This window comes from Terrapene carolina, unplaced genomic scaffold (assembly GCF_002925995.2).
Source record: "Terrapene carolina triunguis isolate 2854851 unplaced genomic scaffold, T_m_triunguis-2.0 Scaffold95, whole genome shotgun sequence".
Taxonomy (NCBI): domain Eukaryota; kingdom Metazoa; phylum Chordata; order Testudines; family Emydidae; genus Terrapene; species Terrapene triunguis.
In genome coordinates, this window is record NW_020664446.1 from 29506600 (window position 1) to 29578688 (window position 72089).

General features: G+C 44.1%; 2 protein-coding genes and 1 pseudogene across 2 annotated transcripts; 2 read left to right on the top strand and 1 right to left on the bottom strand.

Annotated features, from left to right (window-relative positions):
- Nucleotides 1-17078: 17078 nt before the first annotated feature.
- LOC112118804 (homeobox protein vex1-like) lies at nt 17079-18674 on the top strand. Its single transcript, XM_024217246.1, has 3 exons — nt 17079-17364; nt 18017-18258; nt 18360-18674. Exons 1-3 carry the CDS (start codon nt 17079-17081, stop codon nt 18672-18674), a joined length of 843 nt encoding a protein of 280 aa, XP_024073014.1.
- An 18253-nt stretch (nt 18675-36927) lies between these two features.
- Nucleotides 36928-38910, top strand: LOC112118802 (annotated as a pseudogene).
- Nucleotides 38911-44318: 5408 nt separating this feature from the next.
- On the bottom strand, nt 44319-47114 carry LOC112118798 (homeobox protein vex1-like). Its single transcript, XM_024217238.1, has 3 exons — nt 46880-47114; nt 46128-46372; nt 44319-44687 (listed from the first exon to the last, which is right to left on the bottom strand). The coding sequence occupies exons 1-3, from the start codon at nt 47112-47114 to the stop codon at nt 44319-44321; spliced, it is 849 nt and encodes a 282-aa protein (XP_024073006.1).
- Nucleotides 47115-72089: the final 24975 nt, after the last annotated feature.

Here is a 72089-nt window from a genome sequence, read left to right on the forward strand (position 1 = left end):
CGGGTGTCCTTGCGCTTCAGGGCAGGGGACAGCAACTCACAAAGTTCGAGGAAAGTCCCCTTCCGCATGCGAAAGTTTCGCAGCCACTGGGATTCATCCCAGACCTGAAGCACTATACGGTCCCACCATTCCGTGCTTGTTTCCCGGGCCCAGAATCGCCGTTCAACAAAATCCACATGCCCCATTGCCAACGTCATGTCCTGGGCGCTGGGGCTCGTGGTTTCTGACAGCTCTGTGCCACTCTCCGACTTCAGGCTCTCACGGCGGTGCCGTAGCCTCCTCGCCCGATTTCTCTGCATCTGCCTCAGGGAAAGGTGTATGATAAGCTGCGAGGTGTTGAGAACGGCCACAAGTGCAGCGATGGTCGCAGCGTGATCCATGATCGCAGTGCTGTGGCGTCCGCGCTGTCACTGACCAGAAAAGTGCGCGAACTGATTTCCCGCCGGCGCTTTCATGGAGGGAGGGAGGGCGTTAGTGACGGACGGATGACGACAAATTTTTTTTACCCAGAAGGCATTGGCGGCTCGACCCAGAATTCCGATGGGCAGCGGGGACTGCGGGAACTGTGGGATAGCTGCCCACAGTGCACCGCTTCCAATATCGACGCTCGCCCCGTTAGTGTGGACTCACAAAGTCGAATTACTGTCCTTAGTGTGTCCTTAGTGTGGACACACACGTTCGACTTTGCAATATCGATTCCACATATTCGATTTAAGTAAAATCGAATTACCCTCGTAGTGTAGACATACCCTAAGTGAGAGATAGATTAAGCCCCAGAAACCCAGGAACGCACTGCATTTGTGCAATAAAAACTGAAAAATAGGACACATTAAATGTTGAATCCAAAGTCTGTGTGGCCTGAAGCTGTTTAATAAAAACACTAGAAAAATCATTTGAAATCTATGCCTGGGAATTTCCACTTTGGGTGTGTGTGTATAGAGAGACGCACAAATTGCAGGTAGTCTCCTGCGGGATTTTGTGATTCTTAAAGGGAGCAAATTCTGTATGTAACCTGACTGAGATCTTTGCTTTTCTGGTTTTTCTACTTTGTTCCTCCTGTTTTGAGTTGATTTCAGGGGTCTTGTTGAGACATTTTGGCTCCTGTTTTTGAGTTTTGTATATAATACACAGGCTTAATGCAATATGGAACCCTTTTCTGAATGTCACATTGACAAATCTACAATTATTTGAGGAAAACTCATAGTAATTTTGCAGTGCTGAATATGCACTTTAAACATACAAATGGATATATGCATTGACTATAATGGTGGTGGGATCAGGGTGAAGGGCTATTCTTCCTACACTTGCGTGATTGTAGCAATTTGTAATGTGTGGAATGCTCAAGCATCTAAGGAACTTTTCCATCACATTTTTTTTTCAGTTGAAGGGATTAGTCCATAACTTGAATTCTTGAGATTAAAACAATAACAAAACACTTTTAAAGGCCAATTTGTACTTTAGAGGACTCTCCAGCCTTTTGGAAATAAAGTTAATGGCAGAAATCTATCAATCTTGGGATTAACAGGGCACTAATATCCAAGCACAAGTTGTCTCCCCGACCCCTGCAAAAGGGGATGGGAAGCATAACTTTTAAAAACATATTATCAACAATGTAACTTTTGTAAGGGAAAAATCCCTTCAGCATTCAAAGGAAATAATTTCATTGTATTGCATTTAATGCTGTGAATAGGTATCTCTCTACCACTAGTGGGAGGCTGTGCTGGATATCTTGGGATGGAGTTTGGTTCAGGACTAGCAGAGTGGTAGGGTTAAGAGGTAGGGTGTGTGTGTAAGTAAAATGTATTTCTCCATGTAAATGACTTTTTTTTTTCATGGTCAAGAATGCAAATGTGAAAAACTTAAGAAATTCTCAATTAGTTGTCTACAGTCTACTTAATCTGCGTACTAACATCTGCATTACAATAGTCTTTCTTTACATGATGACACAACATACACATAGTGATGCACAAATCTCTGTATTACTGGATTTAATTGTATTGCTAAATAAATAAATGTCACTTTACCCAGTGCTAAGGGATCTTGTAATGAAAGACCATATTATAAGTACTAATGGGTGAACCTCTTCTATTAAGGGCAGGAGGCTTCATTTAGTTTTGAAGTGATTTCACATTCAGATTAACTCACTCTTGTGTACTGTGTCTTTTGTGGTTCAGCCTAGTCAACCTCCTGTTGAGAGGTCCTGAATCAGAGGGGCTGAAGAGCTTGTCTGCTTTGGCCTAGCTGTCTTTATTCTGGCAACCTCCACCCAGGGCCAGCTCCAGGCACCAGCCCAGCAAGCAGGTGCTTGAGGCAGCCAAGGGGAAGTGGCGGCGCGGCGGGTCCCTCTCAGAGGGAAGCACCTGCCACCGAATTCCTGCCGAAGAAGAAAGCGGCGCAGTGGAGCTGCCGCCGGAGTGCTGCCGATTGCAATTGCGATTGCGGCGTTTTTTTTTTTTTTTCCGGCCCCGTGGGTGGCAAAAACCCTGGAGCCGGTCTTCATTAAACCCTGCCTCCACTTCATTAAACCTTGACATCTGTCATCTACAGGAGTTTTCTAGAGACAGAAAAGTTGGTAAGGTAATATATTTTATTGAACCAACTTCTCACCCACCTTGTCTCTGTAATATCCTGGGACCAACATGGCTACAATGACACTGCGTACAACAATGGAGTTTTCTTAAGGCAGGGTCTTTAGCTTCTCATGCCGTTGCTTTTGGAAAAGGCTATATCCTTTCCAACTGCTGTTGGATGACAGTCCTCTTTTATAAGCTGCAGTGGGCTCTCACCCTGCTGCTGCCCAGTTATGAATCTGGTGTACTTTTATGACATCCTCAAGCACTGTATGGACTGATACACAAGCACATATGGTAAGTGGGAAATCCTAGAAACATAGGAATTGCATGCTGTATCAGGCTAGTAGTATATCTAATGTAGTACATTGTCTAACTACGGCACCAGTCCCCTCGCCCCCCCCAAAAAAACCCATGTAGATAAGGCCTTAGTAATTTGTCCGCCAAGCATTATAGCAGAACAGGGAATTGAACCCTGTTATCTAAATCTGTCCAGTGCCTTATGCACATGTCTATCCTTTTATTCTAATTTTCCTCATTCATGTTTTAATGTTGGCTTCACTAGTGTGAGGGCACCATTGTGTAAGCTAACTTGATTCTTCACAGCTTAGTACCAACACAATAAAATGTAGTAAGGAAGCATAGGTTGCAATTCTTGAGCAGGGACAAGGAGGGACTGTGAGCCTGAACATTGTAATTTCTGGAAAATGTGTGTTCTGTCATGGCTTGCCTACACTTAAAATGCTATATGTGCCTCTGCAGAGCTTCAGTTTAGACCCAATTTACTCTAACGGGAAGGATTCTTCTGTCAGCAGAGATAATCCACCTCCACGAGAGGCCACAGCTCGGCCAATAGAAGAACTCTTCTATTGACATATTGCTGTCTACATGGGGATTTAGGTTGTCTACCCAGCTCAGGAGTATGGATTTTTCGCACCCTTGAGCAACTTTGTTATGCTGACCTAATTTTCTAGTGTAGACCAGACCCTAAAGTCCATTGCTAAGAGCCTTCACAGAATAAATCAGTGTAAGCTCTTGCAAATAGCATCATCATCAAAGATGTAAACTCTACCCCAATGCACATGGTCTCCATAACAATGAGAACAGGAATCTTTGCTTTGTCCATCCTATTCAGCTTGCTTAGGTGTAAATTTAAAAGTATAGTTGGACTATTTGTATGCTAATAGTAAACACAGCCAATCTAAGGTCCCATCCACAAATAAACAGTGCTGCCCGGCCTTGGGTTACAATATAGTAAAAGAATAGCATTGTTTTTGCGGTGGTTTTGGCATCAAACCTTATGTTAATTCCTTACCTCAGTAATGCGATGTCTCTAGAAAGTCCATCATGTTTAACAGTGCTCTCAGTGGGTTCCCTGATACCATATTCTCTACAGTGTAGATGAGACCCAAGAAGCATTCAGCTGCAGTCATGAAATTTTTTAAATTTCATTTTCTTCTAGCCTTTTCAATTTCAAGGAGGGCTTTTGCTTTGCATTTTTTCCATTGTTGCTTAGAATTTAGTCTCATGTAACATAATTAAAATGTTAGAATAAAGGAGCTGCAGTTGGATCTTTGGGTCCATGGACGTTGTGCCCATGCAACAGATGGGATATGTGGGTCCCTGACCTCTAATCTAAAAACACAACAATTTCCTGTGGATAAAGCATTTGAGCAGAACACAGTAGAAAAAAGGGCACACACATGCAGACAGGATGCTGGAATGAGGTGAGGCCTATGAAAGGAAAGGGACGATTGAATTTAGGATCTCTCTGGAGAGAAAATGCTGAATTCCTTATTACCTCCTACAACTTGTCAACCCAGGGTTAATGACAAACTTAACCCAGTCATCGAATGCCTTTGTTCAATATTTAGTTCCTCTCCCTATGCTCACAGTTTTTTCTTATTATGAATTTCCTTCAAAATATTCTGTTATACAAGCAGTTGAAAAAGGTGATTTTTTTTGAAGTCCCCTATTCTTGCAGTAGGTACTGAAGAACTGAATATATGTACTGGCCAGTTTCACAACAGTTATAGCAGCAGGACGTTCTTCTCTCCCCCCTCCCCCCCCCCCCCCCCCCCCCCCCCCCCTGCTCTGTGTGGCAATATTTTCTGTATGTGATCATGTATTCTAGTCAGAAGGTGTCACTAGAGAGCCTTGCCTTGTAGCTTTTTCAAAACTGTTAAAACGCAACACAGGACTACCCCATAACCAGTACGGAACAAAAAGTGTCTGACCTTCCCAGAGTCAGGCTAAAATCCCTCAATTTAAAAAGAAAACCTGCTGCTGTCTAATTTTGTTAATTTCCATTTTTAAATGAAATGTGCTAAATACAATTCTAATCATGGGCACTTTAACATTTACAGGGACATGCCACATAATTGCATAGTTAAGTGTGCAAATTACCTCCCTGCCCTTTGCTTTTTTAAAGCACTCATTTCCATATATCAAGGTGCTGTGCACAATAATAAGACTAGTCAAGATGAAGCAATGAGAACTTTTGGGGGAACACTGGAATCAGATGGCAAATTATAGGTATAGCGTATAGTGGTGCACATAGTTAAGTCAACAAGGAGTCTGGTGTGCTACCAGACTCCTTGTTGTTTTTGTAGATAGACTAACATGGCTACCCCCTGATACTTGACACCATAGTTAAGTCACTTCTCACTCCCCATTATAACTTTCTCTCTTAATTTGGCTGTATCTTTCTCAGGCCGTGGCTATGGCACACACTTCTGCCAGCAGACCTATATCAGTCAGGATCCCTGACTGACCTAGCTATGCTGGCAAAATTCTTGGTGTAGGTACAGTCATACCAGCAATGGCCCCAACCCTCCATTGTGTAATGCCAGGGTAACGCTGTGCCTTCACCCACGGTTGTCACTGAGGCTCCCCACAGGTGCAGCAATTAGGGTTGCCAACCCTCCAGAATTGTCCTGGAGTCTCCAGGAATTAAAGATGAAACTTATTTAAAGATTAATGTCATGTGATAAAACCTCCAGGAATACGTCCAACCAAAATTGGCAACCCTAGGAGCAATCAAACCGTACACTAATAAAATGCAGGCCTTAATGTGTCCTGGCTTGTGCTGAAATCTGACATGCTGCGGGCCTGTCGGGTCTGGATTTGGCTGACAAAAAGGGCCATTCTTTTTCCAGAGCTACATGGTTGTAAAATAGTGGGTTGTTTCCCTGTATAAAAAGTACACGTATGCAACAACATGTGTGCACGTACATGAGCTATGGAAGTGTTTGACGCACAAAAGGCTGGCTCCATTATTCACATTACATTTTTTTCACATTCTTTACCAGCCTCTGCAAGCAAATGCTGCCACTTGCCTGCTGCTGTAAATTAACCTCTGCTGCCGTCAGAATAAAATATTCGAAGTGTTTGCAGATAACAGCAGTAAATTTACACCTATTATTAGCAATTCCCTAACACATACTGTAATGCAAAGCAAACATTGTTGGTAGGTGCTTTTTGTGCATCTGACTTGAAAGAAAATATATATATAGTCTAGGTTTGTTCTTTCTTTTCTTTTCCCACCCTTCACTCCTTTTTCCTTTCCCTTTTTTAGATCTTGAATTTTTTTTTCCCCTTGTCCTACACTGGCTGCAGTTGTTTGGTGATTGTTGCATGTTTTTGTTGCTCTCTCTAACACTGAATTCAGTTTACGTAATTATTGGTCTCCCTCACTATTCCCTGCTCCCAGACATCCCTTCTTCCCTCATTAAGTATTTTTTTTCTCTTCACTCTAGAAGCCTACGACCTCCATGTGTGGTTCCCCTTCAACCATCACTGAACTGCAGGTATCCATACCTTTCCTTCTCCTGAACCCAAGGTGCCTCTTCTCTTCAGCCCCTATAATCTAATCTCACTATAGGAGGGAGATTCTCTTCAGACCTAGAGATTTTGTGGGTCTGAAACCCCGATGCATACCAGACTTTCCTCAGAAGGCGGGGCTATAGGGCTGCAAGAGGAGATTACCAGAGCTTCAGGTTTTCTATCACTACTGGGGGATGAGTGTAGAGTGACCAGGAGGGTCAACAATAGTGAGAAACTTCTGGAAAATGTCCCTAGTGCAGACAAGGCAGTTGAGCAGGGTTGTAGCAACAAACAAGAGTGTGTGACAAGGTTGAAGGTGACCCACAAAGTAAAATAAAATCAAGCTTGTATTCCTTTATACAATATCAAAAAGAGGGGAAGAGCAGTGGCTGAAAGGTTTTCTATCCCCCCCCCCAATTCATAGGGTGACCAGATGTCCTGATTTTATAGCGACAGTCCCAATTTTTGGGGTCTTTTTCTTCTATAGGCTCCTATTACCCCCCACCCCCTGTCCCAATTTTTCAAATTTGCTGTCTGGTCATCCTCCCCCAGAAAAAGAGAAAGAGGGCAGAGATGCTTTAAAATGCATGCACTAGAGTCTCGGGTCTTGAAGACCTTGACACGCTATACTCAGTGTAGAAGTAGTTAAATGTATGGCATTGCAAAAGATGAAAACCTGAGCACAGTGGGGTTTGCTCAGCCTGTATATAACTTTTGAGGGGCTCAGAGGGGGGGTTAATGCCTATTTAATTCAAACACCTAAAGAACACTCGGATGAAAAGATATGTCATAAAGTTCCAACACTTCTGCCCATTCATTTCAGGTGTGGGTGGTTGCCAGAAATGCCCTTGAGGCTACCCAAGAGTTTTTTTTCCCCCAGCAATTCCAAGGGTACGTCTTCTTGGTAGCAATTGATTTATCCGGGATCAATATATCGTGTCTCGTTAAGACGCGATATATCGATCCCCGAACGCGCTCACCGTCGAATCCGGAACTCCACCAGAGCGAGTGGCGGTAGCGCAGTCGATGGGGGAGCCGCGGCCGTCGATCCCACGCCGTCTGGACCCCAGGTAATTCGATCCAAGATACTTCTACTTCAGCTACGCTATTTGCGTAGTGTAGACCAGCCCCAAGTATGGGTAGTTTTGACATTGCTCATATCAAAGGATTAAAAAAAAATAACAAGGAGAAAGAAATTAAACCAAACAAACAACAATAACTTTGTTCGGGTTGCCTTGAGACAGGGACTGTGTATGGATAACTTGAATCAGCTTAATTTATTTTTGTGTGTGGACTCTCTTATCAGTTTAAAACTAGTTGTATCAACTTAGTAAAATTCACAGGTGCCTGCTGAGACAAACCAATATAAGAATGACCACGCAAAGTGGGACCTCTTTAACTAAATTGGTATAACTTTAATTAAGCCAGTACAACTTTGAGCATCGCCCAGGCCTTAGTATATGTTTGTATAATGCTCAGTTCAATTAGGACTTTGGTTACTACTGTAACACACACAAAAATAATAAATTTGCCAAAGAAGCAAAAAAGGCAGAAATCCAGTGTTTTAAACATTCATTGCAGGTCACCTCTGGCTCTAAGATAAAGCATCTCTGCTTCAACCTCAATCTTCTACCTCATAAACGCATCAGTTACACCATTTATGCTTATTTACATCATTTATGTTGCCTCTGAATTTGGCATTGAGAGCAGAGTGCACCCAGGAAGATTGAGAGTGGATGAGCACAGGGAGAGTGAATGAGTGGGAGGAGATAATTGGAAGAGGAAATAGAAACAGAATATGGTAAGAAAGAGAAAAGAATGGGTGGGAGGTGGGGAACCAGAAGAAAAAATGGACTGAAGACAAGTGAAAGCAAAAAAGATGAGAAAAATGGACTAGAAAGATAACAGAAAGATAAAAATGTATTTTCATTTCATATGGCTATATGCTAGCCTGTGATTTAGGGGCAGCTCAAGGATAAGATTTATCATTGGGGAAAGAAGAGTCAATAAAATGTTTTAATCTATTGGACCAATGCAATTTAAAACAGCACTGGCTGGTATAGGCCAGTATGGGCAGAGGGAGTGATAAATGACCTAAGGAGTGCCAGATCTGGCTGCATGCTCTATGGTTGACTTCCTGTTGCTCAAATGCTAGTTCTAAACTCAAGAAAAATAAAAATTAATACTGAAAGTGGAAAGTTACTTTCAGGGGTGACAAATGTGTTACTAACTGCACAGCTATATTTCTGTGTAATATTCTTTTTTTAAAAGGCAATTGGGTGAGTAACTAAAGAATATCTTTAATCTTATTCAAGCCACCAGGTGGATCTATCTTAAGGTACTTTGCTAAATGTAATTTTAGAAGAATTTGTCATGGAAACTTTGATCCTTCAGCAAGTACTGGTAAAAGCAACCAACCACCACCTTGATTTAACATATTAGCTGAAGGAAGACTCTTTTTGTTATCCCTTATAAAAGATGTCAGAGGATGAAAGTGAAATGTGTGGTCTCTCGTTCACATTCCTAGTGCATGTCCTCTGAATTGGTAATAGACTGGGTGGGATTTTTGTGTGTAAGTTTCTCTTTGTAGATACATCTGATATCACCATCTGGAAACCAATCTAGGTACAACCCAGTTTCTAATGCAGGAATGTACACACAGCAATTAAACCTTGTGTGTATTAGGAAATGGATCTATTTCTGACAAATGTTTTCTTGCTGACTGGTTACCCCTGAGCCAGCACTGAAATTGTTTAATTGATAGTCTAGACACACAGAAACTAACTCCATGATTTTGACACTGTATGGAAAACAGGTGTGTCCTGGCTGTGTGCTAGCATAGATGCTCTGTCTGCTCCTGCCCTCCACCCCCAACTACACAATAATAACTGTTTAAATACCGTCTTAGCCCTAGCATGTTATAGCTTTTCTTCTTTCTTTGCAGTTTAAACAAAAAAATGCTTGCTACTTTAAACCAAGGAAGTGGTGGATTCTCTGTCTTCTGAAGTCTTCAAATCAAGAGTGGATATCTTTCTGGAAGATAGGCTTTAGCTAAACCCAAGTTTCTGGGTTCAGTGCAGGAGCAACTGGGTAAAATGTAATGGCCTGTGATATACACGAGGTCAGACTAGATCAGTGGTTCTCAGCCAGGGGTACGTGTACTCATAGGGGTACTTAGAGGTCTTCCAGGAGGTACATCAACTCATCTAGTTATTTGCCTAGTTTTACAACAGGATACATAAAAACCACTAGCAAAGTCAGTACAAACTAAAATTTCATAGACAATTTGTTTATACTGCTCTATATACTATACACTGATTAATTTTATAATTATATGGTATAAATTAGAAAGCAATTTTTCAGCAATAATGTGTTGTGACGCTTTTGTATTTTTATGTCTGATTTTGTAAGTTTTTAAGTGAGGTAAAACTTAGAGTACACAAGACAAATCAGACTCTTGAAAGTGATACAGTAATATAGGAAGGTTGAGAGCCACTGGACTATGTAAAATCATGTTTGAATCAGGAGTCAACACCACCATGTTGCATGGCGGACACTTGGCAAAATTACCGGTCTTAGTGACAGACAGTGGCAGGGGGGCAAGAGGGGGCTCTGGGCTCAGGCAGGGGGTTGGCATGGGGGAAGGGGTATGGGCTCTGGGCTGGGGGTGTGGGTTCCAGGGTGGGGCCAGAAATGAGGGGTTCAGAGTGCGGGAGGGGACTCTGGGCTGGATCAGGAGGTTGGGGGTGTGAGGGCTCCAGCTGGGGATACAGGCCCTGAGGTGGAGCTGGGGATGAGGGGTTTGAGGTGCAGGCTGGGAGCCGTGGAGTCAGTGCTTGGGGAGGGTGCCTACAGAGTCTTCTGGCCATGCCTCCGCCTGCAACAGCAGGGACGGGGAGCTGCCTGAGGTGAGTGCCCCCACGGACCTCAAATTTTTTACCATGCACACTTGTGTCCATGTACGGACACGTTGCCAACCCCTGGTTTGAATCCTGGTAAATAAGTAGGCCCAAACACATGTCCATGTTGGTTGTTATATTTACAGCATCCCTGGAGGAAATTTTCCCACAGGTTCCCCTTAACCACTGGAAGCAACACCAAGAACCTTACAATAGAGAGGCCATTGGAGCTGATGACATTTTTGATATAGATCAGTTACAGGCACAGTGAAGTATCAGGAGGTAGCCGTGTTAGTCTGTATCCACAAAAACAACGAGTCCAGTGGCACCTTAAAGACTAACAGATTTATTTGGGCATAAGCTTTTGTGGGTAAAAAACCACACTTCTTCAGATGCATCTGAAGAAGTGAGGTACAGTGAGACATTTTAATTGTCATCTCAACATTGGCATTTGGTTTATTTCTAGAGTTTCCTGGTATTTCTGTCAGCATTTGGTCTCTCTAATGCCCTATGGTAAACTAGCTCTTTCTGTTCAGGAGAGATCAGAAAAGTGACTGGTGAAGGGGAGGTCAGTTCAAGGGCACCTTGTCCCCTTTAGTGACATTCAAATCTTTTCACCATATTTATTTCCTATGGGGTTAGTCCTCAGAACTAAGTGGGGCTGGAGCATGATTCCAGGTCAGAAGCCGCAGCGATTTATTAGCGACCTTAACCCTGCAGCCCCATGTGGTCAGGCTGCAGAGGGGAGCAGCGATTTTTCCACCCGCTGCCCACCATGCTTTGATCGTCCGCCGCTCGCATGCACAAAGCCCAGGGACTTGCCGGGGAGAGGCACAAAAGAAGACGAACGCCTTCGCGTTTGGCCTGAACATGCCCCTTTATCTGCGTCATTGCAGCTCTGAGAGCAGCGCTGACCGGAGGGGGCCCAGGGGTTTTGCCCCAGGGATTACACGCCACCGGTGGTGGGCAGCGGGTGGGAAAATCGCTGCTCCCATCTGCAGCCTGACTGCATGGGAAACCGGGCACCGCCGAGCTGGTCCCAGTGGCCCCGGGCCCTTCGCAGGTCTCTTTGCAAGGGACGGGCCTGGGGCTGCTCGCGGTCATGGCCGAGGGAAGGTTTCCCCAGCTCCCGATCGGGCTGGCGTAGCGCTCTGCTGCTCCGAGGAGGAGGCGGTTTCACCCTGTCCTCTCTCCAGTCCTGGCTGCGGCTGGAAGGCCGGTGGGGGTGGAGCGGCTCCTTCAAAGCTGCAACCCAAGCCGAGATCAAAGAGGTCAGCCTTGCACCTCAGCGGAGCCGCGGGCAGCCCGTGAAGTGCCCTGGGTGGGGCTGGAAGCTGGGGTGCCCATTAGCTAACAAAGGCCCAGGCTGTTGTCCTTGGGCCGACCACATTATCAACCGATTAGTGGGAGTCCCAGGGGAATAGCCACTGCTAGGGAGCCTCAGGGTAATGGGGTTGGAAAGACAAAGGGGGGCCCCGGGGACCCTGTGATTAGACTGGGGCGGTGTTACAGCAGTTGAACAGCTTTATCCTCTCAGTAACCCTGCAGCAAGCGCCCCCCAGAGGGGGATCTGGCTAATCTCACCTGTAACTCCGCCTCTAGCACAGCCCCTGCTCCCAGTCCAAGATCCCACAGCCGTCTGAGGCCAGAGAATGGGGCACCCAAGTCCTAGGTAAAGTTAAACGCAGCCCATAAAGATTCTGCAAGGCTCTCCATTTACCCCCAGGCAAAAGGGCCCTTGGTTTGGCTTTGCATTGCGGATCCCAATCAGTGCCTTTGATCTGCAGGGTTAAAAGGAAGTTGGCTGTTAATATTTTTCAGCAGCGGCGGCGCCGACGTCCCGGAGAGAGCTATGGGCTATCACATGACTATCTGCATAAAATATTGGAATCGTAGCCATGAAAATGAGCAGCGCTTTCATTCCTGTACGCTCCGGAGAATGACCATGCAGCTTGGAGACGAGCATAAATGAGGGACCCACTCCTGCCCTCATTCAAAGACATGGCAGAACTCCTATTAACTTCAATGGGAGCAGGATCAAGCCCCAAGAATGATTCTGAGTGTAAAGATAAGTCAATTGACGGAAAACATCTTGTGTAGCGTCATAAAAGTCACCAGTTAAATATTGAAAACAGGTTGCATTTGAATGTTGCCAACTGGTACAGGCACAAAAAGAGCCAAACATCTGCCAAATAATAAATAAAAATAGAACCAAGGTGACTTTTAATAAATAACAGAGTATAAGCAACAAGTTCAGCAGGTGGCTGTTAACTGTTGTAATATTCATTATACCTGGAAGTCATCCAAACTGTAAATAGGATAAGTAAGCACACTTCCTGTAGGATGTGCATTACAATTTATTTAATATTATACCTTTGTTCCAACTGACTAGATTGTGCCCCTTTGCACACTCTACATTTAACACACAATGTTTTGGCTGAAACAGTTGCTTTAATAGATTTAAACTGCATTTATAAATGTAACTGGTGTTTAAATTTGTAAACAAAACAAACCAGATACATCAGGGGATGCTAAAAGTCTGACTCAGCTGTCATTTTTAATTCCATATAATATAAAATAGGTTGTGTGCTCTCCGACAACTTACCATTGTAATTATGATTTGACAATGGGCAGATTACAAAGAAAAAGGCTCTCATATAAAACAGCTGCAGTGTCTGGAGAATGGAAATATGGGGCCAGGGATGAAATAGCTTCATGTCCTAACTTGCCCCATTTCTGATGCACAATGAGGGGGAATCACTCAAAAGGAGAGAGAGGGGGAGAGAGATTTAAAATGAAAAGTAATGCCAGAAAAAAATACAACACTTTTCTTTTTAATTTTCAGGTGAATTTAGTCCTAGTGAAAGAAGGTGTCCTACTGAGACTCTCAAATAAAACTAATTATCCCCATGACAGGTACACATTACACAGTAACAGTCCAGCCTTTCCCAACCCTCACTTCCAGAGGCCACCTCTGGTCCACATGAATTAATACAACTTAATGAAGGGACCCAATTTAAATACTATAATTTGTAGCTCGGTTGGCACCTCATATTCTTATTTGTACTAGCCTCCACCTCCCCTTAAAATTTCCCAACATTCATGCTCTGAGCAGGTTTATGTAATACCATGGTTAAATGATGGCACTAGAACTGGTTGAAAAATAAGTATGTTTTGTGAAAAATGTTAGAGAGACAAGGTGGGTGAGGTAATAGCTTTTATTGGGCCACCTTCTGTTGGTGAGAGAGAAGGAACAGTTGGTACAATACAAGATCCATCTCTCATCCACCTAGGCTCTCTTAACATCCTGGGACCAACATGACTGCAACAACACTTCATACAACAGTGAAAATGACATTTTCTGATTTTTTTATTGAAAAATCTTTTTTGTTTTGTTTTTGCTTTTCCCCACTGAAAAGCGGGATGGTGAGACCTGAAATGTGAGGGAGGAAGGGGGGAAAGGAGGCAAAAAGAGGGAGGGGAGCTGGAAACCAAAAATTTACAGATGAGGGTGTTTTTTCTTTTAAAGAATAGTTATGTGAATATATTTGGTTTGTGAAAAAGGGCATTTCTCATTGAACTGGGTTTCAAAGAATTTTGGCCAGCTATAGCTGGCACCCATTCTCACAATTGCTGTCACAAGTTGAGAAATTTAGGTCTGGGGAAAACTAATGTTGACACACGCTAAAGCCCTGTCTATAACATAAATGTTTATAATCAACTTTAGTATGTATGTAAGAGGGGTGCCATTGTTACCTATGTTTGAAGCTGTAATGTAGTCTGGGTTTAAGCATTTTAATACTGTTCCGGTTAGCCTTTCTTGGAGGCAGATTCAGTCTATCTAGTTTTAAATATGGGTTGCGTGGAGATTATGGAAGATGGCAAATGATGCTTACATAGATCCCTACCTAAGCTAGAACACAGGCCATTGTTTGCCCTGAAGGTTTTGTGGAAAACCTCCCACTTTTTTTTTTCTTGGTCATTTTCACAATAATTTACATTTGCCATTATGCACATCGTGTATCCATTTAATCAAGAAAAATGCTAATTAATTCAACCCTCAGTAGAATAATTGCTATAAAAATGCCCTTGCTACAGTCTGGTATCCACTTCTCTGCCTACATTGTGTTTGATACACCTAGCCAAGCAAGGTTTGTGTTCCCATCTTTGTTGTAGCACTGGTAAATTTTAAAGTGAGAGATGGGATAAATATTATCCAGGCTGTAAAAAGATGGGGACTCCAAGACATAGAAAGATTTGAGGGCTAGATTGCAGCACTTGGCCACAGAAGCCACAATCAAAATCCAGCCCCAGTGCACTAGATGGTCTAAAAACATGTACAAAGACACAGTTCCTGCTCCAGTGAGTTTACAGTTTAAGTAGATAAGTGACCTAGGGATAGTGATGCAACCAAATAGAGAAAGCATTTTAAATTTCAAATATATATGTAAATTATGTATATAGCATATTAAATAGATAAAGTGTCAATGATCCCCATCTAGCCAACACTGATTGGTACAATTGACATAGGCAATTTAAGGTTTCAGAGTAACAGCCTATGCATCCGAAGAAGTGGGCTGTAGCCCACGAAAGCTTATGCTCCAATAAATTTGTTAGTCTCTAAGGTGCCACAAGTACTCCTGTTCTTTTTATAGGCAATTTAGTAGAGGTGAGTCTTGAACAGTTATTTGAAGGAGAGTGTAGAGGCCTTAAAAAGTGCTGCAGGATAGGAATTCCTTGCATAAGGAGCAGTGTGGAAGAAAATACAGAGATTTGTGTGAAATGCTGACAAACCAGCAGAGCAGAGTAGGACAGTGTGAACAAGTAGGGAGGGGCAGAGCTGTGAAGGGTCTTAAAAGTCAAGTTTGAACTTCATGCAGTGAGTTAAGTGGAGGGATTCAAAAAGGGGGGTGAAGTGCCAGGAGTGCTGGGAAAGGAGAATGCTTTTACCAACTGTTTTGAATGGACTGGAGAGTGTGCTGTAGATTTCGGGAAGGTTGCAGTAAATAAAATATAAGATGATGAGGGTCTGGGCTGGAGTTATGGAAGATGAACCCTTCCCTTACAGGTTTGATTGACGGAGATGGTGGCATTGTCAATGGTGACAGAAATGACAGGTCAGGAGATGTTAAACTGAAGTGAATAATGAGAAATCCAGCAGGTGTGTCAGAGTAACAGGCCAAGTTCCAGGATTTAATGTAGAAATCGAAAGTGGAAAGATACGTTGGAGTGAGGATGGCTATTGAAATTGAGCAATCAGAGGAGAGCTCACAGAAGGAGGGCATAGACAGAAGAGCAAGAAGACAAGGACAGTGGGGGTGGGGGAGGTACAGAGGTCCTGCCCAAGGAGTGTCTGAAGGGAGAGGTAAGAATAGAAGGAGAGAATAGTTTTGAAATCCAAAGGAGGACAAGAAGCTGAATGTGATCAACAATGCAAAAACATGAGAGAGGGCAAGGCAGATGAGGATGGAATACAAAGCCTGAGATTTAGCCAGGACACTTATTGTCCTTTCATAGTTATATAGTACATATATGAATCTAAAATCAATCATATTACACTAATACGATATGAAAATGAACAAACAGAATAAATCCATAATTATATAAAATATAGACATTATCTATATAATAGAAAATGGGAATCAAGAAGAAGCTGGCCTACTTAAACACTCCAATTTACATGCCGATTATTTCACACCCTTCCCTTTCTGAAGTCGCTTCCTGAGTCTAGACATTCAAGGTGGGTGAGGTAATATCTTTTGCTGGACCATAGTTGGTCTCATCCACCTTGTCTCTCTAATATCCTGGGATCACCAGCTACACTATCTCTTCCTATATCTGTAATTTATAGTCTGACTGATGCTGCTGCAAGTGGTAGACCATAGCAATCCCAGTGAAGTCAAAAGGAGTTCTGTGCATGAAGAGTGTGTAGAATTGGATTTCATCCTGCAGCTAAATAGTAATGGCTGTTGTAGCAAGCAAGCACTATGCCCAGCAATAAGATGCCTGTACTGCCCAATCCTGAAATTTGTTGTGTGTGGGCAAATCCCCTATTGAAGTCAATAGGGCTCTGTGAGAGTGCAGCAGTCTGACTGCACAGAGTCAAATCCAGGATCAAGTCTTTAGATTGCCAGCCCTTTGGGGCAGGGAGTTTTTTTTATATATCCATAAAGCACTATGTTCCCCTCCACCCTGTCAGAACAGTCCAAGTAAAACAATGGCTCATAATTAGCTGTTAAAACATATATGTATAAATCTTAACAAACCTAATTTCTGGACTTGTAAAATCTCAAACTTAAATTAGACCTGTGGAAATCTTAATTGGTACTCCGTTGTCTGCAGAAAGTAGAAATTACCAATTCACTCCAGTATAGTTTTCTTAAAATATGAATTGAATAAAGTACATTTCTAAACACCCGATCCTTTTAGAGAAAAGCTCTTTAAATTCCCGATTGTCTTTTGAAGCTTCTGTGAGTTCAAGCAATAAGTGCCATTTACATAGGGATAGGATGTAACAAGTATTGTAAATCACTTACAACAGAGTTCACTAATCTATTGGCAGACATTGTGGAGCCAACCCTAACCGAGCTTTGGAAAATGTGTGAACAACATCTTTTGTGGGGGAGACCTGATGGCAATTAGACGATACTTATCTGGGCCTTTGATGTTTGTTTACATAAACAACATTTTCCTTGGGACTCCCTTTATAAAAGAAGCAACCTAGAGAGAGGCATTCTCTGACTCCATCCTCCCTTAGCTTGTCTTGAAATAGAAGACCGCCAGGATGACCAAGGCCCCTTTCTCTGTAGAGTGGCTTTCCCAGAGCAGCCAGGACACCTATGAACCACAGCAAAGGCCCAGTAGCTACGGAGAAGGCACTCAGGGCAGGACTTTTGCATCACATGGATTGCTCACCCGGATCGAAAATCCAGTCTGCAACTCCAAAACAAACCCACAACCGCACCAAACCGCAAGCCAAACAGGGAAGACGGGTGAACGTATAAAGACCCCGGACACCTCTTCTAAGAACGACCCCAGGAGTGAGAAGCTTTTGGATTCTTCCTCTATAGGTGATTATAATTGCATCTACTATTGTGCTTTAAAGACCATCCCAATGTATGCTTGCCCTTGTTATCTCTTCAGTGAGTAGAGGGAGGGAAGAGAGTTGAGTTATAACAGTGAGTAGAGGGAGGGAGGAGAATTGTGCATTATTCTTTGCTAAGTGTATTGGGACACAAAGGGTGAAATCCTGGCCCCACTGAAGCCCGTGGGAGTTTTGCCGCTGACTTCAGTAGAGTTGGGATTTGACCCAGGGGATGGTCTTAAGTGACCGGGCATAGGACGAGGAGTCGGGATTCTTGAGTTCAATTTCCTCGACTACCACAGGTGCCAGATCTGACAGTGGGCAAGTCATCTGATCTCCCTATGCCAGTCTCCAAGGGGAGTCCTTTGGTTTGACCGTGGTAACACGCTTGGCGCGCCTATGGGGCCAGGAGCTATGTGGGTGCGAGGCACTAGCTGAGCCCTTCCATTTAGGAGATAAGAATCGCCTCGGAAAACTGCAGATTTCCGTGCCAGGAAAAGCCTTTGTCACCTGCCCGCAGCTGGCGTCCTTCCGTGGTGTATAATGGCCGAGGGATGCGTGAGCCCTGCAGCCCCCTCTAGGTCGCCAGCCACTGGAGTGCTCTGAGCGGGGCTGACCTGGTTCCTCTCTGTGCCCAGCAGCAGCACCAGCCGCAGCCAAGCGGGCGTGGAGCGCCGCGGAGTCCGGTTCCGACTGGGAGAGCGGCCGCTCGGAGTGCCAGTCCCCCGAGGAGCCCGGCGGCAGGGGCAGCCGCCGCTTGCGCACCGCCTTCAGCGTGGAGCAGATCAGCACCCTGGAGAGCTCCTTCAAGCGCCACAAGTACCTGGGCTCAGCCGAGCGCCGCAAGCTGGCCGCCAAGATGCAGCTGTCGGAAGTGCAGGTGAGCGGGCCGGGCGGCTGGCTGGAGGCCGGGCCAGGGCGACGGAGCCCGGGCCGGGCTCTCTGGGGGCGCCTGGGTGACACTGTTTCTCCTCCCCACAGATCAAGACCTGGTTCCAGAACCGGCGCATGAAGCTGAAGCGGCAGCTGCAGGAGATGAGGCCGGAGCCCTTCTACAGCCCCGTCCCCTTCGGAACCCGGGCCGGGACTCTGCCCCTGCACTACGTCTACCCGGCTCAGCAGCAGCTCCTGGCTCACCTCCCCAGGCAGGAGGCCGTACCCGCCAGCTTCGCCTTCCCAGCACTGCCAGCCTCTGCCCTGAGCCCCGCCAGCACGTTCCGGGGGGAGCCTGGCTTTTGGCAGGCGCCCTGCTTTGTGGGCTACAGAGACTCCAGGGCCTTCTTGCTGCCCATTTGAACCCGCTGGGCTGGCCTGTGACTCAGAGAAGGATTTGCACTAACGCTGGCTCTGCGGAGTCGCCTAGGCGTGCAACTGCCTGCTGTGTTTGTGATGCGATCCCCTTGTACATAGCGACAATAATTTATACGGACACTTACATGCGGATAATGGGGCCAAGTATAAAACCGAACACTTACCAGCTTTCGCTCTACTTCCTTGCACAAGACCACGGGAGCCCTTACTTGCCATAACCGTGAACACAGCCTCTTTCTTTCTTTCCTTCCTTCCTAAATTCAGGATGTCAACTAATCTGCAAAGCCCTGACCCAAACCGAATCCTTCCCTTCCATGGGACCCGGAATAGGCTCCTATATAGATTTGCAGTTTGAGCTGGTTTAATAGTCTCTGCTTGGAGACCACCTTTTAAGGAAGTGGGTTAAGAGTTTAAGAATAATAACGGGGAGAAACTCAATACCCTGCCAAACCACCCAGCAGCCAACAGTGTTGAACCTTGCAGTATGCACACAATGGGTGAAATCATGTGCTCGTGGCAAAATTCCCATTGACTTCAATGGACTTGACTGCGTCCAGGATTTCACACCGTGTTGAGTTTTAGTGCTGCTGCCTGATCCTTGTTACAGAGGCTCCTATACTTGCCCTGTTCTAGTTAAAACTGTTACTATTATAGACACTCCATCATTATCCAATTTAAATCACTAGAAGTGAAATCCTAGGTCAATTGAAGTCAATGGGAGTGACTTCAGTGGGGCCAAGATTTCACCATAGGAAGTTTGCTACTGACACAAACAGGAACAAGATTGGGCCCTGTGTCTTCAACTACTCCCTGGGTGGCTCTGCTTCTATTTTATTTAATCTGATAGCACTAATATATACTGACCAGAGGATTCATTTTCAGATTTATTCATGCATCTAAAATAAAGTGTTAATATTAGGGAAATCAGCTTCCTACATTTAAGCATACAATTATAAGTCTAAGAGATCTGACCAAAATAGGGCCTGCCGCTCTTATTCACATGAAAAGCAGATAGCTGCACCAGTAGGATTACTCTTGTAACCTTGAGCAAGGGCTTTCAGGATCAGGCCAATCACAGTAGTGACTGACCTGGAGGAACTGCTATGTTTTGCAAGATCAGAAAGGAATGGAAGACAGATTTACATGAGAGGCCCTGATAGTCTGTGGTGGAACAAGTGTGACACTGACAAAACTACATATATGTGTGCATAGCAGACTGGCTAGTGCACATTACCTTTTAATATTTATACACTAGTACTACATTTTAAATGTATTTTTGTGCTAGCCAACCAATTATTGGGGAATACCTTTTAAAAGACCCACCCAAAGTGTCTAGACAAATTAGGCAATTAGTAGGCATTTTTTTAAAGTATAAAATTTTAACTCCCCATCCTGAAAAACACCACCCAGCCCTTTAAGATTTCTTTGATACCAAGTACCGTGAAAGGGTACTTGTCTTTTTGTTTGTTTTTTTTTATTTTAACAAATTAACAGGCAAGAATAAATAATCCCTAGCTCAACCAAGTGTAGTTAAATGACAATGTTAAAAATATAGATGTTTTTGGAAATGATGTGCATCTGGGAAGCCTTCTGAAAAGTAACACCATTACTCACATGAACTGATCCCACCCAGACTAATCCAGATTTACGTTTCTATTTACTCTTATCATTGATCCAGCCTTGCAGCTTCTTCATCAGTTTAGACTCCTGTCAGTCTGGGGTCCCACCATAATGATACTCGGAAACTCCATAGTATCAACCAGGTGTAAGGTTGCCTACAATAAAATCCAAAGATAAAAGTATTGGTTAGTCTGGCCCATTTATATTTTGCTGTGAGATTCACTGTTGTTGTTGTTGTTTTTAATTTAAATAATACTACTACTTTAAATAAATTCACACTCAGCATGGAAATCAATGGAAATGGGGGGGGGATAAACTGGAACAGGGCCGCTCAGAGGATTCAAGGGGCCTGGGGCAAAGTGGGGGAGCTGCGGCGCTTGTACTCACCCGGCGGCTGTCCGGGTCTTCGGCGGCAGGGGGCCCTTCAGTGCTGCCAGAAACGCGGAGCGACTGAAGGGCCCCCGCCGCCGAAATGCCGCTGAAGACCCGGACTGCCGCCGGGCCAGGGCTTGCGGGGCATTTGAGGGGGGGGAGAGGCTTCAGTCGCTCCCCGTCATCGGCAGCACTGAAGGCCCCCCCCCCCCCCGCCGAAATTCCCCCACTCCCCCCCCCCCGGGCGGCCCTGAACTGGAAAGGATTGTTCTAGTTTCATTGACTTCAACTGAGTTATAAAAAGTTACACCAACTGAGGAGCTACCCCAAGGTATTTTGAAAGACTCCATTGGTTTCAGATCAGGTCTCCTCTACTGCATCCCTTTAAGCTGCTCTGACCGCTTGGCACATGCATATGGCTTTGTTTTGCTTTCTCCCTTGTGCACTCCTGAATAGACTGGCCTGGTGCTGAGCTAGAATGCATACAAGAGACTGTAAACTTGGTCTTCTGAACAGGATCCCTAGTATGGAAGCTAAATCCATATTTTGAGGGGTTTTTTTTAAATATGGCTCTTAATGCTCTTAATATTCTCTGTAATGTTCAACTCAGGGAACATGTCAACATTTCCTGTTTAAAACTCCATCTTAATATTTGCTTGGGGGGGTGTGTGCAGGAAAAATAGAGGTTTGTGGATTTAAATGTTCTTCTGGGCTATAAGAAATAAGCCTAAAGTTTGCCTGCTATTAGTGAGACCTTTTAAGAAATCAAAAGCAAAATGAGTGGATTTCACTGAGGAAAGTATTTTGAATACAACCTAAATTAGTTGTAGATGTAAACGTTATTTCTGAAATGCAAAATGTGTCCTCCTGAAGTAGCTACATTGATCAACAGAAGGAAGATGAAAGCCAATCTTCTGGGATTATGAAGTGCACCTCTTCAATGCATTAATGTATTAAGATATCTCCAAGGAAGCCTTCATATGGTAGATATCTTATCAGGTCTAAAGCAGCCAAATTTTAAGGAGGGTCAAACAGTCAATGTCTATAAATATACATGTTTACAAGAAAGCCTCTAAATTTATCTGCTTTATTGTGTCTGTTATATATTTCATGGGATTATTGCTATACAGGCAAAGATTGGAGTAACTCACTAAAACTATAAAACGGGGCATGGAACTCAGCTTCAAAATGCCTTTTTTGGATGGGGTGGGCGGTTTCTGCTTTTCCTGCCTGGAAAAAAATGAAGTTTGAATGTGTTAGTGACTGGCATAATTCGCCTGCCCTCAAGACCCACCCACCCAGTAATTATTTCCCCAGTCTCATCTGAAGGATGGGGAGCCTCCTGGCAGTTGGTCTGACTGGCAGGGAGGAGATAAAGCATGGTTGAAAGAAGGGGGAAAGGGGAGACAACTGAAAGGAAAAAAACAGGAGAGGAGAAGGTGATGAAGCAAATATGAGTCAGAAAACCCGACTCGAGAGGGAGAGCGCGCAGCCCTCCCGAAACAGGTAGTGCTTCTATGGGAGGAGGAGGGGAAGACATGGGAGTGGTAATCAGGAAACTCCATCCCAGGGCCCATAACACAAGTTTATAAGGCCCTTGGGAAGAAGCGACTGCGAGGCTTTCACAACACATTTTATGAAGAACCAGGGCTCATGGAAGCTCCCCTAGAAATTCAAAACCTGGAGCAAATCCTCCTTTCCATAGCATCTTCCCCTATCCCTTCTCTTCCCCCCACCCCAATTTCACTCAGAAATAGCTGCCCTGCTCACAGCCCCTCCCATGTACTTTGTCCCTAGGATTCCATCCCTGGGGTTTGAGAAGGCACCTCAGGCCCAGGGCGAGACGCAGAGGAGGAGCCTGCACTGCCTCTTATCACTTCTAGTTGGGCTCCTGTTTAAACCTCTTCATTTCAATAACTGGGTTTAGGACTTTCCACTTCCAAGACAACTGGCGAGTTAGCCATTGCAGTAGCTACTCATTGCACGGACCCCGAAATGACAATGGCTTCTGAAGACCAATAAAATAATTGTAAGGGTCGAGCTATTCAGTAGCTGTGGAATCTGACTGCCTATAAGGTATTACACTTTGTATGTTATCTTCCTCATCTCCAGCATTTCACATACAGGGCAGTAAAGCTACTTCTTCAAACAGCTCCTAGTCAGCTGCCCCTACAGCGCCTGAGGCCAGAGGTGCTGGAACAATTTCTGTAGTGGGGGTGCTGAAAGCCACTGAGCCAAACTGTAAACCCTGTATATGATGGAAATCACTTGAAGTCAGGGGATGCGGGAGCACCTCTAGTGCCGGCACCTATGCCTAAGGCCTCCTTTTATTGTCTAATGGGCTTTTGACCCTTGTCTTCCTAGGAGGGCCCCTTTAGAAGTAGGCTTGAGTTAGAAAAGCAGAAGAATTTTATCATAGTGCAGATACTCAAATACAACCATATCTGGTTTTATAATGAACGCACAATGCTTCACAAACTGATAAATAGCAACTGCTTATTCCCAGTTTCTCTACCCCTACCAGAGCCTAAGACTATATCATGCAGTAATATAACCCCAAGCGTATTGCCTTGCTATGGGGTGCATACATACAATTGCATTCCTAGCGTTCTCCCTTCAACAACAAAATAATACGGTTGGGATAACACCCCATTGTTCTCGATTTCGTTTGTGTGTTGCATGCACGCACATTGTTTGCACTTGTGGAATTTACATCCAGGCAGCTGGAAATATTCATATTTGATAGATACGTTTCAAATTTTAGCTATAAGGGTTAGGCCTGGGTGCGTGAAAACAATGCAGCATATCATTGTGCATTGCAATGATTCCTGAACGGGAGTCCTTTTGTCTTTGGTTTTGCGCGCTGGGAGGAAACTACCGCGAAAAAGAAAGACAGGGCAGAAACACCCTGTCACCAGTTAAAAAGGTGCTAATGAGCACTTTGCATAATGACTATTCAACAACCGCCTGAAATCTTCTAGCATTTGGCAACATTAACTAGAAACGGTGGCCCGATTTATGCCAAAATCTGCCTATATGACTATGTGAGATACTTTTACTGGGTTAAACTTCCAAGAACTGTTTTAACTAAACTCTAGAAAAATGAGTGAGTTTACGTGAAACAATGGTGCAAATACATTTTTGCCAACAGTCCATTCCAGTTTATTAAGCGTGATTATATGGTATATGTTGCATCTGCAAAAACAAATACCGCTCTCTTTTGTTTTTGCAAGTTTTTTTTCCCAGCCATAGTGTTTAATTTTTTACTTGAGAACGGAAGGCTGAAGTTTGATAGTAACGTGTTTAATGTGTAGTATACACTGTAGCGAATTCCATCCCCAAAGGACCCACGTCGCTTAATAATTATATATAAGCTTGGGTTGGGACACTGAAGTGCAAGTGCAACTACTTCGGGGCTAGAGGAAGATGATCAGTTGCTATGCAGCACACTGGACACCAAGTAGACAGAGGAATTAGAGCTGCTGATCCAGTGGCAAGCCCTCTCTCCTCAGCAAACTTTGGGTCCGCACTTCCAAACGGCCAGAGAGATAGAGAACTGAGGTCCTGCCTTAATACACAAAAGCATGGACTGATCGCAACTAAAATGTGTCTGAATTACCCTGCAGAGGAGGGTTGGGTGGGTTTTTCCACCAGCAGATTTGAGCAAGTCCCTTATTTCAACATCCCCTTTTGTCTCTTTAATCGCATTTGGGGGTCAGGCAAAATAAGCGATCAGTACTGGAGTGTACTCACTGAGGACAGCGTGATGCCAGTGAGTCAAGTTTTCCGTTTGTACTTTAGAAAGTAACGTATGTGGGGAGTGGAAGCGAGTTGGCTACTTGTTCCTTTGAAAAAGCAGTGCAGTGAAACTGCTATTATTGTTCCACTATCGGCTTTTTACACCACATCTGATGGGTAGCTGGATCTGCGACGGAGAGATTCGATACTATGGAGGAAAAAGCTAGAATGCAAAATCGCTCGAGCAGTGACTTCAAAGTTCCACTGCCAATCATCTCTGCCCCTGCAGCGTGGGGAACATGATTTAATTAGCAAGGCAATAATGTCAGAGATGTCTGCAGCCTGCGCTTGCTTAACCGCCTTTATTCAATTTGGCCAGAGTAGTTTGCCAGGATACTAGAGGTTTGGCCAGAATATTTGGACCCCTGCTGCTCGCAGACTCTGTGGAGCCACTCAAGGGACCTGTTTTCAAACCAGGTGAAGCAATTCGGTGCTGTGTGCTAATCGGGAGAGAGCTCACACTGCAGGGCCATTAGATCTAATTGCTGCCCATTATCTCTTTCTTTGATAGGCAATTAGATGACAATTAACTTGGAAAAGCCCTGAGGGCTTGGAGTAGAGAACGGGGAGGAGAGACCTTCAGGTTTTAGTACAGGCTCTGTGCAAAGCCTGATAACTTTTCCTTTCAGCTGCCTACAAACAAACCTAGTGGAGAAAAGGATTTCTTCCCCTCCCCCCGAAAAAAATTATGTGCTGTGATTTTAATGGACCCGAAAGCAAAATAATTCTGTAATCAAAAAGACAAGTTTCCTCCTTTCCCTTTCACAAAGATCTATTTCTAACCCAGGTAAATTCTTATTTATTATTTATAGTAACTATGTTTTCACATTTGAACAATATACTGTAAAGGTATCAGAGTTCTTTGGACATCCCTCAGCTGTTTTGGGGTGTTGAGTGAAGGATAGGCCTTAGGTTAATTACATTTTCCTTACTTTATTTGGTCATCTTTTGGTCATTAATTTTCGAAGAGCTAAATGAGATTTTCAAAATCCGGTTTTAAAATGATCACTCCCACAATTGTGATGTAATTGTCCAAATAGTTTTCAGAGTAGAAGCAGTGTTAGTCTGTATCCGCAAAAAGAACAGGAGTACTTGTGGCACCTTAGAGACTAACACATTATAAATAAATTTGTTAGTCCCTAAGGTGCCACTAGTACTCCTGTTCTTTTTGTCCAAATAGGGAAATTGACGTATTGCAACATGCAATCGAATTTTAAAGTTGTATTTTTAAAAAGGGTGGCATTATAAAGGGGGATATTTTAAAACAGTTCTGCAATATCCCCATAATTGATACCAGTACTCTGCCTCCAGCTGCAATCAAGGGAGTGTGAGGGCAATGGACAGGTTAGTATTCACGGGTACTTCAAATAAAAAGGCATTTACTCTTAAACAAGTAATCTCGTTGATGCCTAATTGACTATCTAATAGCATGTATCAGTACATCAAAGCCTCGCTGAATAAACTTGTTAGCATTTCTAAGGGGGGCAGTGAGCGTTACAAACAGTGATCAATTTTCTTATCAGCCATACTTAAAAGGAAGCTGTCCCTCTGAGCAGATAACGATGTGTGTGCCTAAGTGAAGTATTGGGATTCATTGTCTCCCATGGAAAGTCTGAGAACAATAAAAGCTGAAGGGGCTGAGGACAGTGAGAGTTCCCCCAGTTTGGGTCCCTTTGATCAGCAAAACCGGCCGCGTGAGATGCTCCTAGACTCCTGGCGCCTTCCAGTGGGGTGGGTATGGTTTGTGCCATATTATGTGCCTGGGGAAAGGTCTATGGGTGGAAATATAACTGTTCTCTCTCAATAAAACTACTATGCCCTTGCATCAATAGAGTGAATCTTGGTGTGCATCTAAATAACATATATGGATCTCATCCAAAATATATACCCTCCTCGGGGTATATCTCATTTAATCAATCCCCTGTCACTTCAGTAGCCTTGGGTATTGGTGCACCTTAGTCCTTCCTGTTCTCTGCCTTTTGCAGACAATAATTTAATCACCTAAAGGCTGTAATACTATGGCCTAGTTCTGGTTGTTGGTTAGGTGTTGGGGTGGCTGGGTGGCAGTTAGTGGCCTGTGATATACAGGAGGACAGACTAGATGATCTGATGGTCTCTTCCTGCCATGCTTTTAATGAACCCAATAGCAAAGCACCCCTGAGAACAGCATGGGGCCCAATTTCTGCTGGGCTGACTCAGCCCTTCCACCCTTGAAAAACAAAGTATCTCAGAGTATGCTGTGTGACTTTTCCTTAGCATAGCCCTGTCTGTTTGAACAGTAAGGGCTTTCTTGTGACATTGGATGCCAAGGTATATGGAGATCAGCTGCTGCTGCAGCTCCTGGACATATTCTGGTTGCCTCAGACACTGCTACCCTGGGTTTAGTGCACCAGGCAGCAGCTGTGATTGACAACTGATGCAGAAAAGGAACCAAACAGAGGCACACTTGGTTTATTTCTTTCATTGCATGGTTCCACCATATAATGTCCTTCTGGGGGATCTTACTAGTACTGAGACCCCCAAACCAGGCGTATGCCCCAAAGTTCTTGGTCAAAATTTCCCTTCCTGTTGTTGCACTATTTGCCTCTTGGCTAGTGTCCTCCACCCCAGATATGATTGATTTACTGTAGTGTTGTATGCCTCTAACTGAGGACATCATTATGGAACCCTGGGAGCTGAAACATGTTTTATATTTGTAAGGTACCGTATTACACTTTACAAGAGGGAGAGCAGAACCTCTGAAACTGAACTTGAAGGGATTAAGTCACTGTATCAGAAATATTGATAACATGGAAAAATGGTAGGGAAATATTTGGTGTCAATAAGATATTTACATTTTCTGTGTATGCAGAGGTTATATGAAAGTTAGGGATTCTCTTTTTCAAAAATGAGAATAGTCAAATTTGCATAGTTTATTTTATATTTATGAATAAAAATGGTAAAGTGACAACAAAAATCATGGAATTCAGAAGATGGGTACATCCCATCCCATCCTACTGGCTTTAGTTATAGAGATAATTCTAAGCATAGGTGGACTAAACAATTGCTTAGGCCCCCAAGCTGCTCAAGAGGGTCCCCTATTAATTGTTAGTATGTGTTGGTGGAGATATTCCTGCTTAGGGTCCGCAATGGGGTAGCACTGGCACTGGTCTGGCTATAAATTCTATCCCTTGTATGTATTGTAAGCCCCTCAGGACTGAGATCTCACTCCTATTACACATGTGTACTATTAATAGTAATGGGACAGGTGGGTGTAGGCCCTCCTCCTCAGCTAAGGTGGTAGAACCACTGAACCCAAGCTACTATTGAATTCTGGGAATGACAAATGGAAAAAAAACAGGCAAGGGAATGAGGTCAAAGGTTAATAACAAGGAATCTCGGGGGACACCAAGCAGAGAACCCAAGATGATACCCAACACTCCTCAAAGGCATCTAAGGTGTCAGTGGACACTGCCCTCAGGAACTCTGTCCAGAGGCATGAACGTATAAGGGGCCAGAAGTCCAGAGTATCCCCCATCCAGCTTCCTCCTCCTGGTATGATGAATGGCTGACTTGGCCATCCCCAGGAGGAGGTTGATGAGGAGATCTTGCGACTTTGTGGGGCCATGGAAGGGGTGTGCATAGAGCAGGAGGCACGAAGAAAAGTGCAGCCAGAACCTCAGTAAGAGGTTCTGGAGGACCCACAAGAGGAGCTGCATCATGATGCATTCTATTCATTTGTGTGTGAGGATCTCCCTCTGGATGCAGAAAATCCAGGTGTCAGGAGTTCATGAACCATGGCAGGTACATGCCCATGCTCGCAGCTCCATGAAGGAGCCACCAGCTAATATCTCTGGTGGGCCATGGGACCTGAGTGGAGTACCAACTAGCCCATGGGACTTCCTCACCCTCCTTAGGTAGCAACATGTCCTGCCTCGTGGTGTCAAGGTAGGACATGCAGGTGAGGAAGTGGATGGTATGAAGCATGAGCACAGACAGACATTTCCTGTATCAGGGGGTAGCCGTGTTAAGCTGTATCTACAAAAACAACAAGGAGTCTGGTGGCACCTTAAAGACTAACAGATTTATTTGGGCATAAGCTTTCGTGGGTAAAAACCTCACTTCTTCGGATGCATAGAGTGAAAGTTATAGATGCAGGCATTATATACTGACACATGGAGAGCAGGGAGTTACTTCGCAAGTGGAGAACCAGTGTTGACGGGGCCAATTCAATCAGGGTGGATGTAGTCCACTCCCAATAATAGATGAGGAGGTGTCAATTCCAGGAGAGGAAAAGCTGCTTCTGTAATGAGCCAGCCACTCCCAGTCCCTATTCAAGCCCAGATTAATGGTGTTAAATTTGCAAATGAATTTTAGTTCTGCTGTTTCTCTTTGAAGTCTGTTTCTGAAGTTTTTTTGTTCAATGATAGTGACTTTTAAATCTGTAATAGAATGACTAGGGAGATTGAAGTGTTCACTTACTGGCTTATGTATGTTACCATTCCTGATGTCCGATTTGTGTCCATTTATTCTTTTGCGGAGGGACTGTCCGGTTTGGCCAATGTACATGGCAGAGGGGCATTGCTGGCACATATAACATTAGTGGATGTGCAGGTGAATGAGCCCTTGATGGTGTGGCTGGATCCTCTGATGGTGTTGCCAGAGTAGATATGGGGACAGAGTAAGCAACGAGGTTTGCTACAGGGATTGGTTCCTGGGTTGGTGTTTCTGTGGTGTGGTGTGTAGTTGCATGTCCGTGTCCCCCAGACCCTCCTCCCAGGGCAGGCGGAGGGTCCGTGGCTCCCCACAGCTGCCCAGCTCTTACTATGCCTGGGCTGCAGCTCTGAGGCCCTGTCCCCCAGCCAGAGCTGGGTCGGGGGGAGCTGCAAACCCTCTACCTATCATGGGAACATGTAGTGGGAAACCCTCTACAAATTCTCTACCTGCCACTGAGAACAGGGGTGGGAACACAGGCTGGGGGCTGCTCTTGGCCTCCCCACCCTGGGCAGGTGGAGGGTCTGCGGCTCCCGGCCCGCTTTGGCTTCCAGTTTGGCCAGGCCTCAGATGGAAGGGGTGGAGCCTCAGGTGGAAAGGACAGGATGGGGCCATGGAGAAGGCGGGGGTCCCTGCTGGCCCCCCCCACTTTTCGGAAGGCTCTGTCACCCCTGTTCCAGGCCTTGAGTCAGAAGGCGCACATCTTCAGAATACGCCAACAGGACCACCCACAAGTCCAGCTATGACATGTCTGTAGAGCAGTGGCTCTCAATCAAGCATACGTGTACCTCTAGGGGGTACACAGAGGTTTTCCAGGGGGTACATCAACTCATCTAGATATTTGCCTAGTTTTACAACAGGCTACATAAAAAGCACTAGCAAAGTCAGTACAAACTAAAATTTCATACAATGACTTGTTTGAACTGTTCTATATACTACACACTGAATTGTAAGTACAATATTTATATTCCAATTGATTTATTTTATAATTATATGGTTAAAAATGAAAAAGTAGTAATAGTCTGGCTGTTACCTTTATATTTTTATGTCTGTTTTTGTAAGAAAGTAGTTTAAGTGCAATGAAACTTGGGGGTATGCAGGACAAATCAGTCTCCTGAAAGGGGTACAGTAGTCTGGAAAGGTTGAGAGCCACTGCTGTAGAGCACCTAGCACTCTAAACAAATAGGGGCTAAATGACTCCATTCTACTCAATTAGCCCTCTGCAACAGTTTCACCTGCTTTTTGCTGATACAGATGTGAATGGAGATTTGTTTCCTATTCCAATTTATATATTCAACTTATCCAGACACAATATCTGACCATGTCTTCCACTGTCACCAACTCTCTTAGCTAAATCACCAGGTATTTAATGTTTTTCTGAATGCTTCAATTGCTAGGATCAGGTTAGTGCATGAAAATCTCAGATTTCTTTAAAAGAGAGAGACAGACACTCTAGTCCTCAGAGCTGTTATAGGAAGTGACTTAACTCCCTGTCTCTCTTTTCAGGTGTTTTGGTCTTTTCTCTCCACTGTGGCCTTGCAAGCACTGTTTGCATTAGCTTGCAATAAGGTTGTGGCTGAACCATTTTTAACATAGTCTGATTTTGTCTTTAGTTAGTAGATAGTGTGACAAAGTTCCTCCTCTATCTTGGTAGGTCCTGTGCTTATTGGCAGATTTTCTTGCCTCAGAGATTCACCATGTGGGTTGGGGAACAGCCCAGAGACCTTCCCCTCTAGAAGAACCCACAGTCCAGGTCAATTAGGAGGTTTGGGGGGAACCCGGGCCCGCCCTCTACTCTGGGTTCCAGCCCAGGGCCCTGTGGACTGCAGCTGTCTATAGTGCCTTCTGTAACAGCTGCAGGACAGCTACAACTCCCTGGGCTACTTCCCCATGGCCTCCTCCAAACACCGTCGTCCTGATGTCTGATAATGCTTGTGCTCCTCGGTCCTCCAGCAGCACACCCTCTCACTCTCAGCTCCTTGCACCTCTTGCTCCCAGCTCCTCACACCACAAACTGAAGTGAGCTCCTTTTCAAACCCAGGTGCCCTGATTAGCCTGCCTTAATTGATTCTAGCAGCTTCTTCTTAATTGGCTCCAGGTGTCCTAATTAGCCTGCCTACCTTAACTGGTTCTAGCAGGTTCCTGATTACTCTAGTGCAGCCCCTTCTCTGGTCACTCAGGGAACAAAAAACTACTCATCCAGTGACCAGTATATTTGCCCTCTACCAGACTCCTGTATCCCACTGGTCTGGGTCTGTCACAATAGTTTTGTAAAGAGATGAGCATTTTTGTTTGTAGTGCTGTGATCCACAATGGCACCTAATTAATATTTAATAATAATGTCAGAGTTTCAAGGTGAAAGATACATAAAGGAGTCATGATGCTAGATATCTTTAAGTGTAGTTAGTCATACACCGCAGGCACCATGGGAAAGGAAATGGAAATGTACAAAGATGACATCCACAGAACACTTCAGTAGAGAACAAGTAAATCTGATTGGGGGGGAGGGAAAGTATGTCTCAGGATATGTGTGGTCATAGGTCCTTATTATATTGCTATGCTAACATCAGAAATGGCCAGTAATATTATTAAATGGGACCTATAAATAGGTCAGTCAGTATGTGTGTGTGTACACATATATAAAATATTGCATGAGTGCATCATAATTCAAGCATCTGTAACTTCTGGGAGGGTGGGATCTGGAGTGGGGAAGAATGAATCTGTAGTGATTTTCTAAGTATATTAAAATAGCTGGGGGGAAAAGTGGGGCCAACACTAGCTGGGGGGGAGGAGCAGCTGGGGATACTTTTTACATACAAAACAATATTAAAATATTGAACTATGCAGACATGTCCCAAACATCACCCTGACTCCGTTGTTAAATCTTTTACTCCTTTCTTTGGCCCCTACCTGTCTTTGTAGATTGCAAACTCTGCTGAGCACCTCTTCCTGCCTATAGGTACACCACTGAGCACAGTTTGGACATGATTGTATAACAATCTGCCTGAGAAAGTCTACAATGTGTATTTATTTAATATAATGTAAATTGGAGGGAAAGTCTTTGTGACGGGTTGGATCACAGAAACCCCCTTGGGAGCTGCCACCCGATGTGCCAAGACTACCCCTGCTTCTGTTTTCCCTGCCAGCTCAGGACTCCAGCACCCCGTCTTGCTGAGTCAGACACTCCTGTCTGGCTCTAACACAGACCAAGGGTCTGAATCACTTGTCCCAAAGCTGCAAGGTTACCCAAAAACAGCTCACAGGAGTGTGCTTGTCTTTAGCACTCAGATGCCCAACTCCCAATGGGGTCTAAACCCAGATAAATCCGTTTTACCCTGCATAAAGCTTATGCAGGGCAAACTCATAAATTGTTCGCCCTCTATAACACAGATAGAGAGATATGCACAGTTGTTTGCTCCCCCAGGTATTAATACATACTCTGAGTTAATTACTAAATAAAAAGTGATTTTATTAAATACAGACAGTAGGATGTAAGTGGTTCCAAGTAGTAACAGACAGAACAAAGTAAGTCACAAGCAAAATAAAATAAAATGCGCAAATCTATGCCTAATCAAACTAAATACAGATAAGTTCCTCACCAGTTCCAGAATGCTCCCTTTTACAGGCTAATCTCCCTTTAGCCTGGGTCCAGCAATCTCTCACAACCCCTGTAGTTACTGTCTTTTGTTTGTTTCCTTCAAGCATCCTGGGGGGGTGGAGAGGCTCCTTCTTTAGCCAGCTGAAGACCCCATGGAGGGGTCTCCCCCAGGGTTAAATAGACTCTCTCTTGTGGGAGGAGACCCCCCTCCTCCCTCCTATGCAAAGTCCAGCTCCAAGATGGAGTTCTGGAGTCACCTGGGCAAGTCACATGTCCCTGCATGACTCAGTCTTTACAGGCTGAAGCCATTGCCCACATGGAATCTTGCATGTCTCCAGGAAGACTTCTTATGTGGATTGGAGCATTCCAAGATGCATTGTTCCCTGATCAGGTACTTAACCTGGCGAATTCCTTCCTAAAGAAGCTGACCAAATGCCTCCCAAAGCTTACTTAGAAACCAAGCAAGCATACAGCCCATATTCTTAACCTCAAATAGAAAATGATATATATATGTACAAATAGGATGAATAGATATAGTAGACCATAACCTTTACGGAGATATGTTACCTGGCACAGGCAGCACAAAACATATTCCAGTTATGTCATACATACATTTATAAGCACCCCCTCCCCATAAAGCCTTATGGGGTACACTGTCACAGTCTTGATTCTAGAATGTATCTCAATAAGTGCACAATGACCATGCGGTCACTTCACCCCCCTGGATCACTAACCCACTCTCTGGAGTTACACGGCCTTTAAACATAGCGTCACCACGGGCTGTTAGTGTGTTGGAGGGTAAGGATGAAGAAAACCACCACATTTTGGAAGGACTGCCCCTTTCTAAAAATCTGCTCCAAGTAACTTGTGAGTGTGACAGAAGAGGTGACCGCAGGTGTGTAATGGCCGGGAAGGCTATTGAAATGCAGAGAGGGTGGCTGCTCTCAGCCCAGGCCTTTCCCCAGGTTATATGTGTGTGTGTTTGGGGGGACATCAGGGACCCTAAGATCGGAATCGCCTGCCCTGCTGGTATTTCTTATTGCAAGCTCCATTTCCGTCAGCCGTTGACCCCTCTGTGCGGAGAGCCTTCGAAATGGACATGGGTCCTCTGCAGAGTTAAAGTCATGAGCACGACCAGCCTCGCAGAGCCCCGGCACTTCGCACAGGCGGCCCCTCGGGATTCGGGAGCCTGTCCGAGCCCACCCTGCCTTGTACGCTTGTGTAGCGGTTGCTCTCTTGGCTCAGGGCCGTGCAGGAGCTTCGGGAAATCTCTCCCTTGCTCAGTCACACTAAAGATCGGCCACGAAAAGCCCGAGTCAGCCCTCACTGTTTAAACCGCCAGAGACGGGATCCGGGTGTTTCCGAACACGCAACCCGCAGTGGAGCCGAGTCCGTTTGAGAGGTTCCCAGCTTAGAGGTAACACCAGCTGCTCTAACGAGCTCTGGAAGAGGAAACGCTGCGAGCAGGCAGGTGTGAGGAAGCGGCGTGCAAAGCTCGGAGGGAACTAGCTGGAGCCTGTTCCCCTGTGATAACGCTGGGGGAGGGGGGGAGCGCGGAGCGTCCCAAAGGCACAGCTGTGAGCGATCGCAGCGACAGCGCTGGGAACAGGAAAACGCCAAGAGCCAGGGAGATCGGGGCCGGGCTCGAGCACCCCGGCAGTCCTGGGGCGGGGCGGGGCGGACAGGGACAGCCCGAGTAACCCCGCCCAGCTGAAGCAGCACAGGCTGGCCTGTATGTGTTCAGGGCTACCAAACAGAACAAGCCCCAGTCTGGGAGCTATGGATGAGAACTAAATAGCTGGATGAGCGCCTGGCATGATTCAATCACGATTGTAGCGAACCTGTTTTCTGATCGCGACGCTGCCCGGTCATGTCATGCCAAGGACAGGGTGTGTGTCATTATAGCTTGTGTGTTTAATCACAATAGTTTGGTTGTAATACAGCAAACAAAGGGCGGGGGGGGGGCGCACAGGGAGCCTTTTAAGCCTACTTCTATCTGGGGTTGGACAATAAATAAAACCAAAAAAAGTTTCTTGTTAAGTATGAATTACAGGGAGAAAGGAAAGATCGGGAAAAACAGCATCCTAAGGGCAGCTGCCGCTTTATTTGCGCACACAGTGGAGCCAGAACCTGTAAGTTCTGAGCCCACCACTCCCATGCCAGCTCAGAAGGACTCTTAAGAAATTAGGTCCATGTGGCCTGATATTCAGCTGTGTTCAGCATATGCAGCTCTCCCGAAATGCGGGTGCTGAGTAAAATCTCTTCTGAAGGCCCTGCTGCCCTCCTACTTGGATGTAATAGGCCAGGTTGCAACTTTAGTCGAATCTCCGCGCTTTGGTAGGATTAAGAAAGATTCTTACACTTTTCCTGTAAAGTTTTGTGCTTTAATGGCCCCGTGCATTTATAGATAGTATAACTCTGTGATACAGATCAGTACAAATTTATAATCTGCTGCAGCTCCCTGTGTTAAGACATCAGTAGCAGATGATGAGGGTGGAATTGGAAACAAAGAAAACCAGCCTCACGCACATACCATTGCATTTTCAGTGAAACTTGCCTTTGGGGAAAGAAGGAGGCATTTATGTTTTTCCTTTTGGAAAGAAAGATCAATAATCTAATTATAGGAAGAAGAAACAAACACGCTGCTCATTAGATCCGAGTTTATTGAGTCAAATCCTTCAGTTCTGGCGGGTTTCGTCGGGGGCTCAGTGAGTTCAGGAGTTTAGCCCCTGTGAAGCACTGTAAGAACAGGGCCTTGGTATCAAGGTTCAGGGTTAGAGAGGGAATATCTTCAGTTTGCTCTCCCAATTAGGAACAATCTGAATATATGGTGTCCCGGTGTCTTTTGTAGCCGATTCATTTGTGCTTTGTGCTTGCTGTATGTTTTTCCACTGGCTTATCTAAACGCAGAAAATGCTTGAAACCTCAGTGATAGGTTTTCTAATAACGGTTTATTATACTTATAGTGATTAAACCTCTGGGCGGTTCTTAGCATTATCTGCCCCTTGCATCACAAAGGCGAAGCTATGCTTTATAAATAACATGTAAATTGGGGTAGTTTGAAGTTGATGAGGTGTGAGCTTTCTGGTCCTGTATTGCTTTGATCGCTAAACTTCCAGGCGTTGGTGAAAGATTGGCTACATTTCTGGCTAGACAACTGGCGCCAAATTCAAGCTGAGAGGAGTGCAGGGTTGAATTTGTACCCGTTAAACCAGAAACAGCAATAATACAGCCAGGAGCTGGGAAATCCAAGCCAACCCAGACTTTTGACGTCTCCGTACGACCTTTACAATGGACTTGGATTTCTTCCGCTCATTCGTTTACAGTAGAAGGGATTCTGATATTGATAGGGAACATAGACGGGATTCTATAGGAAATCGATCGTGACTTTTATTTACCATGTAGTAACGTTTTGTGTTACATGATTGCTAGACTATCCCTCCTTCTCCCCTTCAGCAGGAGCCCCCGACCTGAAATATACAGTTTACAGTGTTGTACCTTATTGGGCTCAGGATATTGGACAGACAAGGTGGGTGAGGTCATACCTTTTATTGGTCCAGCTAGAGAAATTGGTCTAGTAAAAGCTATATGACCTCACCCACCTGGCCTCTGAAATATATATACTACCACTCTAAAGAGGACATTTCAAAGGATTACCTGGTAGCTTAATTTAGATCTGCATTTTGAAAGGCAAGGATTGATGTAAAAATCCCTGTTATAACAGAGTTCTGAATTGTGTTAATCGGTGATAAATGTTCTCATACATAGACCGGAACCTCGCATGATAAAGATACTAAAACCCTGCTCCATTCACGTCCCTGCCCTAAGGAACTCCCTGATTATGGCTGTAATGAGATGCGGTTGCTAATGCTTGGAGATCTATGCAATTTAAAATATGTCGTATGTGCCTTTTGTGTTAGTCCATCGACGTTTGGAAGGGACATGATTGAACCCCATCGTTCTGCCATTATCTGGCGTGTAACTGTCTTTAAAAGCCCTTTTGCTGGTCTTTTGTTTGGTGTGGCTGGAATTGTCCATGCCGCCACTCCCCCCCTCCAGGGGAGAATCAGGAGGGGCCCAGGGCAGGTTTGCATTTCAAGGGGGCAGAAACAATCCTGCAGACTCTCTGGAGCCAGGGGCTGCAGACATTTGCCAGACGTGTGAACTCTACTCCTAACTGACAGCTGTTATCTCTTTTCTCTTCGTACTTTGATGTGGATTCACACTTGCAAACGAGCCCGCGAGGGAGGGCCCCCTATAAATAAATGGCGGCCCCCACCCACCCGCTTGCCCTCCCCTCCAGCCGAGCAGCACTAGCTAAGCAGAGGGAGCTACAGGCAGCTCCTGTGAGCCCCGCTCCTTCAGCTCCCACTCGCCATGGGTGAGGCCGCCTTCCCTGTGGACTTCCCGGCCCAGCCTGACAGCGAGGAGCAAAGGCCAGCGGGCAGGCCGCACATCTGCTGCGTTCCTCCTCCGCGGGCCCCCACCTCCTTCAGCAGGAGTCCCCGCCTGGCCAAAGCAAAGCCCAAAGCGGGAGCCGCGGCCGGGGGCCAGCTCCAACCCAGCAGCCTGCGCCGAGAGGAGCTGCCCATCGGCCGAGCAAGTCCCGGTAAGTCAGAGGCGAGCCCGGGGGAGGTGGTGGCTGGTGCTGGAGAGGGAAGTAGGGCCCTGATCCGGCCGCGAGGAAGAGCCTCCAGCTGGCCGGGGGGAGCGGCAGCGGGTGCTGTGGGGCGGCGGAAAGGCAGGTGCTGTTGCCCTGGCTGGGGGAGCAGCGGAGGGCTGGGCCGCGGGGCCCGATCGGGCTGTTTCCCCACGTTGGGCACCGGAGCCCTAACCCACCCTCCGCCTTTGCAGCTCCCGAGGGCGGCTGGGTGAGCGCGGACGAGTCCTCCGGGTACGAGAGCGAAAGCGCCGCCTCCTGCATCCCCTCGTCGCCGGGGGAGGACGAGCCCCAGCAGCGCAGGGCGCGGACCGCCTTCACCCCGGAGCAGGTCGGCAAGCTGGAGAAAACCTTCAAGCGGCAGAAGTACGTGGGGGCGGCGGAGAGGAGGAAGCTGGCGGCCGCTCTTCAGCTGTCCGAGATTCAGGTCAGTGCCCGGCCCCAGTCCCCGCGGCACAGAGATAGCCGGGCTGGGGGGCTTTGGGCCGCTCGCTGCTCCCCCTAGGTGCAGGGCTGTGTGTAGAGACGCTGAGCGCCTCCAGCTGCCCCTTGGCTTCAGTCAGGCCCCGCGCGTGCATCAGTTTCCCCGAACGGAACTCGCTCGAGCAAAGAGAGCGCTGAGCGCTGATTCACACTTGTCCACGCTCTGCGTGTGTAAAGCCGCACGGGTGCTGAGCATAACGATAACTGGTTATGATTTCTTGCCGATGGGGACTGGTATTCAAATTGCTTCCTACCGACTATAAATGCAGGGCACGGCATGTTGTCCATTAAAGAAAGTGCAGGATTTACTAGAAGCCTAATCTCATGTTTCCACGGGTCCGAAGAGTATCTTTAAAACTCTTAAACATTTGTACTTAATATTTTTTTTAACTTAACAATACAACCGGGATCTGATGCTGATAAATGTTAGTTTATTTGATATTCACTTGGACAGAAAATTTAGAGAGTTACTAAATAAGGCCCCGATCCTGCAAGCACTTGCTTATGCACTGGTTAACACCTTGAGTAGAATCAGTCAAGGGCTGCTCACAATTAATGGATTTAAGATTTGGATCCCTAACATGCTCCTGTTGGGGTCAGTGATTTCCCATTGAAATGGAAGCTGGATGAAGCCCCTGATTAGGTCTTTGCTGTTGCTATCTCTGGCAAATGCACACAGTAAATAATACATTATGAGCTTACACAATATGGAAACTTTTCCGCTGATAAAATCAATGCTTTAATTCAAATTATTTTAACTCCGACTATACTGTATGGATCACAAGTGAGTTCAGTTACAGATGCTCTCAATACATGATAGTTTATAAATTATTCTGTTAGGACCCTGATTTCTTTAACATTACTTTTTTTTTCTAGGTCAAAACCTGGTTCCAGAATCGCAGGATGAAACTTAAGAGGCAAATACAAGACCACCATCATAGCTTCATATCTTCAGATCCCTTCTATGGCTATAAGCAAGGGACCCCACCAAATATGTTACAGGATTATTCCCACTATCCTAGTCCACAGCAACAAAGACTTCTGCCTTTTACTCCTAATTGTGCTTTACAGTTCAACTCTTCCTTTCAAATATATGACTCCCAAAACCCATCATATGCCCTTAGGGCACATGATCTGCCTTTTTTCCACCAACACTTTCTACCACAATTCTCTGTCCATCCAGTTATACAGAACAAAATGGACAACAAACAATTTAATCCTCTTCAAACATTATAACCAAAGCAAAGTGGAAGACATGAGAGAGGTATAATATAATACACTATATATGATTCAACTGTACATAAAATGTTTCTGATGTAGAAGTGTATATTTTTAATATAAAGTTTAAATATAAAGATTCATACCTAAATTAAGTATAATTGTATTTAATTGAGATTGAATGCTGTTAGAGGCACTCTAGTCCTAATTCTTGGGTTTATACCCAACCTATGTAATTTGAAGGTTACTGGTCTGAAGGATTCTGATAGACTGTTATCTTCCTTTAGTGTGTGGATGCTTAAAAGGATCTTTTGCTATAAATTCCATATTGGCAATTAGTCTGTCCACAGGAGGAGAATTCCACTGGAACTACTGCTGGCACTGGTGAGAACCCTAATGTAGATGTGCTGAAAGCAAATTGTGTACAAGTTTGACCACACAGCCTTGTCTATACTAGGATTCCCACCATGTAGGCAAGGCTATGAGATAAAATTCATTGTTGTAGAGATACACAACCAACCCCTGGAGTCCTATACTTTAAAATATTATTATACAGACATTTAACCTATAGCAAAATCTTAACTACTGTGAAGAAACCATCAATCTGGAGGCATTGTTATAGTAATGTTGTTCATCTAATAGTTTTTCCTGTGTATATGCAGCACAGAAATCAGATACAATTAGGTTTCCGGTTTGCTAATTGTTAGTTGGGTAGTAACACTCAGCTTATAGTCAGAAAGCTGGCAACCAGCTTCTGGTGAGATTATACACATAGAACACCCGGTTAGGAGCAGAAAAGGATGACAGACAATTTATAAACTCTTAGTTCCAATGTGCCACATAATCCTGAGTTGGCAGTTATGCAATTTGTGACTTTTGACCATGTCCACTTTTCCTATTCTCATCCAAGTGTTTGCTGGCCTGTTTTTGCAGCCAGTGAAAATTAAAACTTTTACACTATTTAAAGAGTAGAATCATATAATGTACTTGTTTTGTGACCTCAGTACTGCATAGTGCTTCTATAATAGGATTCTGTGTGAATTATGGGGGGTAGGAGGGAGCAAAGTGCTGGTCATTGAATTGTTTTGTGAACATAAATTACTGTTTTACACTTCCATTGCATCTTCCACCCAAGAACCTCAAAATGTTCTACAAATGAAGAACATAGAATAGTTGCACCGATCAATTGACAACTGATTTATATTGATTTAACTAATATTTACTGAATTAAACTACATTGCTATAAACAACTTCTAAACAAGTGTGTGTGAGCTCACACAGGCTTTATCAGTTTAAATCAATTACAAAATTTACAGTGGAAATGGTGCAACTTTTTGTGTACGGACAAGCTCCTGAGATAGGTAAATATTTGTTACTATTTCTCCTATGGGGAAAAATGGGATATAGATGCTGGGATTTGCTTCCAATTGACTTCAGTGGAAATTGCTGGGTACTTAGCACTCTTGAAAATTAGCCTATTTAGGAACTAAATTGGGATTTTGGAGCATAACCTATATTCTTGAAAGTCTTTGCCTTAAAGTATGACTAAAATCCCTCTTTAAATGAAATTTAATTTAAAAATTTGGCACAAGGACTTGACAGAGCACTATTGCATGTTCCATGTAACTTTTTTATTTTATTTTATTTTTTACGTTCCTGTACTTGTTTCCTCCTGAAATAACATTTTGGACTGACTAATCTTGGTTGTATGGGGGAAATTGGAAACAAGAGCCCTCTGCTTCTGTGCTAAGGCATCAGTAGAGCCACAATGAGTATGTCTCTGCCTGTAGCATGAAATAGTTTAATCTCCTCAGGCCTGTAATACTTCAGTCTAATTCTGGCTGTTGGGCTTGGTGTGGAGGTAGCTGGGTTGGGTTTAGTGACCTGTGATAGACAGGAGGGCAATTTAGTGGTCCCTCCTGCCCTTAAACTCGATGACTACAATGAGCAAAGGAAGTAACACAACTGGAAAGCCTTGTTAAGATACAGGCTACAATAATTGAAACGGTGTTGCTTAGGCATGTTAGACTCTCTCCTCCTGCCTCCATGTTCTACTGCAGCTAGTTAACATGGCTTTATGTGTTAGATGAGGGGTTCTCAAACTGGGGGTTGGGACCCCTTGGGGTCACAAGGCCATTACATGAGGGGTTGAAAGCTGTCAGCCTCCACCCCAAACCCTGCTTTGCCTCCAGCATTTCATAGAATACTAGAGTTGGAAGGGACCTCAGGAGGTCCTCTAGTCTAACCCCCTGCTCAAAGCAGGACCAATCCCCAGACAGATTTTTACACCAGTTCCCTAAATGGCCCCCTCAAGGATTGAACTCACAACCCTGGGTTTAGCAGGCCAATGTTCAAACCACTGAGCTATCTCCTCCCCTTCCTATTTATAAAGGTGTTAAATACATTAAAATATGTTTTTAATTTGTAAAGGGGAGTCTCACTCAGGAGCTTGCTATGTGAAAGGGGTCACCAGTAAAAAAAAGTTTGAGAACCACTGTGTTAGATCTTAAGAGGGCTTTTTGATTGTTTGTTTGAACTAACTTGATTAGAAAACTGGCCCTTTATTGATGCACAAAAGGGTGTGTATTTTTAATCAAGTTAAATACAATTGAAAAAGCCCATTGAAGCATGTCCATACACAGCTGCCAAAGTTTGTATATTGCACACATGAATCAGGGGTGCAGGAACTAAGGGTGCTGCTACATCCCCCTTGCTTAAAGTAGTAAAAACAGACACCAAATATATGGTTTCCATCATCAGCTATACAAATTGTTCCAGAACCCGAGACATTCATACTTGTCTGCTTGCAGGAATGCAAAGCACAGTGCAAGCGGTAGGAAGCCTAGTGTGCCACAAGCACCTCTGTCTGTTAGGTTGATCTAACCTTGTAGTATAGATTGGGCCTTAATAGGGCTGTTTAAGTGTGCTTAACATGATTGAAAAACACACCCTATTGGCCCTTGAGACAAGGCCACTGTGTTGCTGCTTTAGCTCTCCAGACACATTGAATCTGTATCAATGGCTACCCCCAAATATTGCTGCAGACAGATATAGGAGCAAAACATTCAATTTCTTGTGCTGATGCCTGAACATGGAGGCATTGAGTTCACCCCAAACCAACCCTTTTCTCTCCCTCCACTTCCCTGAAAGTAAAGACTGCATTTGTTTGTGTCAAAAGTGTTTTTGAACCAAAAATAACATTTAATTTCAAAAATGTTGAAATGAAGTCTTGAGGTTTTTGGATTGTTCACAATAATTCAGGCAAACTGTCATGAATTCACAAAACATTTGTGTTGAAAATTTTCACTTTTTGCCTAGGTCTTGTAGGAGTTTTCACAACTCAGTTAGTGTATGCAGATGAGCAACCTTAACCCATAGAGTAAATAGAGCTGTTCCTACTGTTCCCATAGGCAAAACAAAAAAGGAAAGGAGTGTTGTGAGCTATAGGTGACCTCTAATGTCAGAATGTTGGTACTTCACAATCATGACCCTGGAGAAAAGAGTTGCACTTTGTAACTTCCCTAGGCGGAGAGTATTCATGCAGTAGAGAATCTTTTCATCCCACACATATCTGCCACAAGCTCCCTATGTGCTACCCTCCCATCCTATATTTCAGGGACTTTATTTAAGCCTCCCTACACCTTGCTCATGACAGGTTCTGTGTGTTTGCCATGGTCCTCCATCACATGCCAGAGACAGGTCCATGTTTTCCACTCCCAATCTCCAGTCTCCCTATCTCCTCCACTCTGCGTCCTTTCTTACCCACTAGCCCCATTTTTTCCACCTATGTGGGTCTCTGCTTCCCTCACCACTCCCACTTTCTCCTCCCTCCATTACCTCCCCCCCCCATCCACTTTCCACTTCCAGGTCTCCAGTCCCCACTGCTTCCCTGCAAATCTGCATTCTTGCCCCTCTCCCAACCCCACCAGCCCTCCTTGTAGGTCTCTCATTTCAGTCCCCAGGCAGGGAGTGAAGCTGGCTCTCACTGATAGCTGAAGCTCCTTTGCCTGCATCACCAGCTTGTCTTTGTTTATCAGGTTTTTCTGGGTGTTCCATTTTGCACCACAATCAATAGTTTTGTGCATATCAATGCTCAGACCATTCCTTGAAATTGATCACATACAGCCTTCTAAAGTTATATTACAAAACAACTGCCATGAAGTTGAGAGTAAGAAAACAAGTCACCTTTTATTTTAAGCACTCATGCTGAGTCAGTTTATATTTATCACATACACAGAGATAAAATTTGTGAGTAACATCCTGAAGTTAACTGGTCTTGAATGACACTTGTACATGACTAGCTATTTATGGAATTTGAATATTAAAATTAATGTAAAATGTAAATTTTGCAACACTCAAATCTTAAATTCACAAGGCAACAGGCAATTATCTGTGCTTACACTGCAGAACACATCTTGCAGTTCTTATTTAGGAAAGGATCCTTGAAATAGGAGTTCTGAATACAAGATTTTGTTCCATGAAATATAAGAAAACAAGTATTAATTACATGAGACATTTCTGGCTTGCTAGTGGTAGCTATTTCATGGAAAATGGATATTAGTTCTGACAGTTTTGTTTTCCAAAAAAAGATTTAATCACACGGTACCTCTACCCACAAATGTATTGTGAAAGCCACAATGGTCCCTAGTCCCATATAGTTGTTTGAACTTCTGTGTTTGCCACTCACAAGCACACACCCTTTTTCAATCAAGTGTTCCCATTACTATATTTTACTGTAATTACTACAAGAGTTTCCTTAGAGGTAGTTTGACAATGTTTGTAAAGGGACATTGTCAAGTGTTAATATTTTGACTAGTAAATTCTGGTAAAGTACTAGTCTTAGAAACTAAAAGCACCCTATTGTCCCCCCCCCCATGCACTTGTTAAACAATTCCACCACCACCCCTGCCACACACTCTTATGAACTACATGAGCTATTATAATAGATTAATATTTCTGCAGGTAGGATTCAGTAGACAAGTTGGTTGAGTGACACTGTTCTGCAGAGACAGTTAACACATTGATAAAGTGTTGGGTTATTATAAATTAATAATCAGCAAAATCACTCCTATATTCCCACACCATTATTCCCAGTTATGAGTTTTCATTGAAAGTTTTGATGGCAACATGTCTGTGGTTGGAGGAAGGGAGGAGAATTTTTGCAATATCAACTTGCTCTAACATTTGGCAGCCTATTCTAATTACCATTTTGAGCCTGTTCTTGACTGTGTCCCTTTAACAACACTGCTTTAAAGACAAAATAACCAAAAAAATTAAAGTTTTTGAAATACTGAATTAATATATTTAAGGACTATAATAAAAATAAGTTAAGTAAGTACTCTTCATGATTTCAGGTAGTTCATTTTAAAAAAGTTCATTTTGCAGCTCAGGGCACTTTTATGCATGTTTAAGAGGGAGGAAGATATGGTTGGAATCTCAGTCGATTATGATCTTGGGTTAGAGAGACCGTTGGAATTGTAGACTGATAAGAAAATCCTGGAGCAGCAGACACCAGCAGGGCTGGGGTTGGCACAACTGGCTGAAGAGATTGAGTTGGAGCAGGAGGTAACAGCAGGGCTGGGTTTGGCATAGCTGGGTGAAGGGAACAGGTCGCAGCAGCAGAGGAGATGTTGAACTCCATCCCCGGGGGATAATTGGGTGTCTGGATCTCTGGGTAACGGTAAGGTAGAAGTAAGCCTGAAAAGAGAGCTTCAACCCTGGCATCTTGGGTCTGTCGTTTGAACTTCATACGACGGTTCTGGAACCAGGTTTTTATCTGAAAAATAAACATCCCAGCGGTTATTACTAATTCATTTTGCCAAATAAAGATGTGCACATGGTTCTACAAGTTTTAGAAATGCATTAAGTGTTGGTGATTATTGGCCAAACTCTGCTGTTACAACTATGTGAATCTGGACATTTTCCCTGATTTCAATGACACTCATACAACAGTCAACATTCCCCCGAGGATGCAGTTTCATAGACAATGTCCACAAGGGAGTGATGTGGCCAGAGCATCATGTCAGATCACCTTTGACTGCCCAAATTAGCAGGTAACTATTTTTCAGTTGAATGAACTGGAGGTGGCCTTTCAGTATGAGATCAAGATAGACTCAGACCCAGACCTTCAGGATTGGAGCTGAGTGCCTTAACCACTCAGTCACTGCACCTCCTTCATACTATATAAGTACCAAGAGAGAGATAACAGCAGAATTTGGCCCCTGTTTTTCAGCAAACTTAATTCAGATTTAATGCAGAAAGAAACCAGTTTACTTCAGAGGAAACACACTAAGAATATTAAATTGTGCAATCTTTGTTAGCCTGAAAATTCAGCTAAGGTTCCACTGTAACCCCCCCCCCCCCCCCACACACACACACACCAAAATTAGATAGTATGGCAGTGTGCAGGAAGCTTACCCAAACCTTAACTCTGTTCCATGCTACCCTCTTTCCCTCCCCATGTTTCAGATATCACATTTCCTATATTGATCTTTTGTCCCCTCACTACACTATGCTTTTGCCATTAAGAGATTTGGGGTTGCAGCCTGCTGCTCATCCCCATCGTGACTCCCTCACCCTTTCTTACAGAGGAGCTGCCCACTGGTTCCCCATGTGATTTCTTGGCTGCTGCTTTCTCTGTTGTGGCCACCTCATGACAGTCAGGAGGTGGGTAGATGGCCCATGGGGATTGCTGATATCGATTCATTATAGATCCTTTAAATCTAAAAACACTTGAAACTATCAGATTGTGCCCACAGCTAGCCTATATAAGTATGTATTCCTGTCACGGATGCTCGTCCTCGGTCCCATTCACTTTCTGTAACGCCCATTTGTAACATCTTGTCAAATTAGATTCTGATCTTTTCGGGACAACCTATCCGCTTGTGCGGTGACTAGCACGGTGTCCCCCCTCCCCCTTTATATAGGGGACACCTACTCCCAGACAGGATCAAGCGGATTGAATTAAGCTGGGGGAAGGCTGAGGGTAGAATCAATGTAGGGCTAGTACCCGCCTTAACTAGGGCTCGTGGAGCTCCAGCCCCGGGACTAGAAAAGGATTTACAGAAGATACGAGCCCATGACTCTCTCGCAGATTCTTGGCCTCTGGGGGCGGCGTCGCGTGAATATATCCCCCTCCCCCAGGAGCAGGTGTTCTCCCGTGGACTCTGATCCTGAGCGGCGGGGCACCCCCAGTTCCTCCTGGTTTGTGCCTCACCTGGGTCTGGGAGAGCTTCAGCACCTTGGACAGCCGCCGCTTCTCGCTGGCCCCAATGTAGCGCTGCTCCCGGAAGCTCCTCTCCAGCTCCTGGAGCTGCGAGGCCGAGAACTTGGTGCGGGGCCGCCCCGGCTGGGTGCAGCTGGTGCTCTCCGAGCCGCTGCCTTCCCCGCTTGCCTCCTCCTCCTCCTTCGGGCTGGACGCGGCGCTGCTTGGGCCAGTTTCCTCCAGCTCCCTCAGGGCAGCTGGAATAACGGAGCAAGGTGTGAGAAGAGAGACCCCCCCCCACGCTCCAGAGCAGCCCCACCCGCAGCCAGGAGGGGGCAGCCTCATGCCCCAGCCGGCCCTGGGCACGTGGCGTTACATGCTGAAATCAGCTGGCACTCACGTGGGGCCTCCATGTTCTACCAGGGCCCTTCTTCCCACGCCTGGCCTCTATCAGGGGGGATTCATAGTGGCCTCACCACCCGCAGGCCGGCTCAGCCCAGCCGCTGGGTGGGAAGGCCAGGGCAGGATCTCTCAGCCAGCTCTGGCATAAGCGTCCACATTACCTGGAGTTTAGGGCTCAGCTTCCTAAGACGTCTCTGCCCCAGTGGGGTCCCCCGAGCCTGCCCCCTTCCATAGACAGAGACTGCGATTGTCCCCCAGGCTCGGGGACCCTTTCCTCGCTGGCTAGGACCGACTAGGATCCCGCCCCGAGGACTCTTTCTCTTGCCCCAGTCCACATGTGAATGGGCAGGGCTGGCACTCACCTTGGTCTCCCGGGCTCCGCCGGGCGCCCTCAGGCGGCCTCTCCCGGCTCCTAGTACTTGGCGTGGTAAGCGCTGGGTTTCCCTTCTCTTGATCGCCGCTGGCACTGGCTGCTTTCTTGGGCAGGGACCGGTCGCCCCGCGGGGGGTGGTGGGTGGAAGACACCGTGCTTGCAGGTTGGGCTTTCTCGTGGCTGCTCTGAGCGAGCCACTCCACCGAGAAAGACCCCTTCTCCATCCTCCGTGCCCTTCGCCCCTTAGAGCCCTTCCTCGCCCCAGCAGGTCGACTAACCATCCCCCTGGGTCTCCAAATATTTAAAGCTCCTCCGCGACGTGATTTGAAAAGGCCCCAAAGCATCAAATGAGGCCGAGAACAAAGGATCCCATTGAGACCCTTTAATCTCCCCTTTCAGGTGATTGTTACATCCGACTAATCTCTGAACACAGTTGTTAACAGAACTCAAGGCTACCTGACCTGGCGCCAAGTTCATCTCGGAATCACCCCCTAATGATACAGCTGGTAATAATTACATCAGGGCCTGCACTTTAGTTTTACTCACTCCAGCTACTGCAGCGTTTGAGCCATCCGAGGATTTTAAATCTTTATCTTCGACGATCAAGAACAAAGATTCAGAACGTGCTGTTAGAAAAACAGCTCCCAAGACTCTGCCTGATCGCTTGCCAGGGAGCTGGAAACACCCACACTGGCTGCTCCAGTGCTTGCAAAAGTTCACCAGCCATTCTAACCAGCAAAGGTAAAGTAACCCTAGGAAAGGGTTAGAGCAAAGCAGACCCACGGGCCTGGGGAACAGGTAAACTTCATCAAGAAATTAAAGTTGCAATATTCTTCCCATAATGTAGACAGGTCTAAGGCTGTTGGGATATACCTGGCCAGAGGGGAATAAAAGCAGCAGTGTTTGTTCTTTGAACTAGGGGTGCGGGGAACGTAGTTGTATGCAGCTTTCTGTATTCTTACTGATCCTAAAGTATGGTTAAATATATGGCAAATAAACCGGTCTTACCTACACACTTAAGGCTTGTTCCTGCTTCCAGAAAAATCTATCCCAGAAGACGTATTGACCTCAGTGGTGCAGAGTAAGTTCCTTCATTAACAGAAGGTCAGAAACTATATCACGTTTACTCCTTTGTTTGGCAGCATGAGCTAATTCTTTTGATCCTCTAGTAGGCAGAGAGCAGAGACAATTAATTTATTGTGATTTTATTTTAGAATTAAACCGGTCAGTGGGGGAATATGTGTCAGGGCCTTGGGCAGAAAAGAAAGGAAACCCTGAGGAAATAACTGCTGGTTTCGAATCTAACCGTCAATGTCTGGAAGAAAAAAAATAAAGAGAAAAGAAACGGGGCTGGTGCATTTCAAAGTAAACAGCCCTAATGTTTTTATAAAGTAGATCAAAGCTGAGGAGTGTAAACTCTGTTAAAGAGGCAAAGTCTGTTAAGGGATGATTCAGATAAGAGTGAGAAAAGAGCCACTTTTACAGTCTGAAGTGCGTCTGGGACAGCAGAGTCCTTAGCCTCGGCAAATACTAGCTAACACTTTTACAGGTTGTTTCAATAAACAGTCGCCAACTGTATGAGTTTATACAGCCCAGAGATAATGAACTAGCTTATGTTCTTCCACTCCTCCATGCTGATCTGAACATGTTTGAGATATGTTAATTCTTAGACTTCAAAGGATTCTTGTCAGCCTGTTATGAACGGTGCTATATTTGCAGTGAGATGGTGAGAGTCCGATAACTCCACCCTCTGAGATGTCTGTTCCCCCCCGGCTTTATGCAATTTCCCAGCAAGGCAATGGATTTCCCCGTCATATAATGTAACGCGCTTTACATGATTTTGTGCTTAAAGCATTACAGCATGACATGAGTCAGCAACTTTGAGACCTCTGTGACTACCCACCCTGAATAAATTTCACAGGTAAATCTCTAGTTATTTTTCCACGTTTTAGTAATATGGAGAAAACCCTGTCTAATTATCTAATTACTGAATCTGTTTATCTGTCTCCTCAGCACTGCATATTTTGAGGTAATATACATGCTGTAAAAGAAAACAAAAGATAAGCCTTTTTAAAATTTGTATGCATTTAACAAAAATGTTAATTGAGCAAAATGGCTAGGGACTGTAGTTCTATTTTTGTAGCTGCATATTCCTTTCCTATTGCACTGAAACTGCAGGGTGTGGTGATTTATGGTAATATTCTCTTGGCCAGTGCAGACAACCATGTTATAATAAACTGTTCTACAGAACTAACCAAAGCCCTTGTCTGTAAATAATCCCTAAGTGGAAATGGTCTCAAGGTCTATAAACATATATCTATATTAGACCTAGTCAGCAGTTTTTTGTGTTTGTTTAATTTTAATGTAAAACAATATTAATTTTATGAAACTGGTGTAGACAATTATTCCCACTTGTGACAATATCTCTATAGATATGTAAAAAAGGAAGGAAAAAACTGACTATGACCAAATAGCATGTTTTTATTAGTGACAAGGGGTGATCTTGATCCTAGTGTGATAATATGGAGTAATGGCTATGGGGGAAAGATTCTTATGAGTGATTTTCCCACAAAATAAATATTAAAAATATATTTTAAAATAACATAGATCCCAATCCTGCAAGGATTTACACTCGCTTAACTTTACACCTGTGTGTAGTCTCATTCAACTCAATCCACTACTCAAGTGAATAACTTTGCAAGGTTAAGACCTTGTGGCTAATTAATCAGAAAAAAGTTAATGTACAGAGAATGTAAAATAATTTATAAACTGAAGCAAGTTTTGAAATCGTCAGTGACTAATTAATGAAAATGATATAATCCAATAATGATGCAATCATTTTCTTAATGAAAATCCAACAATTTACTTAGGGTGGGATCCACAAAGGACTCAGGTGCTGCAACTTTTCCTCGTAGCTACACCTGTTGTATTCTGGTAAATATATTGACTTCAAAATCCTCCCAATTTACAAAAGTGTAAGAGAGTCACTTAATTAAAACTGTGCTATTGCACTCATATTTCTAAGCACACATGAACATATACTGCACAATGCCTAGTGCTACTCAAAGCACACATTACTTGTAATGAAATAGAAAATAAAATCTTATCAGTATGGTGTACTAATATTATCTTTGTTTTGTATGCACACATGCTTGCTGTATAAAATGCTCTACTCTGCTATAACTTTCTTAGTTTTTTTTAAAAAAAATACTTTATTAGTCTGAATACCCAAAATGAATTCTTCCCTTAAGATTTTGGTCTAATATTTCATCTGTATTGGTTTATATATTTCACAATACAAATGAATCTTGGGGCTTTTTCTGTTCATGTTACAAACTTTGACTCACAGATGAAATAACATTGTTTCAGGCTGATACTATATGAACTTTATTTCTGGTAAGCAAGTTAAAGGAAGCCATAATAATAACTACCATACACAAACTGGAAGGTGGGGGCAGGGAAATCTATGGAATCGACTGTGTCCACTGCTTTGGGGTAAATACTCAAAAACCTAGAACAAGGGAAGAAATATACATCAAATGCTTTGTACATTATAAAAAGGCTTTATTTAAAATACAGAACCAAGCTTAAGGCAAAACTCCCCATTTTGAAACCAAAACTACTTTGATCAGTAAACTGCTAGGATGCTCTAAGTAGACACCTCATGAAAGGAATCCCAGTTGAAGTAGTCATTGCTACTTTGTGTATTTAACAATTAACAGTTGTCAAGTGCTGTGATGAAACAATGTCCACCTCCAGTATCATCTGTGTATACATAAACACATTAACAACAAAATTAAATAGCACAAACTGAGCAAGTGTGTTTCATGTACACCACTGGCCAGGTGAGCTCCCAGAGGCAATGCAACTGAGAGCTTACTACTGTGATCTAAGGATACCCTTTTATAATGGAGATCTCATTAAGGTGCTTTGTACTAAATATAGCTCTGCTTCCTTCATGCTACTTCAACTTCTCTTAATGCATGATATATATTCATATAGTAGTAAGCATTGGTTTTGGTCATTGCTTTATTGCATCGTTTGGTACAGTTGCTCTTTGGGCATTGCTCCTGGTATGGAACATAGTCAAGATCCCAGCTGAATTATAAATTGTGACTATATTGTAACAGGGTCCTCTGATTTAGATATATTTGTATCGTAGGTGGGCCCTCGCCTTGCAGATCATGAGATGGCATTTTGAAGCCATGTCACTATATAGCAAGAATACTTTCTACCTTTATAACAATTTTCAAAGGTGGAAATTAATTTAATTTCACATTGCAAAATGTGTCCTACAGAAATGAATCAAGGGGCTAATTTTCCATTGCCATCCACCTTGTGTAGTCATTTGGATCACTGTAAAATGCTACTGTCTTGATCTGGTGGTATTTTACACTACTTTACATTGGTGTAAATGACTACATAGTTGCAAAGCAATGGGGAATCAGGACCAGAGAGGATTTTTAAGTGTTTAAAATAGAGGAGGCTATGTTTGACCCTTTAAAGATGTACTCCTAGGAGGACTGCTAATGCCAGCCAGTTTCTGGCCCTGATTCTTTTAATCTTCTACCCTGGTGTAACTTGATGGAGTCAGTGAAAATCAAATCAGTTGAGTAAAATCAAATAAAGAAATCAATGAAGTTACTCTGGAATGAAATTGGTGTAATGAAGTGGAGAATCAGGCCTCCGACCCTAGTTGTGCTGCAGTATCCTGTGCAATGTAGGTTAAGTATACATGGTGAGACATAGTGCCTTTATGGAGATAGAAAAAAAGATGCTTGGGTTGCAGGAGCAGTTCTTTTCTGCAAAATTGCTGTTATTAAGCTGACAGAAGGTTTGTGTTTTTATATTAAAAAAAAAAAAGTGTGTGTGTTCCAGGAAGTGGTGGACAAATAATTCATTATAAATAATTTATCTGATGAATTTTGACTCTCTTGTTTGCAGAGTCTCTCTCAGCAGATCACAGTATTCTTGAATTTATTGATTATTCCAAATCATTTGCAAAAAATTGATCTGTAGCAGGGTTAGATAAAACTTGATCCCATCTGAGCCATGTTTACATTATAAGTTCCACTGGAGCTAAATCTGTTGGCATCTACAGGTCCAACAATTCCTAGAGTTGACAAGGCCTACCTTAATTTAGTAGGCATTTTGCCGGAATAAGGACAGTAGAATTGGTCCCATGCCACAATTACCATAAATGATAATGGATGTTTAGTGTGTGAAGTCCTGTGTAGAGAAAGCTTGTCCAGAGACAAACTGTTGTCAAACAAATAATAGCACCAGCAAATAGTGTGAATTCTTCCTCCCAACTCAATTTATCTTAATGAGATTAGGACTGTTTTAATGCTGTTGTTCAGCATGATAATTTGAGGTCTGGCCTACACTAAAAAGTTAAGTCGACCCAGCTAAGTCACTGAGGGGTATGAAAAATAACCCCCCTGAGTGATGTAGGTAAGCCAATCTAACCCCTTGTGTAGACAGCGGAAGAATTCTTTTGTCGGCCTAGCCACCGCTTCTCAGGGAGGTGGATTACCTGTGCTGACGGGAAAAGCCCTCCTTTAGGTGTAGGTAGTGTGATGTGTCTACACTGAAGTACTACAGCCGTGCAGCTGCAGTGCTGCAGCTGTGCCACTGTAGCTTTTAAAGTGTAGACAAGCTCTGAGATAAAAAATCCAACAGTAATGAGTTACAGAACATTTCACTGTTAATGGGCCATACATGTGTTACTTTTAACAGCATGCCCATTCAGACTGATAAAATATCAGATCATAGCATGTATTTGAGAACAATAGAGGGGAGTACTTCTCACATTCCTGGTACATTCCCATACTTGCAGAACTGTGGAGGAGCAAAAGCAGATCATTGGGCCTTCATGTATGCAATAATCAGGAAACAGTTCTCTTGTTTCTATCCTATGTCATTTAAAAAAATGATGCCAAGAAGACTGGGGATCAGTGTGGGATTGTATTGCTGATGGCCCTGACCTCCATAGAGCCACACAGATCTCAAGTTTGGGACCCTGCAGATTCCCTGCCAATTGGATGAAAAGCAAACCCTGCACTCAGATAGGGTGACCAGATGTCCCGATTTTATAGGGACAGTCCCAATATTCAAGCCTTTTTCTTATGTAGGTGCCTATTACCCGCCACCCCGTCCCGATTTTTCACACTTTCTATCTGGTAACCCTACACTCAGAAGAAGACTTCATTAGAAAACCAGCAGGTTAGATCCTGGCCCTCTATATGGCTGCTTTGCACCAATCTGCTGGTACAAAGCTGCTGCCAAGCCATTTTAGCCAGCTATCTGAATAGGGCTAGCACCTCCTCACCTGCACACAGGACATGGCTAAGGAAAGGGTGTGTGGCTGTGCTTTTGCAGCCAGATGAAAATTTGAACATCTCTGGGGCTGCTTTACCTAGTAGTGCCAGTGAGCTAAACCAGTCCCAAGCCTGGGAGAGCAGAGGTAGCATCCATTCACGTTTGTCTTTCTTTCATTGGTGTCTGTACTGAGTGGAGCTGGCACCAATGCAGCAAGTGAAGGTGTGATTGTAGAGCAGGCTGGCATACCTGTGCTATGTGCTAGGTTTTATATAGCTAGCACAGATAACAATAGTAGTGAAGAAGCAGTGGCACAGACTTCAGTGAAGATTAGCCACCTCAGTCCATACCCAGGGCCCTGGCAACCTTGTAGTGGGGTGCTTAGCCCACACTGAAGCCTGAGCCACCACTTGTTCACTATTGTTACTTGCACGGCTAGCTAGATTAAAGCTAGCACAAGTTGCCTACCCACAATACAGTCACACCTTCACTTCCTGTGCAGATATACCCTAAACAGTCCTCTACACAGAAGTAGCCTTAAAGGGGGACAATATAGCCCATAATCACTATTTGAACTTGACCAATACACTTATTTTAAAAGCCCACTATTTTCATATTCTGAAGTATCAGAAGTCACCTTTTAAATAGATGAGAAATGAAATGTGCTACAGCTGGCTTAAGGAGACTCACTAAATAAGCAATTGTAAAGCATTTGTGACAGCATGAACTACTATTTATTTGAGAGTAAAAGCAAAATCCTTAAAGTCAAGCAAATTGCCACCTATTGAATGTACACATATTTGTGATGGGCGGGAGGGTGAAAAATCAAGTCTAATTTACAAAGGAATGCTAGCTTCATCAATAATGCTTTGTTTATTTGGTTGTAAAAGTCACATCCACAAAAGTGTTGATCATGGTGATAATGGAAAACACTTGGCTTTTAGAATGATGGGTTGTGTTCATTGTTAGATTAATACTGCATACTTTTGAACTTTTTCCAAATGTCCCCTCAGGATTTAGGCTTGCCTCCATTGAAGTCAATGGCAAAACTCTCATTGGGCTATCCTCTCCATCCTGTTTACAATGCAGGGGCAGTGGGCAGGGGCAGTGCAGAATGTAGGCCTGACTCCCCTACTAGATGAACAGCGAATCAGGAAACAGTAACTAGTGCTCTGATGGCCCCCGCTTTGCTGTGCCAAGTGTAAAGCCAGTGCAGCAGAGAAACTAGGACACTGCCTTAACTGGAGTAGGATCTGGTCCTTAGAGACAACTTAGAGAGACACTTAACTTACATTTTGGAAAATAAAGTCTTTCATTTTTAAATAGCGTTGTAAATCCCTCTGGATAGGAACCTTGATATCACAGTGGTGGGCACACTGAAGATGCCTGTGTACAGGGATCATGTTTCCCTTTAAATCTGTACTGTGCCAAGCACCCTGCCCATGATCAATAAATAATTTCTTTGTTAATTTGTATTACGGTAACTTCCATTGGCTCTGAAAAAGATCCGTGCCCCATTGTGTTAGGCATTGTAATAAATAATAAATGGAAGTTGCTAGCTCTTCTAATTGCAAAAAGAGCTGTTATAATGTAACGGTTTGGTTTTCTTTTTTTTTTTCTTTTAGTACACAGCCAAACAAATCAAACTGAAATAATAGCTGCAAGAGAGGTGTGAGCTTCCATTCACATGTTAACATTGTGGCTATTTAGGGCTTGTCTAGATTAGGGGAATTTGTACCACTATAATACATCTATATAGAGAGATACATAAATCAGTGCAAACCTGTAATGTAAACACATTATGCTGGTGCAAAACAAGTTTGCCCCAGATTTCTCTAGTCTAGACAACCCCTTCGATGCCCTGACTTCTAATAGCTTATTTGCTGAAGGAAACATCAGGATATGCCAGAAACTACCAGCAAATATACTTGCTTGGTGCAGCTCAATGAATGTGCTCTAGTATGGCACTAATTAGAATAGATATGCAGAGTAAACGGATGAGTACCATATGTATTCCGTAAGCAGTGAAGGAGCAGTTAACTCCTTTTAAACAATGAAACATAGTGGGACTGCGGGATTCTATCTTTACATTAACTTTGAGGAGTTATGCAAAATAGAAGTAAAATAAATAGTGATGAGCCAATTTAATACATTTAAGCAAAATAATAATTAAAACTCCCTGCTATTTCTGTTTTTATCCATGTTAAACTGCATAGATGTCAATTCCATAGGAAGGTTGTATAATTACATATTCTTGATGGGAATGTATATGTATTTTAGCCATACATCTTTGATATCAAGAAAAGGGAATGCAGAAAAATATTGGTCATGTACATTTTTTGTGTCCGTGTTTTCTTGTTCTTCTCCCAACTTTTTTCTCCAAACTTAACATTTTTCTTTAAACCAAAACTTTGATCACATCAATAAAATGATTAATATGGAAATATTTAACAAAGCCTTTCAAACCCACCTTCTCATGCTAATTTTTACTGAATGTATGCTTTCTTTCTTGTCCCCTTTTCCTGGATTATTATCATAATCATCCATTAATAATATTTATTATTACTTTTAAGACACAAGGCCAGATTGTGATCCCCTTACTCTTGATGTGGCACCAGGTCCTTTTCAAGCAGTGCCAGTCAATGGAACTACTGGTAGAATAAGGTGTTATTAAGCACTGAGGCATTAGTCTGCCCTCTTGTGCTGCACTAACCCACCTCCAGCCACCATATTACATTGACTATTTTCCCTTGTAGATGGCAGTGTTTTGAAGCTGATTTTACATTATGAAATCTGAATCAGAAGTTTGCTGGTATTTGATTCCACTTTCCTCATAGGGAATCATGCCTGGAGCCGCACTTAAGGGAAAGACTGTTTTAAATATGTAACATGCCAAACTGAACCATAGTTTGTCATCAATGTATCTAAGAGTCTCATTTAAGAACACAGGCAGCCAGTGTTCCATCTAGCCTACGTCTACACTTAAAATGCTACAGCAACACAGCTGTAGCTGTGCCACTGTAACGGTTCAGTGTAGACATAAGAACATAAGAATAGCCATGCTGGGTCAGATCAATTGTCCATCTAGCCCAGTATCCTGTCTTCTGACAGTGGCCAATCTCAGATGCTTCAGAAGGAATGTACAGAACAGGGCAATCATCAAGTGATTCATTCCCTGTCCTCCAGTCCCAGCATCTGACAATCAGAGGCCTAGGGACATCCAGAGAATGGAGTTGCATGCATCCCTGACCATCTTGGTTAATAGCCATTGATGAACTCTATGAACTTATTTAATTGTTTTTTGAATGCAGTTATAGTTTGGGCCTTCACAACATCCAGTGGCAATGATTTCCACAGGTTGACTGTGTGCTGTGTGAAGAAATACTTCCTTATGTTTGTTTTAAATCTACTGCCTATTAATTTCATTGGCTCAGCTCTGGTTCTTGTGTTACGTAAAGGGGTAAATAAGACTTCCTTATTCGCTTTCTCCAAACCATTCTTGATTTTATAGACTTCTGTCTTATCCCCACCTTAGTTGTCTCTTTTCCAAACTGATAGCCCCAATCTTTTTAATCTTTCCTCATATGGAATCTAATCCATACCCCTAATAATTTTTGTTGACCTTCTTTGTACCTTTTCAATTTATAATATATCTTTTTTGAGAAACGGCAACCAGAACTGCTCACAGTATTCCAGACATGGGTGTACTATGGATTTAAATAGTGGCATGATATTTTTTGTCTTCTTATCTGTCCCTTTCCTAAAGGCCCCTAACATTCTATTAGCTTTTTTGACTTTCACTGTACATGCTTTCAGAGACACAGTGACTCCAAGATCTGTCTTGAGTGGTAACAGCTAATATAGACCCCATCATTTTATATATATAGCTGAGATTGTTTTCCAATGTGCATTACTTTGCATTTATCAACATTGAATTTCATCTGCCATTTTGTTGCCCAGTCACCCAGTTTTGTGAGATCCCTTTGTAACTCTTCACAGTCTGCTTTGGACTTAACTATCTTGAGTAATTTTGTATCATCTGCAAAATTTGCCATCTCACTGTTTTACCCCTTTTTCCAGATCATTTATGAATATGTTGAACAATACTGGTTCCAGTACAGATCACTGAGGGACACCACTATTTACCTTTCTTCATTCTGAAAACTGACCATTTATTCCTACCCTTTGTTTCCTGTCTTTTAACCAACTACTGATCCATGAGAGGACCTTCCTGCTTATCCCGTGACTGCTTATTTTGCTTTATGAGCCTTTGGTGAGAGACCTTGTCCAAGGCTTTCTGAAAATCCAACTCCACTACATTCATTGGATCATCCTTGTCCACCTGTTTGTTGACCCCCCTCAAAGAATTCTAATAGATTGGTGAGGCATGATTTCCCTTTACAAAATCTGTGTTGACTCTTCCCCAACAAATAGTGTTCATCTGTTCTTTATTATAGTTTCAAACAGTTTGCCTGGTACTGAAGTTAGACTTATGGACCTGTAATTGCCAGGATCACTTCAAGAGCCTTTTAAAAAAATTGGCACTACATTAGCTATACTCCAGTCATCTGGTACAGAAGTTGATTTAAGTGATAAGTTACATACCACAGTTAGTAGTTCTGCAATTTTCATATTTGAGTTCCTTCAGAACTCTTGGGTGAATACCATTTGGTCCTGGTGACTTATTACTGTTTAATCTGTAATTTTGTTCCAAAACCTCCTCTACTGACATCTCAATCTGGGACAGTTCCTCAGATCTGTCACATAAATAGAATGGCTCAGATGTGGGAATCTCCCTCACATCCTCTGCAGTGAAGACCAATGCAAATAATACATTTAGCATCTCCACAATGGCCTTGTCGTCCTTGAGCGCTCCTTTAGCATCTCCTGATTTAGCATTTCCAGCCCCACTGATTATTTTTTTGGCAGGCTTCCTGCTTCTGATGTACTTAAAAATGTTTTGGTGTTAATTTTTGTCTTTTGCTAGTTGTTTTTAAAATTCTTTTTTGGCCTGTCTTATTATACTTTTCCACTTAACTTGCTAGAATTTATGCTGCTTTCAATTTTCCTCAGTGGGTTTTAGCTTCCAATTTTTAAAGGATGCCTTTTTGTCTCTAATTGCTTCTTTTACTCTGTTGTTTAGCCATGGTGGCATTTTTTTGATTCTCGTACTAATCTTTTAATTTGGGGTACACATATCATTTGAGCCTCTATTATGGTGCTTCTTTGGTATTTCACCATCCACAAGAACGTATTTAATTAGGGTTGCTATTAGTGAGCAGTTCAGCTATGTTCACCTCTTGGACCAGATCCTGTGTTCCACTTATGACTAAATTAAGAATTGCCTCTTTTCTTGTGAGTTCTAAGACTAGCTGCTCCAAAAAGCAGTCATTAATAGTGTCTAGAAACATTATTTCTGCATCCAGTCCTGAGCTGATGTGTACCCAGTTAATATGGGGGCAGTTGAAATCCTCCATTTTTATAGTTTTCTATTTTTCTTGGCTCTCTAATCTCCTTGTGCATTCCACAATCACCATCCTGGTCAGGTGGTTGGTAGTATATTCACTGCTATACTCTTATAATTCAAGCATGTAATTTCTATCCAGGTCAATTTCTCACATCAAAGACGATGCTTGTAGGCAATCCTATAGTAAATGAACTATGGGTTTATTAACTAGGAAAAAGAAATGAGAGAGTTATTTACAAGTTAAAGCGGGCAACATATATACTCAAATGAGTTAGCCTATGATTCCAAAAGGTGACAGAGTTGTAGTAATGTGTCAGCACTGAATGTCTTTTACAGCTAATCCAGGTTGACCCTGGGGATCTCTGCTTCTGATTTTTAGGTCCCCAGCCCTGTGAGGTTCCAAAGAGCAAAATAGAGAGAGAGAATTTTTCTTGAGTCCCTGTTTTATCACCACCTTCCAGAATTCAAGCTGATGGGATGGGCTTTCCCTCAGGTAGCAGCTTCATGTCTGTGAGAGGACCATAAACCAAGTATTTGTATCATGATGTTCCACAATGGTACATTTAGTTTTGATAGTCTGCCTTGGTGGGCGGTGGATCGTTCCTCCTGACCGGTTCAGGGAAAGCATTTTTACAGATATAAAGCAAAACTTACATATCACCTTATGGCATAGAATACAGACATTACAAGTGAAATTAATGCATGCAGCAGCTTACCTATCTTGCAAAATACTAACATACAGGTGAGCTGGTCTGGTTTCCAGCTATGAACTTGTCAGTGCTCAGCTGATGCCTACAGCCTTGGCAAGAACTGGCACTGGTCTGTCAGCATCATATGCCTAACTACAGCTTCACACCCCTGATGGACATAGATACGCTGATGTAACTTTTCAGTGTGGACCAGCCCCTAGTGTGTGTTAGCTTGTCTTCATAGATGACAGTGATCTATTAAAAATTCTCAGGGGAAGAGAGTATTCCAGCACCCCCATGTTTAAGGCTATATCTTCACTGCCAAAAAATTGTGTGTGTGTGTGTGTGTTTTACAGCAAGACAATGACAGAAATTAGTTATCTTGCTGTAAAATACTAGTGGAGATAAAGCTCTGTAGTTTTTACCATAATGTAGCCAGGTGAGGTCAACCCCAGGAGTGGGGTATTACATTCCCACTGCTGCTACTGCCAGCTCAGTTCCACCATGGCAGCAACGGCGGGAAAGCTAATGTAAACAAGGTGTCACTGTCTGCCAGCATGTTAACCACAATGTTGTTTGGAGCCGCTCTAATAATTAATGGATTCTTTAAAAATAATATTAAAATCCATTCTGAAAATGTGCCAACATATTCTCAAGCATATGTAAGTAATGCCCACCCCACCCCATTGAGATACACTGAGAGCATTTCTTCAAGAAATTGCTCTGTGGCTAAACAGATACAGTATAACTTGGTGTGGCAGTTTCTATGGTGACTGTATTTTACTGGGGTAATGTGCAAAAGCCTATGTAACTTACTGGGAAATCAAACAAGACTTCTGCAGGCAGCTTGCATTTTCATGGCTTCCTCTTTGTCAGCTTTTGTAGATGTCTTGATTGGATGAGTTTGACCTTGCAGTGTGTCCCTTTCGCTTTGCTCCAATGCTTTATTGAATTGAATCTGGTTTATTTTTGCTGCGTAAAGCCTTTTGTAACAGTGCTGAGTTATGTCGCTGAGACATGGCTGATGATCTTCAGCAGAGAAGCTATTAATGGACTGAAAATGTGCACTGTGGTTTGTGAAGCACCTGTGGCTCAACAGAAATAAAAATAACGTGTGTACAAGCAGTGCATTCTGCTTCACTAAGGGCAAACCCTGCTATTGCTTGCATTGTCTTAGAGCTTCTCTGAATAGAGAACCAGTGTCATTCTGCTGTGCAAATGAGTATCATGATCATGGGAAAGGAAGGCTTTTTCCTAACACTAAATAATTGATTTTATTAGAATTACATTTAACACCCTCCCCCAAATAAAGTGAAATCTAAACTCAACCCTCTTGTGTGTCTGCATTTTGATGTCATTAACTAATTGACCACATAGTACTTCCCCCCCCCCACAGATTCCCTGCCTTGTTCAGTGAATAAGTAGTTAACCAACATTTCTTCTCATTCAGTGTGTGCCCCTATACCTATTTAATACACACCATCCAAAGTGTGCACTGAATATAAATTAATTTCCTAATGGTCATTTGGCTCCAGGTGTCTTACATTGGGCCCCTGCCACCCAGAAATGAGGAACACACAATTAGCGGCCAAATGTGAGCATTTTGATTTTTTTAAGTGACTTGCCCAGCATCAGGAAGGAACACTGTGGCGGAGGCAGGGATTGGCTCCAGTTCTCCAGGGCAACATTCAACTGCCTTAAACACCGAACCCTCCTTTCTCTTCCTACTATCCCCCTCCTCATTCCCTGTACACCTGTGACTCTGGGTAGGGGTTTCCAGTGCTACTGGGGCTGCTGCTGGGACTGCACCACCCCTGCTGCTTTGCTGTTGTTGCTACTGGGGAGGAGGGAAGCGGCGTAGAGCCCTCTGCTGCAGTCCATCCACTCTCACGCTTCCGAAGACCATCTGTGGACTGCCTCCACTCGGTTGCCTCCCTCCACCTATCCAGCCTGGGAGTATAGCAGCAGAGACTCTCCAGCCTCACAAGCACATGTGAGTACATGTGCCCCCCCACTTCCCAGACTTTCCTTTCCCTGCTGTCCTTCAGTTTGCAGTGGGCTGGTGGGCCTCTCCCTTCCTCTCCCCGCCCCCACTTTGCTGCTTGCTACTTGTCCTGCCCAGTCCCCATTTCGTTGTTTGCAACCTGCCCAGGATGTCCCAGGATGTGGTATCTGCTTTCTCCAGCCTCCCCTGGCTGCTTCCCTCCTGCCTCTGTGCACCTGTGCATCTCTGTGCTTGTGAGACCCCCACCCCCAACTTTTGTTTGATATCCCATTCAGAGCGCACACACACACCCCACCCCGCTTACATCTGCCCTTTACTCCCAGTGCAGCCGGGTTCCCCCCACATGTGACTCCCACTTTTTTTTTTCTTGTTTTACTAATCCTCCAGTTTCTGTTTGTACCCTCCTTCCCCCACATGCAGCTGCAGTGGGGTGGTGGTGGTGAGGAACTGTTAGCCTCTGTCCTCCCCACCTCTATGTTTCTATTTATTATTGCTATTCTGCTCTCTGGTGGCTGATCCTATCACCTGACCTTGATGGTGGACCCTGACATGGCTGTGCACGAAGCTTCCGCTCCAATGGCTTTGTCTATGTGGGATGGGGGGATACTGAAGCAGGAGACCCTTGGCCACCATTGTTGCCCCACCTCGGGTTTCTCCCCCATCCGCCCCCACAGCTACCAGCACCTCTGCTAATACCATCAATGCAGTCTCCTGGTGGCTGCCTTGATCTATGACAAAACCTACATGCAGCTCTTGGCCCAGGTGGTGGGGTCCTTGGCCATTGTGGCAATTCCAAGCTGTACGAGAAGGTTGTCTTCTTCCTGGGATCAGAGGCTTTGCCCAGAAGGCGATGGAAAAAGGCATCTCAGTGGGGTCCCTCTACATCCCCCTTGAGGACTTGGGGGTATGGGTGGTCCTCACCTTCCTCCTGCCCTTCCTCCCAAAACTGCCATTCTGCTTCCCCTCTCCACCCTGGGGAAGCTGGTGCCAACCATCAGCCCTCTTCTGCTGAGCTGTAAGGGCCCTACCCTCTGTCACGTCTTCTTGTTCCTCCAGCAAGTTACCATTCAGCTGCTAGTGGTGCTCTAGGGTGGAGGGAGCTTGGAGAAGTCCTTCCAGGTGCCTCTCTGGGAGCCTTATGCCAGGTCCACTACTCATCAGGGGAGGCTCGGTGCTTCCTCTGCAAGGCTTCAGGGCAACCGATGACCCCACTTGGGTGCCAGGGGTGGCCTCCCATCACACCCAGCTGAGTGGATGGGCCCCTGCTGCTGATAAAAGCTGTCGGGTGAGGTCCCTGGAGGAGGGGGTAGGTAGGACATCCAGGAGCTTGGGAGAGGGCCCATCTCAGGAGGAGAGCATCTCTCCCTCTGCTGCCCCATCTCCATCCCCTCAAACCCCAATCCTATCGCCTTTGCCCCTGGACCCACCCCTGTCAGCCAGCCAGCCAACAATACCACCATGGAGGGCTGGGTACTAATGACGGGGGAAAGCTTGATAAACTTAAGTCACTGGCCTAGCACCTTGCCTTTGAGGGTGCAGAGGAGGCCTCCTGTAAGACCTCTGGGGGGCCACTGCTGGACCTGAATCCATGCCCCCCAAGAAAGTCCAATGGATGGAACGGGCCAAGGAGGCTCTGGCAGCAGAGGGGGCCAATGCTGTCCCCTCCTGAGCCCTCCTGGAGGAAGCATTAGAGGGAGGGCCCCCACCACCTTTCTACCATCTGTCTCAGTGAATGTTGAGGAGAGCGAGGCCCTGACCCCTGTAACAAGGGAGAGAACAACCCTTTGCCAGAGGGCCTTGGATGGGGTGCTGAGTCCATCACCACCTCCTCCTTTCCCAGCCTACTGCCCGGGGTACTGCCCTGCTCTCAGTCCTGGGGCATCCCCTCCCTTTTCCACCTGCGCAGCTTGATGCCACCAAACTGGTCCCAGCAATGGCTGGTGCCAAACAGCCAGGGTCAGAGTCTTCCAGGGCACATGCCCCCATCTTCCAAGACAGGACAGTCGCTCCCAGAGCAGCTGAGGGGCCCTGACTCAGTCTTCAATCTGATGCCAAGGCTGCAGGTGTCAAACCCATCCTGGCGCCCAGGCCCGGTGTCATAGAAGAGCCCCCTACATCTGCCCAAATGACTTCTGTGCCTAGTGAGGTGGTGCTGCACCCTGGTGGCTCAGCTGCCAGGGACCTTTATCCACCTTCCACCTCCCATGCTGTGGCTGCCCCCGAGGTTGTCCTCTTTCCTTTCTCAGGAGGTGATCCTTGGGAGGTGGTTTTTTGTATTCCCTTTCCTTGCTCCACTGAGGGCTGATGTACTCCCGCCGCCGCTCCTGTGTTGGGAGCTCAGGTGGACAATGCGGTGTGGGTGATGCTGTTCAGGGCTCAGCTACCATTGAGGTAGGTGTATGCATAGTCATGCTGTCTGGAGTGGCTCACAACTGTGAGTGCCAATCTCAGGTCAGACTGTCAGAAAACAGGGCAGGCACCCCAAACTGGTGGTATATTATATAATTAGATTCCACCAAGCCAGTAACAATTGTGCACTCCTGGATCACTATACCAGTCTTACCATGGAGACCCAGACAGTCCTCTTAGGCACTCCAGCCTATCTTGTCACCCAGACAAACTGAACTTTGTGATTAAAAAGTTTATTAAAACACAAAATCACACCACATCAGGTTACTCCCAGTCCCAAAGGATCAGTCACTTACCCCAGATCAGTTGGTACTCTGGATCTCACACCAAAGACAGTGCTGACAGCCAGTTCTATAGTAAACTAACTATAGGTTTATTAGCTAAGAATGAGAGTTATTGAGAGGTTAAAGCAGGTAAAATATAATAAAAGTTTGTAGGTCCCAAATCATAATGGTTGATATAATACACTGCTAGTTTCCCAAAAGTCTCTTCAGGATACCTAGATGTTTCTGGGGCGCTCCACTTTGCGTTTGGTATCTTCCCTGTAAGAGTCCAAACAGTCAGAGAGATACAGGATCATCCCTTGAAATCTATTTTATAGCGTCTCTAGAAAATAATCTGAACACAGTCTTTAACTATGTGGGTTTTGATAAATAGGAAATGCAAACTGAGTCTGTGAATTCCCATTGTCGAACACAAGGACCCTTGCTTTGAAGTTAGCACTCTTCTTCATTTACATTTCCAAGGCACCATTCCCATTTGATTAATAATTTAATTACAGGGATATACACAATATAAAAGGTAATGTAATCACAAACAACAATCCTTCATTAGTTTTCATGAAGTTTACACATCAGGTACATTCTCAGCTTAACACTACCACACACTTTTGATCTAGGGTTAACTAGTTACATGGATATACAAAATGTATTGCGATAGCAATCAACAGGTTATAGATAAGTGAAGACAATACTATTAACATTTCCTTTGAACAAAACGAACACACAAGTGAATTGGCCTGATTACACTACAATACCTTCTGACGCTCCTTTGGTTTCTATTAGCATATGAGTGAATTAGCCTGCAGCCCTGTCCTGAGCTGGCACCTGGGCAGGGACATGTGTCCCTGCATGCCTCTGCCGTTAGGCTGCAGGGCTGCTAAGGAGACCCAGATGGAGGACAGCTGGGAGTCTTTGGGCTTGATTGAGGCTACGGAGATCTCTGCCTCAGACACTTTGTGGGATGAGCTGCACCAGTTCCTGGCAGACACATGTAGCTCCAGGGAAAGGTGCAGTTTGCTCTCCAGTAGTGGGGGGATTTCAGTTTCATCCTCCAAGCTGTAAGGGCCATGATGGAGGAAGGCAAGAGGGCCAGGAAACAGGACGCCAGGCCACAGTCTACCAATGGGCCTGCAGCTTCCATGATTTCCTGATCGCCTTTGGGATCAAATCAACCATGGATTGCTGTGTGGCTCGGTGAGGGCAGGTGGCGCTCCTGGGCATGAGGATCCTCTACCTCTCTGATGAAACCCACCACCTTTTCATCACTTAAAATCAAAGGCTGTAGGGTGAGTTTTCACAGGTGCCAGGTACTCTGTGATCTTCTTGCAGGAGACTTTCACCAATCCAGCTACCAAAGCCAGCTGGAGGCTGAAAAGGGGAGATGGGATGTACTTCAACCACCTCACTGAGGTGTTGGTATGGGGGGTAGCCACCCTGTTTTCCCCAGACCTACAGCCCAAGGTGCTGGGAGCTGCCAAGGCCATGCCAGGATGCCTGCTGTACCTCCGGGTCTGTATGGAGGGGCTGACTCTCGACCTGGTTAACACACATACTCTGATATCAGGCCCAGAGTGGGTGCACTTCCATGGGTAGGTGTCTGCCTTCCTTGGCACTTTGGATCAGCCCCACCCCCTGCCTGAACAGACTTGGCCCCTTAATAGGTTTGATGGAGGGGTGGCTGGGCCAAATTTGAGTGGTGGTGGGGGCAGTACACTGAAGTTTTGCCCCGCCTGCATGCTGGAGTGACTGCCAACAGGCCATAGCAAGGAGCAGGCTCGCTTTCCAACCTCACCCTCCAGGCCTCCCCATCCTGGAGGCAGAACCCAACCCCCATCCCACCGGGGCCACCCATACTGCAGGCAGGGCCCAACCTCCCATCCAGGGCCTTTCATCCCAAGGAAGGTTGCGGGGAATGTCCATAGTGCACAGGGCCCCAAAATTCTTTAATTTGGCCATGGTGCTTGACCTTATGCTCCCCCAGTTGAAAATCTTGGCCGTGAGATGTTGTTCTGCTCCTGCATGGGATCTTTCATACATAAATGCAGTTGTTAGAATTACAGGGCCTGGCTCATCGTTTACATCAGTGCAAAGTGGGTAATGTTTTGAGTGAATTGGCTGCACAGTGCATGTAGTTTGTCCTGTCCATTTAAATTGAAGAATATTGAATGTTAATTAAGATATGAATGTTTTGGGAGCTCCTCTGGGATCTCTCCACTTTTCTCTTTATTCCCCTCCACTTCAAAGACAGTTCTCTTCTTTGGAGTGAGTCTGTCGCTGCCCCTCCTGGGTCAGAGAGAGAGAGTAACTACAGAGAAAAGTGAGCTGCCTCCTTCCCCAGAAGAGGAATGTGCCCAGCATGCTGTAAGAAAATAAAGGACTGAGCTATGTGATGTGGTTGGTTTGTCTGGCTTCTCCTGGTATTGCTTGTCAGATTTTTTTTTTTTTAAGTGCTCCTGGCATAATTGAAAAACAGTTAGAGGAGTTATCATTGCCTTTCACCCCAGTTACATGAAAACTAGTACAGGCACACTTAGAAGAAATTTTGTTTACAACTGTGAAAATGTGCTAAAAGGAGAAAGCTTGCACTCAATCAGTTAGAGCTACCACTGTTTCTGAGAAGTGAAACACCATTAAAATCAAGATACTATTAATTCAAAGTGAGTATCAGTGGCATTCTATTCCTTAGGCAGCATTTCTGCATCAGAAAATTGTATTATCTGTTTTGTTTTCCAGTTATTTGACTAAGCTGTGTATGGCAACTGCTAGATTATTTTCATAAAGCTGAGTTTATGTAATTGACAGTGATTTTCAAGACATGCAGGATGCCATCAGTGTTGTAATGTTCTCTGTGTGTGTGTGTGTGTGTGTGTGTGTGTGTGTGTGTGTGTGTGCGCGCAGTATTTTTGTAGCCATGTCAGTCCCAGGATATTAGAGAGACAAGGTGGGTGAGGTAATATCTTTTATTGGACCATCTGCTGTTGGTGAGAGAGAGAAGCTTACAAGCCACACAGTGCATGTGTGTGTGAGAGAGAGATACACACATGCCCTCCTCTGGATGGAACTGGAAATACTCAACTGTGTGTAAAGGGCACCAGTACTGGTAGAGTTACAGCCCCATAAGCCTTGTCTACACTTAAAAAATTATCAACCTATGTTGCTCAGAGCTATGAAAAATTTTGCCTCCTGAGCACCGTAGTCAGATCAACCTAACCCCTGATGTAGATGCGGTTAGCTCAACGGAAGCATTCTTCCATTTACCTAGATACTGCCTCTGGGAGAGGTGAATTAACTGCATTGATGGAAAAACCCTTTCCATCGATGTAGGAAGCGTCTACACTACAGCAGCAGAGCTGCAGTGACATAACTGTGCCTTAATAGAAGTGCCTATGGATGTGCTTTTTGAATAGAAGTGACTGCCGGATTACGGTTTTGTAGGGTCCTGGGGCCAGAGCAAGTGGGGGCCCCTCACCACCCCTTCTGCCTGCAGTCCCCCCCGACTCCCTACCCGGCGCTCCTGTCGGGGAGCGGGGTCAGGGTGCGGGGACTTCTCCTGCTCCCTGGCAGGCACGCCGGGCAAGCGGCGTGGGGCAAGCCCCCGCACCCTGACCCTGCTCCTCGGTAGGAGCGCTGGGTGGGTGGAACAGGTCGGTGCGCAGGGGCACCCATTTTTCCAAGGCCCCCTAGTTGGCCCGGGCCCCGTTGGGTATGGGCCCTGTTGGCCTAGTGGCTAATCCGCCACTGCCAGGTGGTGACAATGTTGAGCATCATGACAATTATGAAGTACTAAGTGACCAAACATTTGGTAAAGTGTCAGACACTCTGCCTTAGATTCAACTCATTTGCTTGCCCAGTTCTATGAAAATTCTCCATTGTGAAAGCAGCTGTTTAGCATTTAAAATATTTGACATTAAAGTTAAACACAAAATTATATTTCTTAGCATTCTGTCTTGTAAATGGACTTGTCAAGCTTTGGTATCTGGGTTGGTTTGTTTTGTTTTGTTGTTGAAACTCAGAAATATTCATGGAGTATCAAAATTTATGTTGCTAAGTTTTTTTCATGGTGTCAGCTGAATGTCCAAAGCTCCAAATAATTTTGTAGCTATATATAATTGCTACTATATTATTTAGAATTGTTTGAATTTCAAAAATGGTACTATTTTAGTACATTTTTTCTGTTTGGAAGATGGTTTATGAAACAGTTTTGTGTTGTGAAATGTATTAATTATTCAAATGTGTGTTCTAAACAGCATAGGATGACCCTTTTCACCTTAGAGGTTGCTCATGAATTGATCACTTTGGTTATTTGCTTTTTGTGGTGTATGATTGGTCATCACCTAAGTTGTATGGACTTGTTTCTGCTCCCTGATTGGACTACTGAAGGTTTTTTGTTTTGTTTTGTTTTGTTTGTTTTTTAACATGTGCAAGTAATACATAGCTAATGCTCTTTTTTGGACAAGAATATCCTGGGTCTCTTGTGGTTATGGACATTCATGTGGGGTGAGATTTGTTTGTTGTGGTCTTCAGGATCAGAGTAAGGCTCTCCACTCTACTTAAGCCCCTGTATAGATTGTACAGAAGAAGATTAATGTACGGAAGAAGAATGAATGAAGATGAATGCTGGAGAGAAGGCTGCAGTAGGGATGGCCCAGGTGACCCAATCCTCAAGTGACTTGAGCAGAGTGGCTGTGGCTGGTGTAGTAGACTTGCACATTGGCCTTGGGTTGTGAGGTGAATTTAATCTCTTCCACATGCCACTTGCATAGAGGCCAATGCTGGGGCTCTGTGTGGATGGAGTCGATTTCACCCACTGGTTTCCATTGGGCAGCATGTGGGTGCAGTGATTTGCTCACGTAGATCTGATTGCCAAATCGGGAATAAAGTTTGTAAAAATACCTTGCAATAAAATATTATATATAAATGTAAGCTAATAACAGGCATTCATGCATAGATCATAAAATATATTCCAATTAGACAAAAGAGGTATTCGTAAAAGAATGTGGATTCATGTAACAAAGTTAGGTTTAGATGAGCTACGATGGCTTGGAAAATAGATTTTAATGTCGTCTTAATTACATACCATAAAATGCTTTTCCAGGGGAGCTATTGCACAAGTACCCAGTGACATTAACTGCATTCCTGCAATTGTAATGCAAAACATCAGTCCCAAACCTTGTTATGAATGACCTCTCTTTTCTTTTAGAAAGATAGTGGTCTCATCATGTCCCTGGTGCTGCAAAGAGAGAAACTCCGTCTGTAGGAGGAAAAGTTGGACTGAAGATTAGCTGCAGGCCTTGAACTAGCAGACTCCACTAGTCTGCTTGATTTATTAAGGCAGAATTTAGGATCATCTAAATCAAGTGAAATCAAGTAAAAGTAAGTACAGTTACAAAATGGGAGCATATACAAGTTTTAAGAATTAGGCTTAAGATGCTTGGCATTTCAGGGTCTGGTAACACTGAGTTGTATTTTGGTTGTACTGTGAAGATTGATGCTGGTAGGACAGGAGGGGTCATGGTTCAAAACAAATATTTCAGTACTGTGTTTTCTAAACAACATATAAATACAATCACCAGCAAAATGCAGAGCTCACAGTGAGCAAACTCCCCACATCACAAAGCAGTGTGTATGCACCTGGTAGCAGGAAAAGTTTTATGTGAGTCAGGGATCAAGTTTCCTTTTAAAGTTTTCAAGAGGGTTATTTATAAATAATGAGAAAAATGATTATGAAAAATACCTTTGTCATTTAAAGTAGGGGCCTATCTATTGGGAGACCATAGTTCAGATTTAACTGTGAATATGATTTTTGTGTATATATGCTTGACCTGGCCTACATTTTATTGTAGCGCAGCAGCTTATGTTGTTCTTATGAGTTTCCATTTCTATATTTTGTTTCTGAAAAATGTCCCACAGAGTGAGATTAGGACTCAAACTGTGTTCACTCCTCATTGCTGTTACATCCACATTAAGTATCAAAACTAGGCCCTGATAGTAATGTAATAATGTGGAAAAATCATGACCTGTTACTTTTTCATATTTTCATATTTATTATGAAAAAGTATTTAAAAAAAACAAGATTCTGTGCAAAATTCTAGAATCATCCTCATTTGTAATCTTGAGACCCAATGCAAATTAATTTTTTAACAGGACATAGAATCATAGAAGAATAGGACTAGAAGGGACCAGCCATTCAAAACTTTGGGGTGTGAGGAAATCAAAGCTGAGTGTATAATTTATAGTGAATGATTTATTAGATACATTGAACTTCTCTTGCTTTTTTGAACTGCAAGTAATTTATGCTTTTTGAAAAATTATTCATTATTTAGAATTGCATAGTTTCTATGAAAAATTATTGGTGTGTAGTTTTGACCGTGAGCAGTTAACTAAGAGTGCTGGGCATCTAAAATTCTGGCTGTGTTGGTTTAATTTTTTTATTATGATTTTCCATGATATTGTTTCTGTTCATTTGATGAGGTCCTGATTCAATGTTTAAAATTAAGCACCTGCCCGTGTGTTCTTTTGAATCTGGGCATGAATGAGCAGAACCTTTAGAATTGGTTTTAGGAAAAGTGTAAGCAAAGAGAGCAATCTTGGGGAATCAATGGGATTACTCTTGTGAGTAATGTCAAATGCATAAGTAAAGATTTGCTGGATCTGGCCCATAGCTGTTCAAAAATAGCAGCATATAATCAAGATGAGTGCTATTCACGAAGCAACGCTTCCACTTTTCTCTCATTTACTTTCCCTTTTTGAATGGGATGGGATGTAGGTGGATAAAATGATGTTTTTTGGCAAAGGGAATAAGAAACTTGACACTGATGGTTCACCTTTCTGAGTAAGTACTACTCACAAGAGGAGGAGAAACCTGTAAGAATTGCCCCACCCCCAACCAAAAAGCATTAGATTCCAGGGAGGAAGAGAGAAATACCTTGAGGACATGGTGATGAGAATTAGGGAGACTGGGCGGGGGTGTGGGAGGGAGAAGTAGGGGATAAAATGGACAAGAGGGAAAATAGGAAGAGAGATGACAATTAACTGAGAGAAGAGAATAGAGAGGAAGGGCAGGGGGATGGGGAAAATCCTCCCTGATGGAAGCAGCGCTTGTCAGTCACTGTGAGAGGAAGAAAACTGCCTGAAGAGGTCTGAGTCACCTCAGCTAGGACAGCCAAGGTAGGAAATACATTGGAGCAGACTGGTTCCACCTAGGATACTGGGGGGCCCTGCATCATCATAGCCAAACTGTAGCTTTTGATTTATTTTTGTTTGTGGTAAACTTAAAATACAGGACTTTTTTTTTTTTTTTTACTCCCTTGCTCCCCTCATGGACAAAAAAGGAGTGAGTAATTTATGATCATTAGTTACTGAGCTCCTTGACAAATTAGAAGCAGCTTTGGAAAGGGGATTTTAGTGGAGGAAAATTTCCCCAGCTCTTTCTTCACCCGATATGTACTGTATGACAGAGAGACTGGTGCAAAGTGTTCTTTGGGAATGAGAGGCCCAAGAAAGAGACTGATTATAAGGTTTACAGGGACAGGCATCCTCAGGCACGTTTCAGGAATTGGAGTTATGTAATAGAACAGTTTTTCCCTCTGTGCAGCTCCGGCTTTCTGCTTCTTTTCTTCCTTTCTTTTTCTGTGTCTTAAGATAAAATCTTTGAACGGCCCTGATCTATGCTATCTGTTGCTTGGAGATTAATGATTCCACAGAGTACATGGCAATGCAGATGAAGATAACATACATTTCATGGTATCTTTAAACTCCAGTAACTGGCTGTGATGCAGGTGATCAGTGTCTTGTATCTATAGAAGTGGGCATCATAAAAGTCTTTCCTTTCCCTAACAATTGCCCTTAAAATGACAAATTAAATGAACTCTGTAAGTATAGTCTTGCAAAGGAATTTTGCTAAAGGCTTCCACTTCATTTTTAAGTCAGGTCATTGTGCTAAAGTATTTGAGCACTCTGAACTCTGCAGTGCTGAAGCATAATAGGACAGTAAAAGACTTAACACTGAATTTCCTTTCCTTTGTATT

Coding starts and splice junctions, on each gene's coding strand:
- LOC112118804 (XM_024217246.1), top strand. CDS start 17,079: ATGACCAAGGCCCCTTTCTCTGTAGAGTGGCTTTCCCAGAGCAGCCAG. Junction 17,365..18,016: donor TTTGGATTCTTCCTCTATAG/GTGATTATAATT, acceptor CTCTGTGCCCAG/CAGCAGCACCAGCCGCAGCC. Junction 18,259..18,359: donor TGCAGCTGTCGGAAGTGCAG/GTGAGCGGGCCG, acceptor TCCTCCCCACAG/ATCAAGACCTGGTTCCAGAA.
- LOC112118798 (XM_024217238.1), bottom strand. CDS start 47,114: ATGGAGAAGGGGTCTTTCTCGGTGGAGTGGCTCGCTCAGAGCAGCCAC. Junction 46,373..46,879: donor GCGGAGCCCGGGAGACCAAG/GTGAGTGCCAGC, acceptor CCGTTATTCCAG/CTGCCCTGAGGGAGCTGGAG. Junction 44,688..46,127: donor TGAAGCTCTCCCAGACCCAG/GTGAGGCACAAA, acceptor TTTATTTTTCAG/ATAAAAACCTGGTTCCAGAA.